The sequence below is a fragment of the Pinus tabuliformis genome, chromosome 4_2, assembly GCF_031772625.1.
Source record: "Pinus tabuliformis cultivar Carrire ecotype Pingquan chromosome 4_2, CPIR1, whole genome shotgun sequence".
NCBI lineage: Eukaryota > Viridiplantae > Streptophyta > Pinopsida > Pinales > Pinaceae > Pinus > Pinus tabuliformis.
The window spans coordinates 1,033,237,134-1,033,309,222 of record NC_142304.1 but is presented as its reverse complement, the minus strand read 5'-3'; the positions used below and the strand labels follow the sequence as shown (position 1 = coordinate 1,033,309,222).

General features: G+C 36.1%; 1 protein-coding gene across 1 annotated transcript; it reads left to right on the top strand.

Moving 5' to 3' along the window:
* The first annotated feature begins 14,404 nt into the window (after positions 1-14,404).
* Positions 14,405-48,547, top strand: LOC149173143 (1,4-dihydroxy-2-naphthoyl-CoA thioesterase 1-like). The gene is made up of 3 exons (XM_089424510.1): positions 14,405-14,903; positions 19,565-19,756; positions 48,210-48,547. Exons 1-3 carry the CDS (start codon positions 14,742-14,744, stop codon positions 48,384-48,386), a joined length of 531 nt encoding a protein of 176 aa, XP_089280636.1. The 5' UTR covers positions 14,405-14,741; the 3' UTR covers positions 48,387-48,547.
* Positions 48,548-72,089: the final 23,542 nt, after the last annotated feature.

Sequence of the window (72,089 nt, the reverse complement as noted above, 5' to 3'; positions counted from 1 at the left end):
AGCTGCATCAACTCCAGTGGAGAAAACCACACCTGCGTCTGGATCAAGTGTGTTGGAGACCCCATCATTGTTCCTGGAAAAATAATCATGTTTCTATGTATAATTTTGTTATATTTTGTCGATAGGCTAGGTAGGCCGAAGCAAAGTAATAAGATAATAGGCAAGTCTGTAGGTCTAGATCAAAAAGTTAGATATTCACTCACACCTCCAACAAGTTGTAAATGGTTAAGTAGCAGTAGAAAAGTTAATTTTGTTGATATCCCTAGGAAATACTATAGACATAAAAACCTTTTGGCAAATTTGGTTAAGTTCTGGAACACAACTATATTTTACTGTAGCTGGTCTAGTTTCCATTTTGACAGACCAGCAAATTATGATGTAATTTTTTGTGCTATCATAATATAAGGTTTGTATTCCGACTTACAAAAAAAAACACACACACACACACACATATATATGTGTGTGTGAGAGAAAAATTATGAATAAATTTTCAGATTGTTTGTATTTTCTGCTACATAGTTTTAATGTATAATTAATTGGCTTACTCATATATTCACAAATATTAAAAAAAAATAATAATTAATCTTTTAAAATAATGATATTAATTTTTTAAAATTTTAGAAAATACATTATTGTTTTAGTATTTTTTTACTAAATTTAATACAAATTAACTAATTTAAAAATTAAATAAAATATTCTAAATACAATTTCATATAAAAATTGAAATATCCATTTTTATGGTATTAATGATATTTTTGTATATAAATTATTAAAGTTTGTATTTAAAAATTAATAGAATTTTTTTTTCTCGAACACCTTACTCCTCGAAAAAATTCTTAGTATTACAAATAAATTTCGGAGTAACTTAACCTTATAAAATATTAAAAATATCTCCAAAAATTATACGTTTAAGTTTATATTTATAAGATATTAAACTCTTTTTGGATCGTTTTTTACTCTGAATTCTTTAACCTTAAATAATTGAAACCTTTTTCATGACAACGAATGAATCATTAAAGCCCCAAGGGTTAGCTCAGTTGGTCAAAATCAGTGCCTCGCTATCGGGAGGTCACAGGGCTATCGGGAGGTCACAGGGTCCATTCTCCCTCAAGCCCTTGGGGTTAGGCCTTTCTAGTGGGCCGCGGGGCTAGATTCCCTTCGGGGTCGATCAGCCCAGATTTTTCCGTGGACGTAGTGCCACCCATTGACCAAGGTGTCCGTGAACCACAGCATAAAAAAAATAATAATAATAAATTAATTAAATTAAATTAAATTAAAAATTAAAAAAATAAATAAATAAAATGAATGAATCATTGTAAGAGTATTCCTAAATGGGAGAGGATGGAACTACTCGTGCAATTCTTTTCCCCAACATATTGTTTTCATTTTTCAATATGGAAATCTCCACTCCATATGATAATAAAGTGTTGAGAATGAAACTTATTTCTTGGTCGTGAGTTTGACTATGATTGATTTGGAGATTGATTGGCCATGTGTTTTTTAGCTTTGAGGTGAGAAATGCTCACACAATTTTTAGAATTGAAAAAGAGAGGAGTTTGATGCCACATTGTGGATGTTCAAGAGTCGAAAAAATTGGATAACAACACAGTGAGAAGGAGTCTAAATTGTTCTCCACTCAATCATAGAGAATTATGAAAAGCAAAGAACCTTAAATTACAAAACAAAGTGAAACAATGTAATTGAGATATAAGAAACTAAATTTTTCTAAGGGGGATAAGTGAAACCCTACAAAAGGGATTCAGGGGCCATTGAGGCAGAAAATGAAATGGAGAACTGGGGCCAATCAAACCATTTTGATGCCATAAGTAAGATGCATGGCATCAACTAAAGGACTCTAATGAAATCATGGTAAAATCGAGGAGGATAGACATACAAATAAACCAATAATTCTTGTTCATCGCATGAGCTAAAGAGATTATCCCAACATTAATAATCATATCGTAGCGGGGGGGGGGGGGAATGAGAGAGAATGGTCCACCTAAGTTAAAGTATCATTTTCCTTAAGACGCAAAGGATGTTCAAGAGGTGATCCAACATATGTGATGCTTGTGGAGACAAGGCTTAATAATTCATATGAGTGGTTGATAATTAGGATGAAAACCCACTTTTTATAGATTAAATGCATAGAGACTAGGGAATATAGAAATCACAGTTAGCCAAAGAGGTAAGAGGGCTCCTCGTTGAAGGGAGGTTGCCTATTTTCCCAAAGTATTGACACATTCATTATGCTTTATGAGAATATGGAAAAATTTACCTCTTGAAATTTTCATGTTTTTAATTAGATTTTGACAAAATTTTGGTCCATGGATGAGAAAACATTTATTTTTGGCATTTATAAATATCTCTAAATCTCCTACAACCACTAATTCGGTAATTTACCATGAAGAAGCCAAATGGAACCCAATGAAAAGAGTATAAAATTCAGTTTGATTATTGGTTGCATGTCTTAATCCCCATGAATAATCCAAATTCTTTATTCCATCTAGATATAGAATAACCCATCCCCATCTTGCCTTCCTCAACATTAATTATACCTTCACCAATATATTGTAAATAATTATTTCATTATTTAAATTACAAACTTCAAAATATTCCACAAAACTTAGTCACAAACTTAAATGTTCTACAAAACTTTTTATAAATACATATATAATCATAGTAATAATAATCCATTTTAAATTGACAACTTTCCTTCAATGATTTGACTACTGAAGATTACCTATTTGTACATACTCTATCTCACTTTGGATTTGACTTTGTGATCTTTTAAGAGAAAACACATGCTTTTGATCATTATACCAACTCAAAGAGACATTTTGAACAATCAAAATATACATGAATGTGTAGGAATCTTTTCAAATAATTTATAATAATTTCACTACAATACAGTATACAAATATTAAAATTATTAACAAAACATATATATTTATTTAATAACTAATTAATAATTTTGTTTATAAAAAAACTATCATTATCTTTATAATTTTTTATAGTCATCATTAAAAATGCAATCAACATAACAATGTACATCAATTATATATCCATATCTATCCCACCATTAAAAAAATATGAGTTTTCTAAAAAAAAATCAACATCAATATGAGTTTTCAAACAAAACAAAAAAACATAACAATGTACAATAGTTAACATATCCATATCCATCCAACGTATAAGTTTTCCCAAAAAAAAAAAATATACAATGTACATTTAAAAAATAAGAGTTTTTTTGCATATCCATCTAACCATTAAAATATGAATTCTCAAAAAAAAATCACATATCCATATCCATCTAACTATTAAAAAAATATGAGTTTTAAAAAAGTAACATGACAATATACATCAATTACATATCTATATTCATCCAACTATTAAATCAACATAACAATATACATTAGTTAGATATCCATATCCATTCAACTATTAAATCAACATAACACTAGCACAACCACATTAATAAATGTGGTTGATAAAAACTGGTTAGTCAATATCAACCACATTTATTATTATTTATTTGTGAATATTAACATTAATAATTTTATTATTATTATTATTTATCACTATTAATTAACCAATTAATAAATAATATTAATATTAATATTAATAATTAATAATTAAAATAAAATTTAATAATTATAAATTATTACTAATTAATAAACACTGATATTATTAACCAAAGGGATTATTAATACTATAAACTTTAGGAAATTATATTAAACACAAAAGATTAATAATATAAACTCAAGGGATTATTATTATAAGTCAAAGGATTTAATATTGTAAACCCTTAGATTAATATTATAAATGTAAGTGATTATTAATATTACAAACCTAAGGGATTAATAAACCAAAGGAATTTATATTATAAACCCAATGGATTAGAAACCCAAGGGATTTATATTAAACTGTAGGATTAATATTATAAACCCTATCAATAATATTATACCCTAGTAATATGAACCTTTAAATTAATAAACTCGTGGCATTGATATTATAAACCCAATGCACTAATATACCTAAGGGATTAATATTAAAAACCCAAGGGGATAATATTAAACCCAAGGGATTAAAAATGTCAACCCAAAGTATATAAACCGTAAGAAAAATATTATAAACCCTGAAACAAACATGGTTGATTTTCATATTGAGACAATATTTGTCACAATGTAATGTTGGACCATGGTTGACCATGATTGATTTTAATATTAAGAGAATCTTTGTCACAATGCGATGTTGGAGCATGGTTGACCATGGTTGTCACAATGTGACGTTGGACCATGAGACAAATATTTGTCTCAATCTTGGTCACAATGTGACCGTGGTTGATTTTTATATTGATACAATCTTTTTCACGACGCTACGTTTGACCATGGTTGATTTTTATATTGATACAATCTTTGTCACGACGCTACGTTTGACCATGGTTGATTTTCATATTGAGACAATGTTTGTCACAATATTATGTTGGACCATGGTTAACCATAATTAGTTTTCATATTGAGAAAATCCTATGATAAACCCTAAGATAAATATTATAAACCAAGGTATAAAACACTTTGATAAATATTATAAATGGTAAAATAAACATGGTTCAACACGCTTGACCATGGCTGACTTTTTTAATGATACAATCTTTGTCACGATGGGATGTTGGACCATGGCTAACCATGGTTGACCATGATTGATTTTCATATTGAGACAATCTTTGTCACAATATGACGTTGGACCATGGTTGACCATCGTTGACCATCGTTGATTCTCATATTGAGACATTATTTATCACAATGTGTCATTGAACCATGATTGACCATGGTTGACGATGGTTGACAATAGTTAACCATGGTTGATTTCCATATCGAGACAATCTTTGTCACAATGGGACGTTTGACCATGGTTTCCCATGATGATAAACCTAAGGGATTTATATAAAACCCTAGGATTAATATATTATAAACCATATGAATAATATTATACCCTAGGAATATGAACACTTAGATTAATAAATCCTTCGGATTGATATTATAAACCCAAGGCAATAATAAGGCTAAGAGATTAACACTAAAAACCCAAGGGATTATAAACTCAAGGCATTAATATTATAAACCCTAAGATAAATATTATAAACCCTAACATAAACATGGTTGATCATGGTTGATTTTCATATTGAGACAATCTTTGTCACAATGTGACGTTGGACCATGGTTGGCCATGACTGATTTTCATATGGAGACAATATTTGTAACAATGTGACGTTGAACCATGATTGGCCATGGTTAATTTTCATATTGAGACAATCTTTGTCACAATGTGACGTTGGACCATGGTTTACCATGCTTCATTGTCATATTGATTCAATCAATTTATCACAATGAAACGTTGGACCATGGTTGTGACAATGTGACATAGAACCATGAGACAATATTTGTCACAATGTGACCATGGTTATTGATCATAGTTGACCATGAATGATTTTCATATTAAGACAATCTTTGTCACAATGTGGCTTTGGATCATGGTTGACATGGTTAATTTCCATATTGAGACAATCTTTGTCAGAATGTGGTGGTCGACCAAGGATAACCATAATTTACCATGGTCGAACATCTTTGACCAATGTTGACTATGATTTTCCATGGTTGACCAAGAATGATTTTCATATTGAGAAAAGATTTGTCATAATACCAAGGGATTAATATAAACACTAAGATAAATATTATAAAACCTAAAGTATGTAGGTTTTAACCCTGTACAAAAATTACCTGCATACGAATTCTAAAACACGAAAATAAACAATGCGAGAGCATAACGCATAAAACACATATACACAGATATTTTCCCATGGATCCCAAAACCAGAACTACCAGATTGATTTTTCATTATATTCCTTTCAATGTTACAATACATATTTATACATGTCGAAGCATCCAATACCATGGACCGAAAACCATTGCATCCAAAACCCTAGACCAAAAACCATTGCGTCCAAAACCATGTGCGAAAACCATGCACAAAACCATAGGTAGGTCCGCCCAACCTAATATAGGGTCCAAAAAAAAAAATTCCCTGTGGCGCTGCCCTGGACCCCGTAGAGGGGGGCTAACCACCCCCCTCAAATCCCTTGTGACCCCCCCCCCCCCCGCCCCGTAAACTACGTGGGCTAGTCGTGGAAAGAATATAACACAACCCAACAAAGTAAACATTAAACCCTAACATTAATATTATAAACCTCAGGATCAATATTAAAAACCCAAGGGATTATAAGCCCATGGTTGGTTTAATATTAAACCCAAGGGATTATAAGCCCATGGTTGGTTTAATATTAAACCCAAGGGATTAATATTATAAACCCAAGGTATATAAACCCTAAGATAAATATTATAACACTAAAAAAAATATGGTTTCCCATGGTTAATTAATGTGGTCAACCATGGTCCAATGACGCATTGTGACAAATATTGTCTCAATGTGAAAATCAATCTTGGTCAACCATGGCCCAACCTAAGGGATAAACCGTAGGAATATTATACCCTACGAATATGAACCCTTATATTAATAAACCCAAGGGATCAATATTATAAACCTAATGGAATAATAAACCCAATTAGGGATTAATACTAAAACCCCAAGGGATAATAATCCCAAGTGGATGATATTAGACCCAAGGGATTAATATTATAAATCCAAGGTATATAAACCCTAAAAATAAACATGGATGGCCATGGTTGATTTTCGTATTTAGACAATCTTTGTCACAATGCGACATTGGACCATGGTTGACCATGCTTAATTTTCATATCGAGACAATCTTTATCACGATGCAATGTTGGACCATGGTTGACCATAGCTGACCATGATTGGTTTTCAAATTGAAACAATCTTTGTCACAATGTGACATTGGACCATGGTTGACCATGATTGATTTCATATCAACAAAATTCTATGGTAAACCCTAAGGTAAATATTATAAACCAAGGTTGTAAACCATATGATAAATATTATAAACACTAAAATAAAGATGGTTGATCATGCTTGATTTACATAGTCAGACAATTTTTTTCACAATACAATGTTGGACCATGGTTCACCATGGTTCGTCGTGATTTATTTTCATATTGAAACAATATTTGTCACAATGTGATATTGGACCATGGTTGACCATGGTTGACTATGATTGACCATTATTAACCATGGTTGATTTTCATATTGAGATAATATTTTTCACGATATGATGTTGGACCATGGTTGACCAAAATTGATTTTTATATTCAGAAAACTTTGTCATAATGTATCTTTGGATCATGGTTGACCATGATTATAAACCCAAGGGATTTATATTAAACCCATGGATTAATATTATAAACTTTATGCCTAATATTATACCCTAGGAATATGAACCCTTATATTAATAAAACCAAGGGATTGATATTATAAACCCAAGAGATTTATACTAAAAACCAAAGGGATTAATATTATAAAACTGAGGTATATAAACCCTGAGATAAATATTATCAACCCTAAAATAAACATGGTTGACCATGGTTTACCATGGTTGATTTTCATTTTGAGACAATGTTTGTGACAATGGAATGTTGGACCATTGTTGGCCTTGGTTGTCACAATGTGACGTTGGACCATGAGATAATGATTATAAACCCAAGGGATTTATATTAAACCCATGGATTAATATTATAAACCTTGTCAATAATATTATACCTTATAAATATGAACCCTTAGATTAATGAACCCAAGGATTGATATTATAAACCCAAGGGATTAATATTATAAACCCAAGGTATATAAACCCTAAAATAACATGGTTGACCATGGTTGATTTTCATATTGAGACAATCTTTGTCACAATGTGATGTTGGACCATGGTTGACCATGACTAATTTTCATTTGGAGACAATCTTTGTCACAATGTGACATTGGACCATGGTTGACCATGGTTGATTTTCATAATGGGACAACCTTTGTCATAATGCAACATTGGACCATGATTAACCTTGATTGACCATGGTTTACCATGGTTGATTTTCATATTGATTCAATCTTTGTCACAATGCGACGTTGGATCGTTGTTGACCATGGTTGTCAAAATTTGACGTTGGACCATGAGACAATCTTTGTTGCAATATGACCATGGTTGACCATGATTGATTTTCATATTGAGGCAATCTTTGTCACAATTCGACATTGGATCATGGTTGAGCATGGTTGATTTCCATATTGAGACAGTATTTGTCACAATGTGGTGTTCGATAATGGTTGACCATAATTGACCATGGTTGACCATGTTTGACCAATGTTGACCATGATTTACCATGGTTGACCAAGATTGATTTCATATTGAGAAAATTTTTGCCACAATCCCAACGGATTAATATTATAAAGCCAAGGAATATAAACTTTAAGATAAATATTATAAACACTAAAATAAACATTAAACCCTAGCATTAATATTATAAACCTCAAGATTAATATTATAAACCAAGGGATTATAAACCCATGGTTGGTTTAATATTAAATCCAATGGATTAATATTATAAACCCAAGGTATATAAACTCTAAGGTAAATATTATAAACCCTTAAATAAACATGGTTTACCATGGTTGATTAATGTGGTCCACCATGGTCCAACGTCGCATTGTGACAAAGATTGTCTTAATGTGATAACTAATCATGGTCAACAATGGTCAACCATGGTCAAGTATGGTCAACATTGGTCAAACATGGTCGACTATGGTCAATTATAGTCAATCATGGTTAACCATGGTCAACAATGGTCCAAAGTCAAATTGTGACAAAGATTGCCTCAATATGAAAATCATTCATGGTCAACCATGGTCCAACGTCGCACTGTGACAAAGATTCTCTCAATATTAAAATCAATTATGGTCAACCATGATGAACCATGGTCCAACGTCGCATTGTCACAAAGGTTGTCTCAATATGAAAATCAACCATGGTCAATCATGCTTGTTTTATGGTTTATAATATTTATCTTACAATTTATATGCATTGGGTTGACAATATTAATCCCTTGGGTTTATTAGTGCCTTAGGTTTACAATATCAATGCCTTGAGTTTATTAATATAAGGGTTCATATTCCTAGAGTATAATATTATTGATAGGGTTTATAATATTAATCCTAGGGTTTAATATAAATCCTTTGGGTTTATAATATAAATCCCTTGGGTTTATTAATCTTTTGGGTTTTTAATATTAATCTTTTCCCTTGGGTTTATACTATTAATTCTTTGTGTTTAATATTATTTCCTAGGGTTTATAATGCCATGGGTTTATATTATTATCCAATTTTAAGGTCACGACTAAGCCAGACACCACACTGGTGTATGAGACCCCTTATTTGTGGGACAAAGAACCCACCTCCATAAAGTGATTTGATTGTTAAGTCTATGAAGGCATACATACTCTACCTCCGTTTGGTTTTGAACGTGTGACCTCTTAGGAGGAAAGACATGATCTTAACCATTATGACCACTCAAGTTGTATCATATTAATACTCCCTTTAGTTAATGATATCAATATTTATTATATTATTGATAATATTAATAATATTATCATATTATAATAATATAATAATAATTGTTATAGATTGTAGTTATAATTGTTATAATTATTATCGTATTTATATTATTATTTTATTATTATTATAATTATGTATTTATTAATATCAATATTAATATTAATATTAAATCCATATCAATTGGCTCTTGTCGGCGTAGAGCAACCATATTTAATAATATGGGTGTATTTGTGATTAATATGTGTCTATTGACGTATATCAAGCACATTAATTAATGTGGTTGTGCTACTATAATAGTTAATCACAATTAATGTTATAATATAAATTAAATGTGATTTGACATTTAAACCCTTGTTTTTTCATATTCCACTAAATTAATTAAATTTTAATTTATTTTATGTATAATCATTTTTATATATGGAAAAATATAAATTTTTAATTTTAATTAATTTGATATACGTCAAGAAGAATAATATTACAATTGATTATGAAGTAATTTATCATATTTTAAAAATATAGTAACAATTACAAAATACATTGTGAATGCACAACTTTATTAGTATTGTATGTAAACTTTGAACATATAAATAAATAATATGTTATTAGAATTTATATTTATGTATAAGAGGTTTTTAGTTGGATGCAACTTAGTATATTAAATGATTTGTTTAATTTTTTAAGGATTTTGAAACTTTAGAAAATGATAAGTTCGACATAAAATATAAAAGCACATTGAATTTAACAACATATAATGTTTTTAGTGTCAAAAAGGGTATAATCTTGATAGTGGACTTGTTGCTCAATTAATTTTAGGTATGTCAAAAAGGATTAATCCCAATCACCAATGACATAATCGATACCTCATTGTTGATGTAAAAGAAAAATAACAGGTGTTTAATTCGACTCTTAATAAGTGTTTTTAAATGGTGAGAACTTTGTCCATTAAATTAAAAGACTAATTACTTGGGTATGTTATCAAATAACCTAGTGTAGTGTTTCAGTGAAATCTCCATATTTGCAAGTAAAGTGTCTTAGGTTCTATCCCTAAATGGTCTTGGGAAATTAAATCAAAATTTGTAGCGACATGTGCTATCAGTGCAAAATTGAACTCTTATGTCATTGCAACCCTTGTTCTAATGTAAGAACTAGTTCATACTTTTCAAAATTCAATAATTAAACAAAGTGGCAAGGAGCGTCAGCTATGCAGCGTTGTTACTAATTATTATAAACCGCTATTTGTTAGAGTGCACAACTACATTGTGGTTGTGCACTCTATTAAAAATTATTTTTGAAATAACTATTATAAAGTATTTGTTACTTCTCTCCCTTTTTTTTAAGAATTATTTTTCATGTTTTTTTTCATGATATTTTTATAAATTAAGTATAACTAGGGAAGTTAGTAAAAATTAATTATTACTCTATTTATTTATTTTTCATTTAAGAAAGGTACTTTTTATTATTTTATTATGTTATTATTATAATTTAATTATCTAATTAAATTAGTGAAAATAAAAATATTTATTATTTTATAATCTTCTATTTAGTTGGTATTAATTCTATTGTTTAATTTAAAATTAAAATTAAAATTATTGTCATTATTATTATATTTTCTATTAATAAAAGAATTTCACAAAAAGAGAAAAAATATGCTAATCTATTATTAAACACAAAATATATATATATATATATATATATATATATATATTTATAAATTCCAAAACGTATTTTCATCAATTTAACAACTCAATTTTCTTACATTATACTAATTAATTAAATAATACTAGATATAATTAAAAATAGTATTAATTAATAAACATAAAAAAAAATTACAAATCCTAAAAGATGTTGTCATATCAGAAGAAAATAAAATAAAAAAATCTGGTTGAATTCATAATAAGATTTAAGTCAGACTCGTAAGTTTTTAAGAATACATCTCTTTATTTTCAATTCAAATCTCTATTGAAAATTTTATTTAAATTTAAAACAAATATTTTTTTTTAAATATCAAAACATAGAGGAATTCAATTTTTATAAAAAAATCAATATAATAATGGAGGTTGGAATTCAATGATTTAAAATATAAATCAAATTGTATTAATTTAAGTCATATTTAGCTTTCAATTAAGTTTTTAACAATACATCTCTTTATTTTCAATTCAAATCTCTATTGAAATTTTTATTTAAATTTAAAATAAAAAACAAATTTAAAAATATCACAACATAGATGAATCCAATCTTTATAAAAGACCAATAAAATGGATATTGGAATTTAATGATTTAAAGTACGAATCAAATTGTATTAATTTAAGTCATATTTATCTTTTACTTAATATTTTAAAAAATAAAATAAATATTTTTCATATTTGTTTTCTACGGATGTACATCATTGATGAAAATGATAAAATATTGATTCAAAAAATATGGAAATACAATGAGTAAAATATTTATATCTCGTTTTTTTAATTAAAATTATTTGATAATTATATAATTTTTTAAATACATAAAAATATTTAAAAATAAATATAAAAAATATGCATTTAATGAGAAGTAATGAAACAACCAATTACTATTGTCTATATATCGATGATTATTATAATGGTGTGAATGGAAGCATATTAGCTATTGCATGGACATTTCCATTTAATTTCATATACAATGCATGGCCGCAAAATATTTTGTGGGTGTTATCTGAACCAATGTAATTCTTTATTGCGTTGTAAGATTACAATGTAATATATAAAATATGCATTCTCTCTAGTTGGCCTTTGAATAATAATAGATGACTAATTCTCCTTTATGTTGTGCCACCAACAACATCTTCCTATCAAGTGGTAAAAGGATGGGAGTGGTGAATAGAACTCCACTTCTTTTCTCCTATAACCTCTTGTCAACCTCTGGACATGCTCTCGAATATCGAGAACTCAACAAAAATACTATTTCTGGAAAAGAAGCTTTCACAACATTAGAGATTTATTGTCAACCGCATATTAAGAGGAACAAAAGCCAATAATTTGATTATGAGAGATGGATAAATATTTTCAATGTTACTGCCCGGGCGAATAATATATTCCAACACTCAACACGTTCTTCCAAACTTGGTGTATAAGCCAGAAACAACTTGCTTTCATGGCAATCTTGAGCACAATGGCCACCATTGTCACCACATATTTTGAGATGTTAAATGCATATTATCGAATGGAAAGGTAAGTAAATATACTTACAATCAGATAATTTAGAGATGATTTCCCAGACCATTGAGAAAATCATCAGACAAAATGTTGTACATTACCAGCTTTCAGAATATAACGCACTTCATATGATTTCTAAGCGCAAGTTTATTCAAGACACCATTCATTCTTATCCTAAAACCTCACATAGTGTCATATGAGTCATTTTGATTGTTGTGGGCGATTCACTTCACAATAAAGCAATTGACATCGTTGTTGAGGATACTCAAGAAATACGAGATTAATATCCTCTACCCCTTTTGAACATGAAGAGATCACAGTGAATAACAGTGCATGTCCTATGAATCTTTTGATGTCTGGATTCCCTCGGAACCCTGGAGATGGTGATTATTATTAGATTCTCTCGACTACAGGTAGTATGAATCTGTTGATAGTGTGGACCCTTTTATAAGCCGAGAGATAGTGCAGATGTGAGAGAGAGTTATCCACATTACCCTCGTGATCTCCAAAAGCTCAAATATATCGTAGATAATGGCATCGAGACTGTGGTTAATTGTTTCAACCTCTTCACGTATGGCCGTCATTTAGAATCCCTGAAGAGGGGGTCCTTCGACAATGGAGTCCTACAAATACTCTCCGCAAAACACTTCGCTTGCATTAACCCCTCCCGTGTTGTATAAATTCGAGTCGTGGATAATGCTTCAAACAAAGCATATTCCCAGCGCATTAAATCTTCACCCTTTGTTCAAAAGTCCACGAACCTTCATCTACCTAAAGTTCACAGATATACACTTATCGACGAAATATACATCAGTTACATATCCATATATCAATCATCAATGACATATCCATATCCATCCAATCATTAAATCAACAAAACAATCAATTACATATCTATATCCATTCAACCATTAAATCAACATATCTATATCCATTCAACCATTAAATCAATCAATTACATATCTATATCCATTCAACCATTAAATCAACATATCTATATCCATTCAACCATTAAATCAACATAACAATATGTATCATAACAATCAACCATTAAATCATTAATCATTAAATCAAAATAACGTGTGTCTTTACAATCAATTACATATCCATAACGTGTGTCTTTACAATCAATTACATATCCATATGGATCCAACCATTAAAAAATAAGTTTTCAAAAGAAAATAACAATTAAACGACAAATGAGTTTTCAAAAAACATTAAAAAATATTTGTACTCATTATAAATAATAATAACCAAAAAAAATCAACCTCATACAGCACACACAACCCTACAAACAACATACAAAACCCTAAAAGTCAATCTAATACAACATACACAACCCTACCGCGAGAGATAAATAAATTAAAATAAATTCGCAACAACAACTTCACTTCCCGACACATAGAAAACAAGTATAAATACGAAACAAACTCTAACCAAAAGACTTACTCATCACATGTGGGATAAACTCACAAACACACCCAAACAAGGAAATCATCACATGTGGGATAAACTCATAAACACAAGCAAACAAGGAAAATATGAATACGCAACGCAAACCCACATGATCTGTGGGAAAGACAACAACAACAACACGTCGCAGCCCTACTCGAAAGCAAAGGCTTGAAGCTATGAACCAGTACCTACCCAACAGCGAAAGCTTAAAACAAATGAACCACAGCATATCATATATTCGAGCACATTATATCCAAGAAATTTCATTAAAAACCGTTTCATAATTTGAGGAATTTGCATACATCTATTATTCTATATTGAGAATTTCATTTCAATTTTGGCGTCGGCGGCTGCGGCTGCTCCCCATTGACTCGCAGACTTCACATCCAATTATCTCTCTCACCGCTTCTAGTGTTTGCTCCCATAAATTGCTTCAATGCCCAAATGCCCCACATTGAACAATGCCCATATAGAGCACACAGCTCAAAAGCCAGTAATAGAACAGATCCTGCCATTTAGTGAGAATCGATGGCAGTCAGTAACAGCAGTTTGGAGTGGAAGAAAGGAGACAGTATATATCCTTTTGGCCAGAGCTTGTCTCCTGTATTGGATTTCATTGGTTTTGAGCTGGTAAGAGCGTCAGCCACATTAATTGAAGGCCGATTTGTGGTCTCTGAAAGGTCTGCTCAGGTTAGAATTTATATCCAACGCATTTTAATTTGCTTGGGCTTTGGATTGCCCTTCTCTGATATGCACTGCAAGCTTGGACATCATCAGATTCATAGCTTTTATATCTATTTCTAGTATGGTTCAAGATTTGCACCCAGCTGATGCATATTTGATGTTGTATTGTGTAATGGCATTCTTGTTTAAATGGAGTGTTATTTTTGAATCAACAGACATTAACTTTGGATCTATTCAATTTTTAAATTATCAAATTATATATATATATATATAATTTTAATACTATTTTTATTTTATTTTTATTTTTTTAAACTATTTTTATTATAACATAAATAAATAAGATATTTTTATTATTATTTATATATGATTAATTTATAATATTATTATTTTTGTAGTATAGGCGGTGTACGCAGTGCATTATATTAGATATCATTTTTGGGATTCAATTACTTTAAGTAAGTCATTCAGGGATCACCATTTTCATGAGAGGTAGTTGTAAGTGACTAATTTTTCATGATTTAATTCTCATGAATTCAAATCATGAGAAATTAGTCACTTGCGACTACCTCTCATGGAAATGGTCATACCATTTTCATGAGAGGTAGTTGTAAGTGACTAATTTTTCATGATTTAATTCTCATGAATTCAAATCATGAGAAATTAGTCACTTGCGACTACCTCTCATGGAAATGGTCATAAGTGAATGACTTACTTAAGGCAGTTGAATCCCAAAAATGATATCTAATATTATTATTATTGTTTATTATGAATCCCAAAAATGATATCTAATATTATTATTATTGTTTATTATAAGTATTATATTTTGTATAACAGATTTACAATGAATCAGTTTGAAAGATGCCCTAAAATTGTTTTTGTTTGGCTAAGATCTAGTCTTTTCTAGAAACTTTTGGGAAACAAGGAAACAGGTTAACTGTGCAAGACCCAAAGGCATCTAAAAATGTTTTTGCTTGACTAAGAGCTTGTCTTCCTTGGACTTAAGGAAAGAGGTTAACAACCCAAGACCCAGAGGCATCTGCAGGAGTGAAATTATGCCCCTTTATGCACCAGCGGATTATTCCAAGTGACCTGGTTTTACTTGAATAACCATGAAACAATGATGAGTCAGCCTACATTCTAAGTTAGCATCCAGAGATAATTATCCTCAGTGCTAATTTGACAACTAAATTATAATAAATTTTTCCACTTGTTGAAAAAAAACAAGTGTTATTTATATACTTACTAACATCTATTTTACAGTGTGCAAGAGACCTGGTTTCTTTAGATGTAATAATTGCATTGCAATATAAACAAATAAATATTCATCTACCAAATAATTGTGATGGTCTCTAGTAACTAGGAGAAGCTAGGTACTCAACAGCCCCATTGGGATGGGAAATCCATCAATATAGTGATTGTTTTCATTATACATCATAATTTATTGCCCTTGGAGAAGCTAGGTGCCCTACAGCACCATTGGGGAATGGTGCGAAACCCATCAATACTTCTGGTCGGAGTAAGGGAAGAATAACGAGAAAAGCTATTAGTTATGTACGTACTGATGCAATGCAATATGGATGGTAACACAGATTCATTGGTATTTTGTGTTTGTTTATGTAATGGTTTACTGAATCTAAACAATGCACTGGCTGCCTTAAATATGGACAGTAGCCCATATCCATCTAAATCTATCAATAGTGTTTACGTATTAGTTCATTGAAACTGGACAATGATTGAGTCAATTGAGTATGGCCACATAACTATCTTAATCTTAATTTGGATTTAATCCATTTGGACATGACTGAGGTTGAAAATGCATATTTTAAGTTTACATAAATTGTTGTTGATTATTATATATCGAAATATAAAATATGTATTCTTTATTTTAATATTAAAATATATTTTTTTGGACTTAATTTTCTTGCGCTTAATTTTTTTTATTATAAATTTTGTTCAATTTTTTACCACTTAAATTAACATGTTTCTAAAAATGAAACCTAAATAGGAAAAAAAAATTTAAACCCACTATCTATCACTAAAACACACTTAAACTAAATATATCTATATTAATAGAAATTCTAATTCGATTCTCTTGCATAAATGTAAGTCTAAACATTACATTTTTGCAAAAAATTAAACCCACCATCTATCACTAAAACACACTTAAACTAAATATATCTATATTAATAAAATTTCTAATTCGATTCTCTTGCATACATGTAAGTCTAAAAATTACATTTTTGCAAAAAATTAAACCCATTATCTATCACTGAAACACACTTGAACTAAATATATCTATATTAATACAATTTCTAATACAATTCTCTTCCATAAATGTGGGTCTAAACATTACATTTATGTTGCAAAATTCAATGTTATTAACCAGGACTTTATGCAATTTCATGTATCCATGTATAACCTACATTAAAAACCATGTGATCCTTCTTCCATTTATATTAAAATGGCCCTGCCTAATTCGATTCTCTTGCATAAAGGTGGGTCTAAACATTATATTTATGTTGCAAAATTCAATGTTATTAACCAGGACAAGTTGCAACAGGTCCTGACCAATTTTTAAGCGCCTGTGTTTGTAGGCTTGATTGTAATACAATCTTCCTTCTTGTGGGTTTGCCCTGTGGTTATGGAAAGCATGATCCACGTGGACCTTGATGACTAAGGGTCATTCCATAGGTGCCCGCAATGCATTGAGTAGCTACAACTTCAAGACTTAACCAGAGTGAACAAACAACCTTGAACAGATAATGACTGGAGATTTAAAATATTATAGTGTGTATGTGATGTTGTTAAATTATTTACAGTTATTTTATTTTTATTTTTTAATTAAATTGTGTTTATATTAAGGTTAGTTTTAATGTTGGATAAAAGAATGGTGTGTTTATATTTGGGATATTATTATTAGGATCGTAAAGTTTGTAAAATTAAGACATTAAGACAGTTTTATCTCTTATAAGTGATTCTTATTTTCAATTCATAAAATTTAAACGAGTGACATAATGAAGATTAAGCTCCACAAACCAATTAATATACATTTTATAAATATTTAATACAATACTTTATATACATAATATGTGTTTATATTTGGGATATTATTATTAGAAGTGTGAAGTTTGTAAAATTAAGACAGTTTTATCTCTTACAAGTGATTCTTATTTTCAATTCATAAAATTTAAACTAAACTAAACTCCACAAACCAATTAATATACATTTTATAAATATTTAATACAATACTTTATATATGTCAATATGATTAATTGATTGTTTCCCTTGATAAGCTGACTGTTTAATTGTGTATATCATTAAGCTGAGCTTTGGGCCTGGCTAGTTTTTACAGTGCGAAGTCTTCAGCTCTGGTGGGTTTAGAAAAGTCATTTTGTGCGGGCGCATGGCACTTGTATTATTTGGGTTTACCGTTGTTATGAGAACAGTTGGAACTAGGTTTTAAGAGTTAATCTGATCGGTTAAACCGTGTGGGTTTAAATCCAATCAAGCTCCTTAGTTTATCAGTAGCAGGGAAATCTTGTGAATATTTTTATTTTTATTTTGAAAAATGACATAATTTACCTATTTTTCAATTTTTCAATTAAGCTTTAGATAAGAACCATCCCTTCTTGGGATGAATTCCTTTCTCAAGAGTAAAGTTGACTTTTAATAACCAAACCAAAACAATCCTTGTAGAGTCACAAGTTGGAATCATGCATGTGTACGAGAATCAAGATATTCCTGGTTGATTCGGTTTTTAACTTGGTTGATTCTTTAACTGGGTATAGCTTGGCCTAACCAGTTATATTTTCCTCTAACTTCAAGGATGGATTACTAACTATTACTTCCAGGTTAAGCTTTTGCATTGTTTCACACATACCACATACAGCTTGTGGCATCTACAAGTAACATAAATATGTATATTTTCATAATTAATTTAACATTTTTTTTTAATATAAATACAATAGGATACGCTGCTGGAATGCTCCACTCCCAAAATTCTTTAGAAAATTACATTCTCGAGACTCCTGCTCCCAAAAACACTCCCACTCCACTGCGCTTTAGCAACCTAGATCTGACATATGGGCCTGAAGCGAATTAGACAGTAACATGAACTGAATGCAATTCCAAATAATCTAATGTTACATTTTGCTAGACTATTCCAAATAATCTAATGTTACATTTTGCTAGACTATAGTTACATTTTGATCCATACCCATAATGAATTTTCTAATCTAATTTGTCATCACTAATCTAAACCACAGATAAGTATATTGATTGCATCCGAATGCATTGATTTTTGTGCCAACATTGTTTGTTGAGCTGTATCAAAACACAAATATGTTGCCCTCTCGGAACTCCTCTATGAAAGAAGCTAAGTCACTCATTTTCTTGGCACCCACTGGCATGAGGAAGTCTCTGTTTTTTCATAGATGCCATTATCATACCTTCTCTGCTTCTCTTTCCGTGTACCTGTGATGTTCAGAATATTGCGACTTCCATCCAATATATGTTTTATTTATTGTAATTCTAAGAGAGATTCCATATTTTTTCCAGCAATTATATCTATACTGCATATGCCTTACTTTTGGTTTTTAGACTTTAATGATTATGGGACACTGGTAAATTATAATGCGTTTTAACTTCCTCTGTTGTGTTTGTCACAGTTATATGGAGTGCTCCATGGAGGTATATCAGCCTTTATTGCTGAGAGTGTTGGAAGTCTTGGTGCTATAATAGCATCAGGGTTTCAGCAAGTTGCAGGAGTGGAAGTAAGCACCAGTCATCTTCAGCCCGCACCTGTTGGTATGGAAATTGAAGTAAAAGCGACTCCCATTCACATTGGACGCAAGTTACAAGTGCGTATCAAATTAGATCCTTACTTGGTTCCCTTCTCACCAATGCACATCAACATGCTCCACGAAAACAAAAGCCAAATCTGTATACCACGCAATTTATGGGAACCATTTTTTGCATTACTCTTATTTCGGAGTTTACCTAGCCCTTCCAGTTTTGCTTTGTTTCATGTTTTTTTTTCTTTTCTTGCTTTCAAAATTTGATACTGAACTTGTGCTTGTACACAAATGCATACCTTCACCCCGCTGAAAGGTGAATGTATGCACAATTACACACCTTCACTCAGGGGCACAGGTTACTGGTGGGTATCAAATTAGATCCTTATGGATTCCCCTCTCACTAGTACACATCAACATACTCTATAAAAACAAAAGCCAAATCTGTATTCCATGCACTTTATGAGAAACATTATTTCTGAGCATTCCATTTTTGTTCTTTATTTTTGTGTTTTCTTCTCGCTTCCAATACTTAATACTCAACTTATGCTATTACACAAATGCACGAATCCTGGAGAGTAAGTATACACAAATGCAACCTTCAAATCCCCAGGGTGGGCGTACACAATAAAGCACACCTTCACCCCATGGAATGGTGTACATTTGTGCATTTATTCTTATGCGTTTACACATGCACGAATCCTGGAGACTAAGCATACACAAGTGCAACCTTCAAATCTCCAGGGTGTGCGTACACACAAAGGCACACCTTCACCCCATGGAATGGTGTATATTTGTGCATTTGTTTCCAGCATTTCCTTTTTAATCTAGAATTATAAGGTGATACACACAAATGCACACCTTCACTCCCTAGGAGGATGGGTAAAGATGTGTATTTCTATATTTATCTCTTACTGTTTCTTTTTTAATTTTAAATTGAGACTCACTTCACATTCATACACAAGAAAAGAAAAATCTATATATATAAAATATGAAAAATATAAATTACAGAAATAAAATGTAGACAAAAAGATGTAGATGTTTTGAATATTTTGAATGCTTCAATCAAATAAAAATACACCATAGATTGTCAAATCCCACTAGTGCAATTAGATTTTGAGAGTTTCGTTCAGTTAGGTAGCAAAGGTTCAAAATTCGTGGTCGCTGGGAGGTGACATCAAACATCCATGTTAAGAATTGGTGTGTGCCAGGCCAGGTGACATCCCAAGTGATTTTGATGGCTCAGATGCCCTAGGGTCGCAATTTCTTAGATCATAGGTTAGTCCCACAAGTCATGGACATGCTAGCAAACAAACAAACAAAAAGGAATACACCATTTATTTACATATCGAACCATGAATTGTAGTTTTCTCATTCAATTTCACCAGAACACATCACATAGATAGGATGATAATAGTGTTTTAAAACTCAACCGACTTGGACTCAATTGAATTGATCAAATTGACCATCAAGGGGTATGACTTAGCCTACGAATTGGGTTGGGGAGCGGTATGGTACCAAACCAGCTGGTTCATTGTACGAACCATTGACTTGATACCAAACTAGTCGAACTTGGCTCACTGGATACTAGCTTGGTGCCCTATAGGTTGTAGCATATAATTCGAGGAATTTTTATCTTTTTAAATTTATACATAATACCTAGATTCTATCACCCTAAACCCTAAAGCCACGTTATATAGAGACCCCCAACCTCTTTATTTGCCTTACACTTCTCTCATTGAGCATTTGTGTGCATTTGGAGTTTTTGGAGCAATATTGAAAAATCCCCAAGGAGTCCAACGGGTCTAAAAACTCCAAGCCAAAGGATAGTTCTACAACTCGTAATTTTAAAACTCTGACTTGGACTTTGACCGGGCCACCTATCAACTCGGGTTTCGACTTGGACTCAATGACTCAGTTTCAAAAAAATACACAAAATAATTAAATTTTAAAATATTTTTAAGATTCCAAACCATTAGAGACAAAATATGCAAAGTTTGCTCATCTATATACCATGTAAGGGTGAAATATCAAAGTGGCACCAAGTGCAATACATATCAACAACAAAATACATAATCAATGAGGCTCTAAATGGCCTCTAGAGTCCAAAAACCATTTACATGCTATTTTCCTACTACAAATCACCGATCAACATGATCACTCATCAAACTCCTCACCATGACTAGAATGGGATCATCACCAAGAGCTACAAAAACATCATTTGGCTCAGAGTCTTTAGACTCGTCAGGGACCTTTGCAACTTCAGTAGTAGTAGCAAAAACATGAGTTAATCGAGTTGCACTATTAATGCTTGCATGTGCCATGCTTGATGCTTTCCCTTACTTCAACTTCTAGTCCGAATATTGGATCTACATTGGATCACCCCATCACCATGCCCTCCCTCCCCTCGTAACTCAATGGCATCAATATCAAAATCAACATCAAACTCTTTTGGGTGAGACTCCTCTACCCATTCTGAAGTTGGATCAATATCATCCACCACAATGGGATCTATATCAGGTTTTTTGTCATGCAAATGGTGTCGTCTTAGTTGGAGGTTGTACAACATGAAGATGAGATCATTTAATTGCTTTTGTTACAAACGGTTGCCCTTCTTCATGTGACGTTGCTCAAAAAGAAAATAATTGCACTCGCACCCAAGAGCACTACAATGTTGGCTTAGGACTCTAACTACAAACATTGGCAATTGAGGATATTCGCTGACACATGATTCCACCAATGTGCTGCAAAGAAAAAGTTCGACAAATTACATTGTGAGTTTGGCTAAAAAAATCAAGTATCTACAGTTTGAGTTTTAAACAAATGAACTTTAAAAAAACTTTGGAATTGCCTACTTGGTTGGTCCACATCCCTTGCAATCTTTGCTAGTTTTTTGCCTGAGGTACATGTGACCCTAGTGAAAGCATTGATTTGTTGATGTATTTCCCACTACCCTCGTACCATGCTTCTTTGACCTTCATGGTCTGAACCACCACTAAATTTCAAGGATTTCTATTGTGCTTGGTGAGAGAGGGAAACCCATAAAAATGTGAAGTAAACAATGCATTTTCAAGGGGTTACAACTAGCTTCATATGCAAATTACACTCCCTTGTCAAGTGCAAGAAAACTCCAAAATGTCTATTAAATCTATACTTGCAAGGTGAATCAAAGGACTAGTTATTCATGATGGGATGGATCAAAAAATTTACATCACTACCACATAATACAAAATGTCTTTAATCCAAATACATTATAAAACACTTGAGAATGTTCATTTAACTAATTCTCAACAGCTGCTACAAATAAAGGATGAGCCCAAAATGCCAAAGAGAGCATATATGTAATCTAGTAGTTATGAATATTGAACTTTTTCTTCCTACCCTACTTTACAATAGGATGATGCAAATGCTAAGTGAAATAAAAAAATCCATTGAAACAACTATATCATCTCAACAACAACATGAAATCTACCCTTGTGTTTGGTAACAAACAAAAGCAAGCCTACATCAAACATCCTACAAAAATAGGCTTACATCCCTATCACTGTATGGTTGAAAATTGAAGTGAGTTCTTTTAAATGGAAGAAAATACCAAGATCACACCAAAATGTCTGCAAACTCCCTTCTCTACTAATACTTACCTTTTATGTTGTACCAAGTGTGATGTCTCGAGTGGTCATCATGTTACCATTGTTAGGCCAACAACGAAAATCCTCTCCATGTTTTTTTGTGACATAGTCTTCAAGTTTACATCACTCATACTTGTTCTATTATGTAAATTACTTGTCTCGAAATACTCTTCATTTTTCCTTCATCCCTTCTTGCACAAGTCTCATATCAACTATCAACATAAATTTCATGGGATTAATAAAAGCCTATGCATGTATGTGAATAGAGGTGATGTTTTCCATGGGAATGTTTTTGTTAAATCCTTGTATAACCCACTTCTTGTTATTATAGTTGTCAATCCAACTTTCAGAATGTGCTTTGGATTCCTAAAGAATGGAATTTGTGGTTATTCATACAAAGTTTCTTACAGTACTTTCCTAAAGAGATGTGATTTATCAGATGCAGTGCATGCCATCCCTCCATCACTTGATATTTAACAATTCCTTATCTTTCCTTTTATCCATTATATTTGTAACTCTGGAGGTTGAGTTACAGGTCCAATATTCACCATCATATTATGTGATTGCATATAATCTAACAATTACTCTGCAGTATCCTTTCCAAGGAACAAATGCTTTGTGTGCATTGCATGAACAACCTTACAATTAAATGCGAAAATAGATGGCGCTAACAGGACATTTGCAGAATTTGTGCTACAAATATGCTTTTCAAGCATGTGACTTGGTTTTCCTATCACCATTTGTCTGATGTCCTGACAAAAAGGTTCAACCACATTTATTGTTGCCTTCTCACGTGTCTATGTCACACACTTTCTTACTATATTCTCTTTGCAAGGAAATTCTAAGCCCATTGCAGAAGGATGGGTGCAACTCTCAAATGGCCCTTCTAGTTTCTCTTCTTTGTTGATGTTTGTAGCTCGGGCAAATACTTCTGCACAGGCCTAATGTCTAGGAGTGCAAAAGTCACCAAAGTCTCCTTAGACGCTTGCTCTAGTGTGAGCAAGTTGCATTTGTAAATTAGCTTAAGTTAGACTTAGGAAAAGCACATTTTTATTATGTTGGCTTATTGAGGTAAATGAAACTTAGAAAAAGTAAATTAATTACTTTAGTGATGATGTTTTCATCTCAGCCCTTGATCTCAAGTGAGGCAAGATCTAATCTCAGCTGTCATTCACTTTGGAGATTAGGGTTAAAGATTTAGCACAGTGTAAAGTTATAAAAGCAAGGCTAAGGAGAAGGAGAAGGCACACCATACAACAACACAAGATTGAGAGAAGCATCTCAATGAGGAGTGTGACACTCTAAGTGTGTTGGGTTCGAGGAAGGGAGCAACAAGGAGATCCAAATCAGCCAAGGAGCACTTGATCAGCTAGACCAGATCTAATTGTTGTACATGTATTTCCTCAGTTGGGCCATTATCCTAAGACGAAAAGCCCAAGTAAGTTTTGAATCAATTAAATGAACTAAATTTATTGAGTAGAATCTATTGCGTCATTGTGATTGAGATTGGTATATTTTGCTTCCGCTAATTTATTGTGTTAATGAACCTAGCTATGCAATTCATCAATAGATCTATAATCTATTAGGAAATAAATGCAGGGTGCTAGGTTTGCAAGAAAATCTAGCATGGTATCAAAGCATAAACTCTAAAAAAAACCGATCTCAAAACCACAGCTGCCAAGTTCGTACAGAATTGCCAAGGCCAGGTTTGGTCGTGATCATACGAGGCTAAATTTTCTGTAAAGAGGTCTAAGGAAATCAACTATACGACTACATTATTAGAAGAATAGCCTCTCCTCCATATTTTTTCTTTGACATAATCTTCAAGTTTGCAGTACTCATGCCTATTCTATTATGTAAATCACTTGTGTCAACATACTAATATTTTTTCTTTTCTTCTTTTCTTACACATGTCTCATGTCAACAACTAACATATATTTCACAGTATTCATGTAAACTTGTGAATGTGTGCAACTAAATGTGATGTTTTCCACGGGAACATATTTGTTAAATCCTATATAACCCCTTTCTTGTTATTATATACCAATCCAACTTTGGGAATGTGATTTGGATTCCTTAGGAATGGAGTTTGTAGTTATCCGTACAAAGTTCCTTATAGTACTTTCCTAAGAGATAGGTAGTTTGTCACTTGTAGTGCATGTTATCCTTCCACCGCTTAAGATATCACAACTTATTATTGTTGTCTTCCCTTTTGTCCATTGCATTTCTAACTCTAATGGTTGCATTAGAAGCCCAATATTCACCATCTTACTACTTGATTGCATATCATTTGACAATCTCTCTACAATAACCTTCATGGAGAAAAAATGCATTGTGTGCATTGCATTAGCAGCCTTACCATAACTACAAAAGATGGTTTGAAAATGACATTTGTAGAAGTGCTAGAAATATGTTTTTCAGGTACGTGACTTGGCTTTCCTATCACCATTGCGCAATGTCTTGATAAAAAGGTTCAACCACATTTATTGTTGCCATGTCACTTGATAGGGTCGCACACTTTTTTGCTACATTTTCTTTGCCATGACAATATAAGCCCATTGCAAAATGATGGGCACAACTCTCAAATGTCTCATCTATAACTACTCTTCTTCTCTTGTAGCCTCAACACATACATTTCTCTAGTGTTTTTTTTGCATATTTTGTTAATTTTAGGTATGTTCTATGCTTAGAGCAATCTATTTCAATTTTCACAGTTAGCTCAATATCTTTTCCAGATTAGCAATCACATCAGCATTAAAGTAAATTGCAGATAGAACATAAACATAAATCGCAGAAGACAAGCCAAGACAAGAGGACACAAGATGTGGCGCTAGCCAGGGACAAACCCCAATGTGGGGAAACCCTTGATCAATTCTTCTTATATGTTCTTCAATAGTTCAGCACAGAGAGAGAGAGATAGTACGTTTACAACAAAAGTCAGCACTTTGGCTTATCTAGATAAGAGCATAGATCATCTCTAATAAGATGATACATGAGATCAGTTGAAGACATGCTGCTTCAACGGATTCTCCAAGGTGACTCCTTCACCTATCGTTGTGCTGCATTTCGTCATCATGCTTCACCTCACCGTGTTGCACCATGTTGCACCCATCATCACTATGTTGCATCTCATCATGCTTCATTAATCATGACTGTACCCATCACTGTACTGCATTATGTGCCATTGTTGCACCATGTTGCCATACTGACCTATGTGCTGGCTGCATCTTGCTTGCTTGTTGTCCCTAGCTTGCTTGTTATCCCTAGTATGCTTGTTGTCCTTTGCATGCTTGTTGTTGCATGCTCGTTGTCCCTTGCATGCTAGTTGTAACATTGCATGCTTGGTGTATTTGCTGCTAAGTACCATACAATTGTCCCAATGTTAGTTAGTTGTCCCTTGCATGCTGCTCTCCTTCGGAGACAGATGCTCTGGCTGTTCCGATAGTTCCGGCAGTTGCGACAATTCGGCTATTCCCGGTAGTTCCGGCAATTCAGGCTATTCCCGGCAGTTCCGGCTTTTCCCAGTAGTTCCGACAATTCCGGCAATTCTGGCAATTCCGACAATTCCAGGCAGTTTCAACAGTTCCGGCTATTCCCGACAGTTCCAGCAGTGCTGGCTTTTCCCGACAGTTCCGGCAATTCCGGTTGTTCCAGGCAGTTCCGGCTTCTGCCCTCTGCGTCAACTTTCCCAGCAATTTCGGCTTCTGCCCTCTGCGTCAACTTTCCCGGTTGTTCCGGCTTCTGCCCTCTGCGTCAGCTTTCCCGACTATTCCGGCAGTTCCAACTCCTGCCCTCTGTGTCAGCTTTCCCAGCTGTTCCAGCTATTCCTGGCAGTTCCGGCTTTTGCCCTCTGCATCAGCTTTCCCGGCAGTTCCGACGATTCCCGACAATTCCGGCTTCTGCCCTCTGGATTAGGGCAGCGTTATCCCTTAAGATCTCTCCTCCTACTAAAACCTAAAGACATGTAGAGAGGAAGAGATTCCAAGTGTGTTGAAATGACTTGAAGGCCACCTCTATTTATACTAAAACGTTGAGCACAAGTGGGGTTTATTTGTTTGTTGCCTGATCTTGACGAATTGTCCCATAACACAAATAAATTCATATCTCCATGAATACTTATCGGAATCAGATGATCTTTAGATCAATCCTACACCTCTCGATGAGAGGGATCCAAAAAAAATATCAGTCTCCATTAATAAGATGACCATATGGAGTTTGGCCCTAGTTTCCAATTTTAACACTCCCTCTCAACTAGGGAGAACTCCATCCGCTGATCCATATGTCCGACTGTACTATCTCTACCATCAGTGCCTTGCACTGCTCTGCTTTGCTCTGCTCTACTCTATTGAACCATGGAGAAGAAGAATTGATCGAGAATGTCTCATACCATTCTCTGCTGACCCGAAGTCAGTTTCATCTGAAGAGAGTGTGTCACATCACTCTTACAGGCCCGAAGTCAGTGTTATTGATCCTAGATCAATATCACAAGAGAGTGTCTCAAACCACTCATACTGATCCCAGATCAATGGAGGTCATCCTAGCATAGGCAGTAAGGTAGATACATCGATGCCTCCATCGATAGTACTACTATGGTTCCTAACCCCATTTCCCTGCTCATTGATCAGATGAGAGGTACTTCCCATGAGTCCCAAACTGCATGGGTAGGATGCCTTGACAGGAGAACTAATCATCCTGTCCACAAGAGAACGAATCATCCTGCCCCACAGTCACCACGGGAGAACTAATCATCCCAGCCCACAGGAGAACTAATCATCCTGTTTCACAGTTGCCATGGGAGAACTAATCATCCCGACCCACAGGAGAACTAATCATCCTGTTCCACAGTTGCCACGGGAGAACTAATCATCCTGTTCCACAATTGCCACGGGAGAACTAATCATCCCGGCCCACAGGAGAACTAATCATCCTGTTCCACAGTTGCCACGGGAGAACTAATCATCCCAACCCACAGGAGAACTAATCATCTTGTTCCACAGTTGCCACGGGAGAACTAATCATCCTGGCCCACAAGAGAACTAATCATCCTGTTCCACAGTTGCCACGGGAGAACTAATCATCCCGGCCCACAAGAGAACTAATCATCCTGTTCCACAGTTGCCACGAGAGAACTAATCATCCCGGCCCACAGGAGAACTAATCATCCTGTTCCATAGTTGCCACAGGAGAACTAATCATCCCGGCCCACAGGAGAACTAATCATCTTGTTCCACAGTCGCCACGGGGTATCACAGGGGAAGGTTGAACCTGTCATCTTGTACATAGCGCACCACCAGGGGAGGGTGAGTCGCCCTGTGGTCGTATGTTGCTCCAGTAAGTACCCCAAGCCCCCCAGAGCTCCCAGAGCTCAATGCATGCAACATGCAGGACCCTTATAAGAAGGTCTCTCAACGACTCCAAGTCGTTCGGGAAAGTCACAGATTTGACCTTTCCTCGGGGCTTTGACAAAATGTCTGCGACCTGTACATCAGTCTCAATGCGATGGAGCCTCCTCGCTCATCGACTTACCATATCCCAGATAAGGCAATATCTGATGTCTATCTGCCAATGTTTTAAAACTCCGACTCCGACTCCGACTCCGACTCGGTATCGACTCGGTCGGCTCGATTTCAATGACTCGGTCGTTGTAAAAAATACATTAAATATTTATTTTTTATAAAAACACATAATTTTAAAGATTTTCATTCATGTTTCCAAACACACAACATTAGAATATATATAGAAGACAACATATGATCAAAGTAGGCTCATGAATATATCCATTATATCAAAATGGCATCCAGTGCATTGTCCAATACATACACGATGATGATATAGAGATCAAAACAAAAACACATAACCAAGGAGGCTATAAATGGCCTCTACAACAAAAGTTTGTGACCAGTACTACTGGCTACTGCTAGAGTTGCCAACATCATCTGGTTCAGTGTTACTTGGGAGCAAGAGCGAAAGTGGGGAGCGAGCGAACGGGAACGGGAGCGGGAGCAACATTTTCAGAAGCTCCTGGTTTGGGAGCGAATCCCAGAGGAGTTCGACAACCAATGTCACTAACATCAAGGTACATAGAGGGATTGGTGATTTTGATTAAATACGAGTTCCATACCTCAATACATGACAAAATTCAATGGAAACAATGCAATCCTCCAATCCTGAAATCCTGAAAAACTGATAAGTTTGCTGGATTTTGAATGAAATCTAAAATTCTACTTTCTCCATATGAAATCCAATGAGGCCGAAACCACTCTCAAACATCCTGAGTCATTTCATGGTAATGTTAAAAATTTAAGTAAAAGGATGAAAATGAAGATTAAGGAGAATGTCACTTTTACTTTAAGAATTTAACATTACCATGAAATTTGAATAGCATATCAATAGTAGAGAGCATTTGAGTGTGTTAAATAGGGTTTGGGAGGGGGAAATGGACCCCAAATAACATTTAACTAATTCATAAAACACATTGGAGTCCAAACCAATCAACAAACACTTCAAAATTTCATTAAGAAAATGTCAAATCGCTGTTTTGATGGGGTTACGGGCCGCTGGTTATGACTCGACCGAGTCAATACGGAAACGGCCGAGTTGGCCGAGTCAGCCATGACTCGGCCGAGTCAATGAATGACTCGGCCGAGTCATGGCTGACTCGGCCTACTGAACCGTTTCCTCCACCGAGTCACATTTCTGGGCAATGAAACGGATCAACTCGGCCGTTTTCGTTTTGAATCGGCCGAATTTTAAAACTATGCTATCTGCTGAAGCAATCATTGAATACAGGGTTCCTCAATAATTGAATCCCCCCTCTGGTTGTCACAGAGAATCACAGTGGTATTCATCATGTGTACAAACAACTCACTTAAGAGCTTCTGCAACCATGCAGCTTCACACAAGATCATACTCGTAGCTATGTATTCGGTCTCGGCGGTGCTTATAGCAACCGACTTCTGCTTCCTGCTCATCCATGATATCGAAGCAAAATCCAAAGAGAACCAGCACTGAGAAGTGCTCTAGTGATCCTCCACACTGCCTGCCTAGTCAGCATTCGAATAATCATGCAGTTTCATATTTCCGGCAGTGTATCTCAATCCATGAGAGATTGTGCCCCGAAGATATCTCAGAAGATTCTTGGCACCAATCCAGTGAGGCTCAACCAAATATGAGCTCACCATGCTAACTGCAAAACATATGTCCGAACGAAAGTTCACCAAGAACATCAATGCGAATGAGTTTATGAAACTCAGAGGCATTTCCCAAATCTGGTCCGACATCATCACCATATAACTTTTGAAAGTTAAGATCCTCGAGGTAGTCACGAGCTTGTAGTTTACCATTCCATATCTGGAATCCAACTCCCTCTTACTTCTGCAAGTGAGAGGGTCTGTACCTGTCATAAATAGGTCGTCCTCAGAAGGTGCCGGTATGAGAGGTCTATCATCCACAACCTTTGAGCAATGGTTTGGATTGGTTTCACTCCTAGTGAATCTCAGCTTCATCAGACAGTTATCAATCCTCTCATACTATGCCTGGGGTGTTATACTTCAAGCCATAGAGGGCTTTCTTCCACTTGTATACATGAGATTCCTGATCATGAATCTCAAACTCCTCAGGTTGTTCCAAACCTGTGGACCTGCTACATGAGGGGAATGGTCCCCTTGTAAGATTTTCCTTTGGTACATCTCAGACATGTACCTTCATGCTCTTCTTGAATTCAGGCATCCCTATCACCATCTGACTCACATCGGGTAGAGCCCCATAGGTAGACCTCCGGTGTTATAGATGCGATATGTCAAATGACATGATCCCCAATGGACCATCCTGCAACTTGATACAAATTGCCAACCTTGAACCCATGAGAAAAAACATCTTTGAAAATTCTATTTTTTAACATGTACCTTTCCATCGATGAATGCCACCTGAAACCTTCGACTTCCATTTCCGAGATGGACACCAGGTTCTTCTTGCGATTAGGTACATAAAAGAGATTCTTGTAAATGAATAGAGTTATGCTCATTCAATCGATGGGTAACATTCCCTACACCCTTTCCGAGATAGGTGGCATCGACTCCAAGTATTATCCCACGGTTGTTTCCGTCTCTACCAAATTCGAGAGAGCACCCTTCTATTCGATGAGGTGCCTTGAAGCACTACAATCAATAAGCCAGATTCCCAAAGAATCTGAAGGAGAGGGCCAATACAAGATAACGCTTCTTTATCTTATCAAAAACAACATTTGATTCTTCATACCTGGGGTTCCTTGCTTTCTCTGAAGAGTCGGTCGTTTCCTTGATGACCTGCATTACCTATCATTCCTCTGATCATTGAAGATGTCCCTGGAATGATTGTTATCATCATCAAGTGATGTGTCCCTACCTCAGACACTCCTTCGCATAATGGCCAAACTTATTACAACCAAGGCATCTGCCTTTCCTTCCACCCTTAGATCCAAACTTCCCATTGAAGTGATCTTTAGGTAGGCCATCAGAAACTTCTGCTGTGCCATTCTAATAATATTCTCTGCTTCGACTTCATCCTTGGTGAATATGAAGAGGGATGAGGAATCCATTGATCCTTTTTTCCTTTCCCAACTGTTTTCGGCGATTGCTCTTTCACTCTTGCTTGGGCATTGCCTTCACCTTAGCTCCGATACCACGTTAATTTTAGGTATGTTCTATGCTTAGAGCAATTTATTTCAATTTTCACAGTTAGCTCGATATCTTTTCCAGATTAGCAATCACATCAGCATTAAAGTAAATTGCAGATAGAACATAAACATAAATCGCAGAAGACAAGCCAAGACAAAAGGACACAAGATGTGGCGCTAGTCAGGGACAAACCCCAATATGGGGAAACCCTTGATCAATTCTTCTTATATGTTCTTCAATAGTTCAGCAGAGAGAGAGAGTACGTTTACAACAAAAGTCGGCACTTTGACTTATCTAGATAAGAGCATAGATCATCTCTAAGAAGATGATCCATGAGATCAGTTGAAGACAAGCTACTTCAACTGATTCTCCAAGGTGACTCCTTCACCTATCGTTGTGCTGCATTTCATCTTCATGCTTCACCTCACCGTGCTGCACCATATTGCATCCATCATCATTATGCTGCATCTCATCATGCTTCATTAATCATGAATGTATCCATCACTGCACTGCATTATGTGCCATTGCTACACCATGTTGCCATACTGACCTATGTGTTGGCTGCATCTTGCTTGCTTGTTGTCCTTTGCATGCTTGTTGTTGCATGCTAGCTGTCCCTTGCATGCTAGCTGTAACATTGCATGCTTGGTGTATTTGCTACTAAGTACCATACAACTGTCCCAATGTTAGTTGTCCCTTGCATGTTGCTCTCCTTCGGAGACAGATGCTCTGGCTGTTCAGGCAGTTTTGGCAATTTCGGTTGTTCCTGGCAGTTCCAGCAGTTCCAACAATTCAGGCTATTCCCGGCAGTTCCGGCTTTTCCCGACAGTTCCAACAATTCTGGGCAGTTCCGGCAGTTCCGGCTTTTCCCGACAGTTCCAACAATTCCGGGCAGTTCCAGCAGTTCTGGCTTTCCCTAGCTTTTCCTGGCGGTTCCGACAATTCTAGCAGTTCCAGCATTTCTGGCTTTTCTCGACAGTTCCACAGTTCTAGCAGTTCTGGCAGTTCCGGCAATTCTGGCAATTCCGGCAATTCCGGCTATTCCAGGTAGTTCCAGCTTCTACCCTCTGCGTCAGCTTTCCTGGCAGTTCCCGGCAATTCCGACTTCTACCCTCTGCGTCAACTTTCCCAACAATTCCGGCTTCTACCCTCTGCGTCAGCTTTCTCGGCTATTCCGGCTATTCCTGGCAGTTCCGGCTTCTGCCCTCTGTGTCAGCGTTCCCGGCAATTCCGGCTTCTGCCCTCTGCGTCAGCTTTCCCGACAGTTCCAACAGTGCCGACAATTCTCGACGATTCTGGCTTCTGCCCTTTGGATTAGGACAGTGTTATCCCTTAGGATCTCTCCTCCTACTAAAACCCAAAGACAAGTAGAGAGGAAGAGATCCCAAGTGTGTTGAAATGACTTGAAGGCCACCTCTATTTATACTAAAACGTTGAGTACAAGTGGGGTTTATTTGGTTGCTGGCCGACCTTGACGAATTGTCCCATAACACAAATAAATTCATATCTCCATGAATACTTATCGGAATCGGATGATCTTTAGATCAATCCTACACCTCTCGAAGAGAGGGATCCAAGAAAAATATCAGCTTCCATTAATAAAATGACCCACATGGAGTTTGCCCTAGTTGCCAATTTTAACATATTTCCTATCGAAATATAAAGATTGTCACTCTTAACTAGGAATCTATTTACTTTTGTAGATTTTCTTTGTCTGGGAGAAAAGCATCTCGAAGTGCAAGTTTTCCAAAAGAATTTATTGGACTTTAAGGAAAGCATGCTTTTATCAACATGACACATTTTTTATTCATTTATATGCATTACATGTATAACTCCATTCCCAACTTCAAGAGAATGGTTGAAAGCCAACTTCTTAGTGTTGTAAATATTATACTTGTCAGCTAAGTCACATGACATGATGATACGGGACACGGAGGACACAGAAATATGAGTTTCTAACACAAGACACAACAACTGCAACAACATGAAACCTTACACACACTCACACTAGCAAATTAGCAAACTACACATATGAAAATGAAACATAGACAAAGATTCAATTTTTTTTAGAATTTAGAAGCTAAAACATTTACAACTTTACATGATGACAATACAAATTTAATCATACAACTTTTGCTCTTTAGCCTGTTGTCTTGCTAAAACAATGGTTTTTTCAACATTTGAAGTTATTTTTGCAACCCCACTTCCAACAGATGGAGCACTGGTAGACCTTGAAGAAAATAGAGGAGGGGCAACACCAATGAAGACATTCCTCCCTTTCCTTTAACCTTTTCCAACTACCATGGACAATTGAGCCATGATTTTTGTGAAATGAGGAAGACAATGGACTGCTATAGGAAAAAACTTGAAGATTGGTGGACAAATCCACTTGCACAACACTTGGAATCCCTTCTAACACTACACAATAACCTTCAGTTGCACTCCAAAACGTTTGACACCTCCAACCTATCGAGTGAAATGAGGTCAAATGAAAGGGAAAACATGATTTTATGGGTAGCAAGCCTCTTTTAAAGGGGACACAGTGAGAGCATGTGTCAGACACGTGTTTGGTAGGTGTCCTATGAACAAGACATGTGCCAAACATGTGTCGAACATGTGTCCTCATGTATTGGCGTCTGACACATATAGGATATGGGATACAAGGCATGTTTGGAGGTGTCTTGTTACTTAGCTTGTCAAATGTGCACTAACAAGGCTTCTCTGTGCCTTCTTTCTTTTAGTGACTGACATCCTAGTGATCTTTTTCAACATGTTAAGACAAAAACCTTGTTCCTTTAGTTCTTTTCCCCTAGGTTGTTTTTCATGTTTGTAACAATTCATGCCTTACCTAGATGAACCATTAAGCTATCTAGAGTCTAATGTTGATTTGGGGTAGCATCGAATGTGCTCTAGCCACGAAACTTGGTGGAGAGGCTAAGGAACATGAGATCTCCAATACCCAGAAAGAGTTTGGGCAGATTCTAAACAGTTTGGGAGATATTAAAATAATTAATATTTTTAATGTAATCCTTAAGTCTAAACTTAGGGAAAATAAAATATTAATGCGAATTAATATAAAACTGTGTTAGAATGGTCCAAATGTCATGGATCAAGCCAGATCTAATCTTAGCCATTGATTTGTTAACAAGAAAGTATAAGAGGAGGCTTGAGGGTCACTTGGAGAACAAACTGAAGGAGACCAGTCAATTCAATTTCTGGAGCGGAGTTAGTTGAAAAATTGAACCAGTAGTCTGATGAACAGTCACGAGGCAGCAAGTATGAAACAAAGAGACGAGAGATTAGTGTAGAGGCAGAAAAGGCATAGCAGGGCCAGAGGGAGCCACGCAAAGGCAGCAGAGACTGCGCAGAGCCAGCAGGGCCTACGTCATCCACGCCGAGGCTGCAGGAGTGACGCAGAAGGCCAGAGAGGCTGCGCAGAGTCTCAACAGGCTGACGCAAAGGGTTTCAGGCCACACAGATGCCAACAGGGCTGACGTTGGGTTCAAAAGAAGTGCTAGAGAATTTGTCTATCTGTGGGTAAGCCAGTTTGGCACCCTATTGTACTAGAAAATTGTTGAATACTTGCTGCACTGGTTTTCCCACATTGGGTTTTTCCAGGGACATTAGTCCAAAATATCTGTGTCAATGTGTTGATTCTTGTGCATATGCTTGTTTCTATATTACGGTGTGATATCTGCAGCAGTATTTATTTTAATGTTTATTGAAGTGATTTCATAAATAACTTATGGTGGAATAAGTAGGAAAAGTAAATCAGTTACTGCAGTGATAGAATTTTCACATGGTATCAGAGCAAATAACCAGAGACAGAAAGGGAAAATCAGTTGTTAAGGGTCAAGACCGCAATGCAAAGGCATCCACCTCAGGGGACTCACGTAGATTTTCAGAAGATTGCACAAGAGAAAGAGATTTTGATTTCTCTATGTTGGCTTCCAGGCTGGAAGAAGAAGTGGCATGCATGACTAGTGCTACATCATCAGAAGTATGGTATATAGACAGTGGAGCCTCGTGGTTATTGGAATTTCTAAGTCTAACCCGTTAGAAACCCTTCATGTACTTACTGATTTATTCCTACCTACTTGTTCTATTAATTAACAAATTATTTACCATGTAAATACTGGAAATAAATAGAAGTACATGCTAAACACATTACAGATCATCAACTGAAGGAAACAAAACAAGCACACAAGTGACACCGTTGTTTTTGGACCAATGTCCCCGGAAAAACCCAATGCGAGAAAACCGATGCAATTATCTGAGGGTTTTATTATTATGCAGTTTCTGAATACAATATGGGTGCCAAAACCGGCTCACCCAACAGAGAATAATTTCGGCAGTAGTACCTCTCCTTCGGAGACGGATGCTCCGGCTGAAACCCCGAATAAACACTCCGGAAGCTCCTCAAGTCCAATCTGCCCCACGAAAAACCCCAGCGTCAACCTCTAGGGACTGCGTCAGCCTCTTCTGCCCTCTGCATCAGCTTTCCCAGCAGTTCCGGCAGTTTCGGCTCTTCCCAATAGTTTCGGATTCTGCCCTCTACGTCAGCGTTCCCAGCTGTTCCGGCAGTTCCAGCTTTTGCCCTCTGCGTCAGCTTTCCCAGCTGTTTCGGTAGTTCCCGGCAGATCCTGACAGTTCCGGCTATTCCCAGCAATTTCCGATAGTTCCGGCTATTCCCGGCAGTTCCGGCATCTACCCTCTGCGTCAGCGTTCCCGGCAGTTCCGACTTTTGCCCTCTGTGTCAATTTTTCCCAGCTATTGCATTGATCCTCCCGGCACTATCTCTACCTCTCTGCTTCTGTATTCACTGCCCCTCAACTGCAACTCCAGATCACTCTCTCAACTTTCTCAGCAAACCCAGCCCCAAAAGGTCGAAATCTTGATCTCTTGGTGTGTTCTCCAAGTGACCCTCAAGCCTCTTCTTATACTTTTCTCCTTGACAAATCAACGACCGAGATTAAGTCTCTAATCAACTGCTAAGATTAGATCTGGCTTGATCCATGACTTTTGGACCATTATAACACAGTTTTATATTAATTCACATTAATATTTTATTTTCCCTAAGTTTAGACTTAGGGACTCCATTAAAAATATTAATTATTTTAATATCTCCCAAACTGTTTAGAATCTTACCAAACCCTTTCTGGGTATTGGAGATATCATGTGCCTTAGCTTCTCCACCAAATTTCGTGGCTAGAGCACATCCGATGCTACCCCAAATGCTATCCCAAATCAACAGTGGCATATGACGGGAATCAGGGAGTGTTTCTCAAAATATCGAGAAGAGAAGATGAACTTTCAGATCACCATGGGGAACAAGGCAAAGTGTACTCCAGTAGGGAAGGGTACCATAGTTTTTCAGACAGAATCGGGAGAGCAGTTCCGTGCCACAAATGTGTTGCATGTACCAGGATTGGGGATGAACTTACTTTCCGTGTCACAACTACAAGGCAAGGGCTATGACGTCTACTTCATCAAGGAAAAGGTATACATCAAACACCCGAGCTGGAAAAAGAAAGTGCAGATCGAGATCAAAAGTAATCGGTTGTATAGATTACAACTAGAATCACCAATGGCACTAATAGGAAGTCATGGGGACAAGGACTTCAATGAACTATGGCACAGAAGGTTGGGTCACCTGCACCATGGAGCTCTGAGAATTCTCAGAAGCACTGTAACAGGAGTTCCGGATCTGAGTACGGAACGAGATGATGTATGCAGGGGATGCGCTCTAAGAAAGTATGCCAAGGCGACATTTCCTAGGAGCAAACACAGGGCCAAGAGTGTATTAGGATTGATACACTCAGATATCTACGGACCTATGTTCGTCAAAGCTCTTAGTGGTGCCGAGTATTTCCTTACCTTCATTGATGACCATTCGAGGAAAACTTGGATTTATTTTCTAAAAACCAAGGATGAGGTCTTCTGTCGATTAAAGGAGTTCAAGGCTCTGGTGGAGAACCTGACTGGGAAGAAAATAAAAGTTTTGCGCTCAGATAATGGTGGAGAGTATGTCGATAAGGACTTCACTGATTATTGCGCTAAGGAGGGCATCAAAAGAGAGTGGACAACTCCCTACAATCCGGAACAGAATGGGGTAGCAGAAAGAAAGAACAAGACTATTGTAGAAGCAACTAGGGCCATGTTGTATGATCAGGATATGCCAAAATTCTTATGGGCGGAAGCATGCAACACAGCTGTCTATGTTCAGAACAAGACTCCTCATCAGGCATTGGGCAAGATTACTCCAGAGAAAGTCTTCACTGGGAAGACGACTGAAGTTAGTGATTTCAAGATATTTGGGAGTTTAGCATATTGCCGCATACCCGAAGAAAAGGGGAAGACGCTGGATCAGACTACGAAAAAGGGATATCTGGTGGGATATAGCGAGAACGCTAAGGCATACAAAATCTATCTTCCAGGGAGCAGAAAAGTAGTAGTACGACGAGATGTAAAGTTCATGGAGGACAGAGCTTTCAGAAGATCTCACGAAATGCCTTTCGAGGAGCAGTTGAAAGAGGATCCATTGGTCATGCCTCTGCAACCAACAGAAGTGAAGAATTCTTCCTCAAGTCAGGAAGATTCTCAGGATGAGGAGGAGAAGCAAACAGAAGCACCTGCTGGCATAGGAAGAACTAGCAGGGAACTTTGTCAGATTCTGCGTGATGCAGAGAACTTCATCGGTGAGCCAAGCAACATAAGAGGGAGCGAAAGCAACCAAACAGATATCAGGCGTTAGTAGCTTAGGATGGAGAGCCTACTAGCTTCAAGGAGGCAGCTCAGCATCAAGTCTGGCTAGATGCGATGGTAGAGGAGTATAACTCCATAATGGTGAACGATGTTTGGGAGGTGGTGTCAAGACCTCAAGACAGATCTGTGGTAGGTTTGAGATGGATCTACAAGATCAAATATGCTGCAAACGACAGTATTGAGAAATACAAGGCCAGGTTTGTGGCTAAAGGGTATGCTCAAAAGGAAGGGATTGACTATGAGGAAACCTTCACCCCGGTAGGCAGGTATACAGCTATTAGGACCATGATATCTTTTGCAGCCCAGATGGGATGGGAAATCCATCAAACGGATGTCAAGACGGCATTTCTGAACAGGGTAATAGAAGAATAGGTATACATTGAACAACCAGAGGGCTTTGAAACTCATGAGAAGAAGTCTCATGTATGCAGACTGAAGAAAGCCTTGTATGCGCTGAAGCAGGCACCAAGAGCATGGTATGGTCAAAGAGATGGCTACTTGCAGAAGATGGGGTTTGTCAAGAGTGACGCGGATCTGAATCTCTACTATCTGGTTGTAGAGAACGAGCTGCTTATCTTAGTATTATATGTGGATGATCTCTTTCTGACAGGAGCATCCAGACTGATTGAGGACTGCAAGAAGAACCTAGCCACAAAGTTCGATATAAAGGATCTGTGACGAATCCACTACTTCCTAGGGTTGGAAGTTTGGCAGCAGAAAGGAGAAATCTTCCTTGGGCAAGGAGGTATGCTACAGAAATCCTGAAAAGATTCAGGATGGGAGACTGTAGACCTATGGCTACGCCAATGATCACCAATTGGAAGAAGATTGATGCATCAAAAGACAAGGATGTCGATCCCACCCTATACCGGCAGCTCATAGGGTCCCTGATGTATCTGGTCAATACCAGGCCAGATATTTGCTACGCTGTCAACACCCTCAGTCAGTTCATGGTGGAACCAAAGAGGGCACACTAGGCAGTAGCCAAACACGTTCTCAGGTATTTACAGGGAACAGTTGATTATGGGCTCTTATACACCAAGGGGAAGGATATTAGGTTGAGTGGATTTACTGATGCAGATTGGGCAAGAAGTTTAGTGGATCAGAAAAGTACCTCTGGGTACTGTTTCAACATTGGATCAGGAATGACCTCCTGGTGCAGTAGGAAACAGAAGTCCGTGGCTCTGAGCTCATCTGAGGCAGAATATATGGCAACAAGCACAGCTTCATGTGAGGCCATATGGCTTAGAAAACTATTGGTGAACCTATTCAAAAGAAATATGGAGGCGACCAGGATCATGTGCGATAATCAGAGTTGCATCAAACTCTCTGAGAATCCAGTGTTTCATGATAGGTCGAAGCATATTGATATCCAATGTCACTTTGTCAGAGACTGTGTCCAACGAGGAGCTGTACAGTTGAGCTACACTCCTACAAGTGAACAAGTGGCAGATATCCTCACCAAGGCCCTTGGAAAGTCAAAATTTGACTACTTCAGGGAAAAGATGGGGATGGTAAAGAACCCCTTTCAGAAGTAGAAATGAGTGTGTTAGCAACACGAATGAAGAGGGAGTTGCAGTGCAGATGCAGTGTTGGGAGAAAGGACCAGCAGCAGCACAGATGCAAAGGGAGTTGTCGTACAGATGCAGCAGTGGCAGTAGCAGAGCCATGGGCAGCAGTACAGGATACAGCAATGCAGAAGATGCTGGACAGGAAGGCTTAGCATCATCACAGAAACCGATGTCGGATGATCAGGGTGATGCTCAGTGAGGAGTATTGTTAGAGCACAGTCCTCGCTAAGAGGGAGTGTTGATTTGGGGTAGCATCGGATGTGCTCTAGCCACGAAACTTGGTGGAGAGGCTAAGGCACATGAGATCTCCAATACCCAGAAAGGGTTTGGGCAGATTCTAAACAATTTGGGAGATATTAAAATAATTAATATTTTTAATGTAATCCCTAAGTCTAAACTTAGGGAAAATAAAATATTAATGTGAATTAATATAAAACTATGTTAGAATGGTCCAAATGTCATGGATCAAGCCAGATCTAATCTTAGTCATTGATTAGGGACTTAATCTCGGCCGTTGATTTGTCAACAAGAAAAATATAAGAGGAGGCTTGAGGTTTACTTGGAGAACAAACTGAAGGAGACCAGTCAGTTCAATTTCTGGAGCGGGGTTAGTTGAGAAATTGAACCAGTGGTCTGGTGAGCAATCAAGAGGCAGCAAGTACGGAACAGAGAGACGGGAGATCAATGTAGAGGCAGAAAAGGCAGACGCAGGGCCAGAGGGAGCCACGCAGAGGCAATAGAGACTGTGCAGAGCCAGCAGGGCCTGCGTCATCCACGCAAAGGCTGCAAGAGTGACGCAGAAGGCCAGAGAGGCTGCGCAAAGTCTCAACAGGCTAACGCAGAGGGTTTCAGGCCACGCAAAGGTCAGCAGGGCTGATGCTGGGTTCAGAAGAAGTGCTGGAGAATTTGTCTATCTGTGGGTAAGCCAGTTTGGCACCCTGTTGTACTAGAAAATTGTTGAATAATAAAATCCTCCCTTGCTGCACCGGTTTTCCCACATTGGGTTTTTCCGAGGACATTAGTCCAAAATATTTGTGTCAATGTGTTGATTCTTGTGCATATGTTTGTTTCTATATTATGGTGTGATATCTACAGCAGTATTTATTTTAATGTTTATTGAAGTGATTTCATGAATAACTTACGGTGGAATAAGTAGGAAAAGTAAATCAGTTACTGCAGTGATAGAATTTTCACATCTAAACTTATCCTCTCATTCTCTTTGAGCATTCTCCTTAGTCTCATATTAATACATCAAATTTGCTTGTTCTAATGCCCCTTTTATTCCCATGTCTTTTGTCACTTCCTAAGTCAACTTGTTTCTTAAGGTCGATTCAAAATAGAAGGTGCAAATTCATGTCCTCATCCACTCACACCATCCATTTCATAGATGGGATCTTCGTGAACAAACCAGCAATCCACACCCTATTTACATCTTCCAATTACAAAAAGAGTTCCCACATCATCATCCTCTTAGCTACAGTGTTTTTTTATCACCTGAGCTAGTAGAAGCACTTGCAATTTCTTCAACCTTTCTACAAGATTTATACATTTCAAAACTTCAAATTTCAACATGTTTATAAATTTAAAAAGGAAATTCACCATAACTTACCAAAACTTTTCAAAACTTCAAAATTTCAACATGTTTATAAATTTAAAAAGGAAATTCACCGTAACTTACCAAAACTTTCAAAACTTCAAAATTTCAACATGTTTATAAATTTAAAAAGGAAATTCACCATAACTTACCAAAACCTTGTTGTGCTCGGAAATGACGATGGTTGTTGAAATTTATTCATGCAAATATACCTCATCATTGCAAGATGCTTCTTTCAAAACGAGATGGGATGTGCAGTCTTCGATGGAATCTCCACTATCAAGATCTTCTTCATGAGGTAGTGTGACAAAGTCCTAACAAATTCATTACACTTTTCTTCATCCAAATCTGGAATCTCCTGTGCAAAAGGCTCATGTGATAAAAGAGAGAGCTAGTCATCTAAGCTATCATTTGAAAATTTGTCTATTTGCTGCTCATTCATAGATACTCACATTTTTTTCATAGGGGATATCATGTGCTTATAGAAAGGATTTAACTACCTCAATCTCAACAATATTTTCAACCACAAAAGCACACAAGAGGTTACTTTGACAGGGAAGTTGATTCTTTGTTGGCACACCAGATAGCCCTAAAAAGGATTTATTTTATGATGTTCTATAGAATAAAAGGAATGATGGAATTTACCAAGACCAGTGCCTATCAAATTGGTGTCGTAGCTAGTTCAAAACAAATTTCAGATTATGCAAGAATAAAGTGAAATCCCTTAAACAAGATGAACCATCACAACCATGAAAGTACATTGAAGTAATAATGTGCAATGAACTAGATAGATACAACCATATATAAAACCCTAGATAAAGCAGACAATGTAGGACAACTTTCTTATGGAATGAATAATCAACAACACATCATTTTTGACAACTTTCTTATTGAATGAACAATCAACAATACATCATTTCTTCAAATTTGATTTCAAAACAAGATCAAGAGGACCAAATAGGTCACACCTAACCTTCCTCATTACCTAAGATAGTACACGAAAATGGAGTTAACAGTTTAACCAACCCTAACCAAAAAATCACAATAAAAAAATCCTTCAATAATTCAAAGCTACATCAAGGATTAGGGAAGGTTCCACAACCTCAACCCTTATCTCTTCTCTTTTGACACACCTACCCTTCTACAAAGATTATTTCAACAACAAACACATGAAAATTCTTGCAAAAACCCTAATCATCCATAAAAAGAATGAAAAGATGGTAATAGTTGCCCTTCTTCCAATCCTCCTAAAGATATTTAACTAATGGAAGTAACCCCTACCTTCCAACCATGTCTTTAGAAAATAAATCCTCTCCTCTATTTATATCTTTGAAATCAAACCCTAATTCATAAAATAATATTTTTTAGGAGGCCTTAGAATCATCCTAGAGTGGAGTGCTCACTTTTTCCTTTTGAGTGATTAAAACAAGTCCACAATGCTACCTGTCTTCTCCATAAGCAAAACGCCTTCATTTTGGGGGTTTGATCATGTCAATAAGGCCACATGGCATCCCCTCATGCAAAAAGCTTGTCTCCAAATATGTGTTTGACCGTTACCTTGTCATAAATCATGCCTTGGGCACCTCTTGAGGTATGGTGTTCATCTTTTATGGTTTGACTTGCTCACATCCTCCATCCACATAATCTTAGGCCAAATGTGTCGTGTGCCCACATGGAATCTTATGAAGAAATGTGCCTTCAAATGAATCCTCCATCAAGCAAACCATACTCCCCCTACACCCTTGTTATTCCATGGATGATGAAAAGTGCTTGGACATGATAGAACATGGTGCATAGCCACCAAATCTCTCATTGCAACCTGTAACCACCACTAGACTCCAAGAATCCCTTGCTGTGCTTGGGGAGACAACAAAGCCCATGAAAATGCAAAATAAACATGCTTTTTCAGGACATAACAAGAATATTGGCTCCTCTTCTTATCAGTTAGGCATTGAGATAGTGATCCAAGGCTTTGGTCTAGTCATAAATTTAGACCTATTAGGGTTTAAATTAGTTAGGGTTTCATGATATAGATGATTCTTGACAATGGAAGCTAGGCCCAGAAAACTATTCTAAGGTCAACTGAGGTTTTATGATATGCATTAAAAATTAAAATATACCTACAGGTGGCTTCTGATTTTGACCAGGTCTAAATTAATAGCTAAGATTCTGAAGGAGGTCATCTATTAGGATTCCAGTTTGAGAACTATTTCTAATTTCCTATTTTCTTGGATCACTGACAAGCAAAAGATATTGTACCCCTATTTGCAATGCGTGCACTACATGGAGATTAGTCAAGTAGAGAGTTGGGGCTACTAGTGAACCTTGTAAGAACCCATTAGACCGTACATATTTGGCTGAGTAATAATATTTTCAAATATTACTGTCATTTTTCACATTTTGAGTCTGTATTTTATAAACCTACTTCTCTGTTATGCAACTGAATAGTTCTCCAATTTGTGCAGCTTGCCTTGTGAGCAGGGTACACTGAGTACTTCACAGCGTTAACTCTGGCCTACGTAAAACGACCCTAGCTTAGTTTTACTTGTAGAATCTGTGGATGGGCAATTAACCGCTTCAATCTTCTTTGGAAATGTTTGACATGGGCTCCAAAACCACTGCGTTCAACTACAGGACTGTAACATATGATTTAGGGTTCCAAAGCAACAGTTTTGGAGCTTTTTATGCTCATCTATATAAGTGACTAAACTAGCATGGATCCGTCATAACCCTGGATCTATTAAAGCACTGAGAGGCTTACACCTCAGTTTCAACTACAGAATTATAAAATGTGATGAAGGTTCAGAAACAACAGTTTTGGTGTTTTCATGTTTGTCTTTATAAGTGACTAAAATAGCATAGATCCATCTCAACCCCAGATCTATTTAACACTGAGAGACATCAAAAAGAAACTGAGGCATTAGCCTCTCAGTACTTAAGACATCCACAGTTAAGATAGATCTATGATAGATTTCTCTCTCTCTCTCTCTCTCTCTCTCTCTCTATATATATATATATATATATATATCAATTATGTTTAGCTTAGGTGATTGGGAGAAAATGTTGTTATCCTCCCCACCCGAGTTCAATTCAACATGTGACATGTTGAGCTCATACTGAGTATTTCTTGTAATGGCTCCGAGTCTTGTTGTCTGAATAGTATCTTGAGGACCGAAACATGTATATTCCTCATATGAAATATAAAGATATTTATCATGGAAAAAAATACATACATACATATATAACAGTATGGATTCGGGGTTGGATTATTCTTACACTATGGACCTCAACTTTTCTTCATTTTGGCTTATAAATGTTACACATTCATGCTGGGATGTCGAATACACCTTGTTTTCCTTGATGCAAAATCTTGCCCAGCTTCGCTGTCATAAAATTTGCATGTGATGCAATAGCTATCGATCTAGGCATGAAATGCAATTACTTTGTTAGCTCCATTGCTACCAGATAAATTGAAATTTCACTTTTCTTGTCTCCAACACCCCTTATTAAATTATGGGAGTAAAAGACCAACAATGGCTCATAAGGCCTTGGATTACTAACCTTTTCAATCAAACATGCTTCTTCATCCATTCCTGTACACCTGTTCCCTGAGGATACCAATCTGATCGTTGATCTGTTTAGTTTATACTTTCTTTTATATACTTTATCACTGCAATCCCTCGTAGAATACAATTTGGAACTTTAGTTACATGCCAGATTTATTTGAAATTTCAAACAGTAAATAATATTTCCCATTAGGGACATGAAGCACTTTCTGAGTTTCAACTTTCAATTAGCGTTTTTAGAGCAAAATCTCCTATCCTGGGTGGGTTGTACATTTTTTGAATCTAATCTCACGAGGAGTGATTCTTATGAGCAGAGTTAAATCCTCCTTTTCATCTCGGTTGTCAGTAGTTATTTATAGTTTAAGTCAGCTGAACTACTAAGTCTTCAGGATAATTTTGTTATGAGATCTGTCTGTTTTAAGTGATTACTCACACAGGAGGGGGGTGATACTCAGGAATTCAGTTGTTACTAGCCATACTAGTTCCGGCCGTCCAATTATTGATTTTACTGTAAATTTCAGAATTCCACTTTCTTCCTGCTAGTATAAATCTGCAGATAGATATGGGAGCAACTTAAATTTAACTAACACGCCCATCACCTTCCTGAATTTTATCTCAATATTTTTTGTCTATAAACTAGTTTTATCTGAGTAAGCATTATATCCACAGCATCTGCTTGTTCTTCACTTAATGTGGCAAGTCGTTGGGACTAAAATGGAATATCTAAATAGTGCATTGGCTGCCTGCCAGCCAATTCTCCTTACTTTTGACAGTATGTGAGACATAAGACATCTCCTGCTTGCCCAGAATACTACCGATGTTTCTATTTGAAGTTGTTTTTCTCGTATGCCACAACATCATCTACCATATGACACTATCACTATCCAAAATACACTTGCTACCTCTATAGGTGCCCTTTAACTGCAGAGAATGCTAATAATGCCATTAGTGACTGAATCTAATGTCATGACTTATAATCCATTTCTCAAAACTGTGACACCTAAAATAGTGAAATCAAAATGGAGTTTGGTTCTGAAACTACTTGCTATTGGAATTGGAAGAAGAGCTACATTCAAAATGTCAGAAAATGGTAAAATGGCATATATATTCTAATACTAAATCCCTCAACGTACCTTTGACAGCCTTACCACCGAACTCTCATGTGTCAGTATCTCATCGGAGATAACCAAACCTAGTTGTCACCTTATCATCTAGGCCAGCTTTAAAAGCTGGTATTTTCCCTTGATAAGCTAGGTAGACTCCGCACTAGCGGTAGCTCTATAACTCATTTTCCATAATAAAGGAAGATCTATGAGTCATCTAGTATTCCACTTTTCTCTACTGTGCTACATCATTATCCAATTGTTTCGAAGAATGGCACCTCTCCACATTAATAGACCCACAAAAAGAAATGAGAATTCTGCTGTATTCCAATAATAGAAACCCAAGGCCATTGTACAATTCAAAAAGTATGTTTCATTGTCTCCCCCTTTGTGGCAAATCACACATATGGGACAAGAGAAATATTGCACTATGAGAAGCTAAGTGCACCCTACAGCCCACTATGCATGAGATGTGTCACATCCTTGTAGAACTTATAAACCAAAATGAAAAAACTGTGATTAATGATGTGAAAAATAAAATAAAAAATAAGCCAGCCAACCCTTAATTCCAAAAATGTAAAAATATACAAGGCAGCTAAACACTGCACGCATTTGACCTTTTCCCATTTGCCATCACCAGAATCCTACCAGACAACCATTGCTGAAATTGCAATTTAGGATTGATGAAAATGTAGTTTTTTAATGCAGAAATGGGTCCAGCACCTTGGAATACCTCTACTACGCCAGAATTGTCCAAGTTAACACCTGATATTTGCATTCCCATCCATCCAAAATGATTACTGCTGGATTTCAGGCCAAAAATGCTGATTTTCCCTCCTGTTAATCTGAACAACAAAAAAGAGTCATTTCATAGTGCGTTAAGACCGCAAGAATATATACAAAATGATAAAATAAACTAGGCCTGAATCTTTCAATAACTGAGAGGTTTGAGCCTTAGTTCCTTGTTGATCCCTCTCTGTGCTTGATAGATCCAGGGATGGATTTACAATTGGACTTACTCTGTAGAAGGGATTGACCAGATAAATTGGGAATTGTATGCATAAGTAGTGATACAGAGAAAACATGAATTGCACTTTTCTCGGGGCTTCTAAAAGTTTCGGCCTTATGTTCGTTTTGCATATATAATGGCCAAATGCGAAACTGTTGGTAAGAACTGTCACATCCTAAATATATCTAATGCAGCAACTTCCTCAAAGAAAGCTGGTATTCTCGACATATTTAATCCACAGCTACTACAAAAGTGCTCCCTTACAGAGGAGAGCCTTTCCCGAACTTTCTATATGCTGCATAATGGAAATGTAAAAACATGAAAAGCTTACACACATCGACATATAACTTCAGCTTTGAAATTCTCAGATATGACCACGACTGCTGCTTTCCCAAAAGTACTTTTGCCAAACTAGTGACCACCATATGAAGCAAAATGTTGGGGCTAAGGAGCTCTTGCTGTCTGGTCCTGCACCTCACAGCTTATCCTCAAGAAATAATTGAGTGATTGAATTATTCTGTTCTTTATTTGGATATTATATTGGTGGCGTTGTTTGACAGCAACTTTATCTTAGCAATAGCACTTAAAAACTAGTCTGGATTTAATGCAACTGATTGTTGTGAAACAGGTCTGGGAGGTGAAGCTTATATCGGCAAAGAGTTCACACAATAATCTACCAAAGCAAGGGTCTTCCAAAACATCAGAGCCAGGATTAATCGCTGTATCAAAGTTAACAGCTTCTGTGTTGTCCTCTAATCCTGCTGCGAAGTCTCAGGGTGCCAAAAAGATTCCCTCTAAACTTTAGATGCATCCTATACAAATTTTGACAGTGCTTCATAAGTATGGTTGTATGAAACAAATTTTAATGGTCATGGCATTCTGTTAAGTCTTACAGAGTATGCTTCCGTGTCTTTATTTGCCCTGAATCTTGTTCAAACTCCATTCATTAACTGCATTTGTTATATACTTGAGTGGGTTTAGTGGTTAAGAGCATGTGTTTGTTCCTAAGAAGTCACAGCTTCAAAACAAGAGGGTAGAGTATGTCCCTTGTCCCACAAAGAAAGGGTCTAATACACCAATTCGGTATGTGGCTTGGCTATGACCTCAAAATTGGATTATATATATATATATATATATATATATTAAATGCTTGTGGGGATGATCTTTTCATATATAAACTAGTATTTGCACATGACAGTGCAAACGAACACCCAGTGCGATCGAGTGCAATCTAGTCATTGATCAATTGAAGAGACCCTCTGATGTATGGTTGTCTGGGACCATCTGTAATATATAAATTTTTATATAACCCTTGTTGATCTGTTTTTAATCATTATTGAGTTTATTTCTAATTTGTGTATCTATGGATTCAACTTGTATGGTTTAATATGACTATCATTGTAATTATAAATATATTAAACTATAACATAATTTTGAGGCACACTATATGCTGTAAAGAAGTTATGAATTCTCTATATCCCCATCTGAAAGCATTCAAAAAGCAAAAATCTTAACAAACAAAAAATGTGGAAAATGGATAAATCACCGTGAATAATAATTATAACATAATTGGACTTATTGCATGCTCTTTTAATACTCGTATGAGCAAACACTTAGGTTTTAAGGTTTTTACCTCTCTTAACCGTCATGAGCAAGTTATTAATAGCAAAGATTATGAGTAATCGGAAGTAAGTAACGACACAACCTTAAGTACCTTGGAAATACGCCATCAAATCTCTTGAGTAAAAGCTGATGAATCTCTGCAGTAGCAGCTCATAGAACCTCACAGTAAAACGTCTTTGGCGTAAATGATGTATTTAATTAAAAGGTTATGGGGATGATCTCTTGTGTAATAGTGCATTTAATATAGACGTTGCATTGATAGACGAACCCGGCTGCTGCTTGCTGGTCGAATCAACTCCTGGCTGGTCCAAGAAAGAATCGGCGGGCTGGTTAGCTGGTTAGCTTGCTGGATGGCTGGATGGGGGGCTTTAGGAGCTGGCCGTGGAGAAGGAAGGGGAACACTAATACGTTTACCTTAGAAGAAAGAATTCTATGCTCATTTTAGCACGCTGAAAACACTCTTTTGACCTTATATGATATTGTAGTTCACAGGCCCACTGGGTGTAAATTTTAATAAGTGTTATGATCATAATTTACCTATTATTGATATAGTTATATAAATTAAATGGTTAATAAATGTCAATAGCCATTAAGAAGTGGAGGTAAGGTAATCCTTAGAATTTGTAATGTCAGTGGAGGTTAGACACTGAAAAACAGTTTGAAAATCTTTAATCTCAGCGTATAAATTGTGTATCTAACAAAGAATATTCTCACATTATTAAATCTACACCATACATATTCTCACATTAATCTTAAAATTAGCCTCAAAAATCATTATAGATCACAAATCAATTTTTTTTTCCAAAAAATAAAAAATTTGGAAAGTCTATTCCTATCAACATAATTAGATGTACTAAGTTTATTTTGATTATGATGCTTGGGATTCTGCAATTGCTTTCCATGGTGCAAAGGAATGCACTTCTTAAAATATATCAACATTCTATAAATTTGAATATATAGTTGGTGTGTGAAGTAATTATTTTACTTTAATAATAAAATCATGGTTTTTTTATAATCTAGGTTATATGACACGATATAAGGAGAAGAATTGAATATAAACAAGCAATGTGTAATAGTTTGATGCTTAAATTAGATATAGGGAATATATATTTTATATTTATATATAGTAAATTATTAATCCATTTTATTAGATATGTTTTATATTTATATATAATAAATTATTAATCAACTTTATTTCTCATAGTTGGAAGTAATGATTGTTATTCTCTATATTCAAATTTATTTTTTGCTTGACATGTTCAACTCATATTAAATATATTATATATGTGTTGAAATGTTCGGCGCATATTAAATATATTATATATATGTGTTGAAATGGCTTCAAGTAAAACAATTTTCAATCATAAAAGAATACCTTAGACTGTTTATAAAATGAAAATTGAAATGTTTAATTACATGAAAATATATAATAAAAAAATACACATAATGTTGCACGAGGACCCATCCCCGCCATAATTCATGATGTTTCTTTCGTTCCGGTGATCTAGGTACTTTGCAACTCATCTCAAACGTTCCAAATTTGCTAGAGACGCCATCGGGGACTTAGGGACTTCATGGTCGCCCCCAAGCCATCCCTCAAAAAATCGAGGACTTTAGGGGACATCCAAAATGTCCCTCGATAAATCGGGGACGTTTGGACCTCCCCCAATATAATTCAATTTATAAACTTTAGAATTATTAAAATTATCACCATATGCTATAAACATTAAACATGAAATTGTTAATAAAGAAAAGTAAACTTAACCTACTAAGTAAAACCCTAGCACACACCTAACTTCATCACATAGTAACAAAACATTTGACTTACCTATCGAAATTGCAAGGTCGTCGCGAGCAGGTTACAACGATCCCTTAAGAGAGTTGGGTTACCAACTGGACGCATGCTTCACACGCAGACATCGACCAACTGGATGCAGGCTTCATGCCCAACAGCGAGCAACGAGAAAGTAAATGCCGGCTTCACGCCCAACAAGCAGCGAGCAAGTAAATGCAAGCTTCACGCCCAGTAGAAAACAATGAGCAACTAAACGCAATTATAGGTTACAATCCGGAATGCCCAGCAACGAGTAACGCAAGCCAAAAGTCAAAGGTCGAGTCGATTAGAACGCTGCAAAAATTTTAAACTTTATTTTATCTGGATTCTATCATCACTAGAACGCATAAATGATATTTTTTATTTTATTTTTTGAGTTTTTATTTTTTAATCAGAGTTTTCAGTTTCTTTCTTGGAGTTATCAATAAACTTGGAGCAACAATGCATGAAACTTGGAGCAACAATGTGTTTTTGGTTGTCAATCTTAATTTTTTAACCAATGGTATCGTCTAAGATTTTTAATTTTATTTTTTTCATAAAATTTTAAAACAAATTTATTGCATTTTTAAATTTCAGACCTCTTCTCTAAAAACAAATCAAATGGACAACAATACTTCAGTAATTGCTCAAGCTGAGGGTGACACACTAGCAGGGGCAACAGAAAATTTTGTTTTAATCAACACAAATAAACCCTTGCTTTAGATTGTCAAAAAAATCACCAAGAATAAGAAGAAAAATAGTGGTGGTTAAGAGGAGTGGGTATGCAACCTTTGTGGTCATAATTTCAAGGGAAACTACACTAGGGTTTACCATCATCTTTTGGCTATTCCTAGAGATGGAGTAAAGGCATGGGCTTGTCCATTGGAAAAGAGAATTAAACTTACTAAACTTCACGTGGCTACCACAGGTGGCATTGTAGAGATGGAGGAGGACAACTCTATTGTCTTCAAAAAACCAAAAAAATTAAGCACAGAAGAAGAGTACTCTCAAAGAGAAATCAATGAAAAAGATTCAACTGATTTATTTGGGGGTTTAGGTTCCAGTAAATCTAGTTCAGGTAAAAAGGCAAAGTTGTTGTGGCAGAGTGGTTCAATGTGCAATGCAAGAATGAGGCAGAGGATGCAGTGGTTGAATTCTTCTTTGTCAATGGAATATCATTTAATGCCACCCATTCCCCTTAGTACAAAGAGGTGATAAAGAAAGTCATTGTTGTTTATCCATCATTTCAGCCCCCTAGTTACAATAAATTGAGGACAATATTGTTAGATAGAGGGGTCACAAAGATGCAGGGGGTGACGGAAGGCCTTAAAAAATCATGGGTTGAGTATGGGTGTTCAATCGTCATGGATGGTTGTGTTAGTTTTTGTAGCATCGAATATGTTCTAGCCATGAAATTTTGTGGAAAGGCTAGAATACATGATATCTCTAAAACCCATAAATCATTTCTGGAAATTCTACATCTAGAGGCAAGATTGATTTGCTGAGAGTGAGAGACGTTTTCAGTTCCAGAGGTTGGGAAGGAGTCATAGAGTGCCGAAGAAGCATCTTTCTAGTCAGAAGAAGGTAGAACGACTTCATAAGAGACCAGTCTGAGGCTAGATGTCTATCAGGTTGCGCAAAGCAGTGTAGAGGCTGACGTAGAGGATCAAAGGGTCGAAATTCTAAAGACAAGCTGTGCCATGAGATTGCCTGTAGGGTGAGGAAAATTCCTCATTAGGTTTTTGCCAATATTTTTCTCTATATGATTGCCAGATTTCAGCATCCTGTTGTACCCATAATTTCTCACTGTTGCTTAACAATAAAACCCTTAGCTACTGCATCAATCTTCCTAAGTTGGGTTTTTCCAGGGACTTTTGTCCAAAAATAATTGTCTCATATTTTGTGTGTGTGCTATCATTTCTCAGTTTCCAACGCATTATTCCTCTGCAGTTTTATTTGTGTAGATTGCATTGTAATTTATTCAGTATTTTCCGTAAGAAACAACAAATAAATTGTTAAATAAATTTAATAATTATGAGAATAATTTCCATTTGTTGCAATAGGATCCTGGTATTGGAATTTTCACATGGTATCAAAGCGTAATTGATCAGCCGGAGAGCTCGGAGGAGAACGGAGAAGGAATTTCGTTGCTCATTGTGGGCAGCAGGTCGAACTTCCCAAGGGCAGTGCGGTCATTCTACCAGGAGGTCGAGTTACTTGTGGAGTTTTTGTTTTTCTGAGTAAGGGACAAAAAAAATTGATCCTACTAGATCTAGTGATTCCAAAGGCAGAGGGAGAAACTCATATTTTTTCGTTGGGCAGATCTCTAGCTGGACGCAGTGGTTTTTGAAGCAGTTCGCTAGAGCAGAGCCATCGTAGGGGTGGAAGAGACAGAAGCACACACAGTTGAGGGAAAATTTTCCTTGGGGAACTTCTAGTCTCAGAAGTTCGATTTTCCTTGAAAATTCTCATCTGGATGCAGAAAGGGGAAGGCATAAACCCCTTCCTCAGTAGGATTCAACAAGTCCGAAAACAATTGTCAGTTGTTGGGGCAACACCTCAACCTACAGAGCTAGCGAGATTGGCACTCAATAGTGTCTTTGAGGATTGGCAGGTCTTTGTGCAAAGCATATTGGGTAGAGACAAGTTACCAGATTGGGACAAGATGTGGGTTGACTTGCAGTAGGAGGAATTGAGGCGAGTTCTTCTAGAGAGATCCATCAGTTGCAGCAACAACAGACAGAAGCACATGAAGGAGGAGAAGAGTGTGGCCCTCGCATCTAAGGGTCCCACTCAACGATAGGGGGAGCATAGGAAGAAGAAGAAGGACTTGTCAAAGGTCAAATGCTTCAGATGTGGTGAGCTCGGTCACTATAGTACCTAGTGTCCTCTTAGGAAGAAGGATAAGGAGGAGAAGTAGGACCAATAGACAGCTTCAACAAAGATTGATAGGTTGTCCTCCAGGCTAGAGGAAGACTTCGCAATGTTTGTCGATATACCTCTACGAGTGAGGTGGGCTGACTTGGTCTTGTAGCCCCAAAGCACTACAAATGGTGAGGGTCCTTGAGGAGTCCACCTCTTGGATTAGTACCATGTTATAGGTCCCACAATATTTAATAGCAGTATGGATCAGTGAAATTTGATGCAGTCAGATGCCAGAGTGACAGTTGTAAAGACTAGTAGCAGTCAGATGTTGGGGACCACAGTGTAGAGTTGGCAGCAGTGCAGTTGGCACAGTCCAGAGTTAGCAGCAACGTAGAGTGTTTAGTGGACATTGTAGAGGCTAGTAGCAGTGAGAGACTCAAGTGACAGATGCATTATACTGATCATATTTGATTCAATATTTTGAATGATTCTCAGTTGCAGATGTTGCAGTTGCAACAACAACAAATGAGAGGGAGTTGCAGTTGCAGTAGCAACAGACGAGAGGGAGTTGCAGTTTAGATGCAGTGTTGGCAACAGTACAACAGGGTCAGCAACAGTACAGATGCAGCATATATCAGAGTTGCGCAATGGTTGGTGGGAATTATGGCCAGACATCAGCAGTGTGACAGGAGATGATGCATAGACAAGGTGCTGCTACAAGGTATGTAGTAGAATTAGAACACATTCCTCTCTAAGAGGGTGTATTGGTTTTTGTAGCATCAGATGTGTTATACCCATGAAATTTTTTGGAGAGGCTAGAATACATGAGATCTCAAAAACCCAGAAACGTTTCTAAAAATTCCACCTAGAAATGACTTAATTAGATTATTAACCAGTTTTAAATATTTCCTAAATCCAAACTTAGGGAATATGGTTAATTAATCAATATTAATTAATTCAAGGCGAGAATCGTGTAGAAACTCACATAGATCGATCTAGAGATGATCCTAGGCATCGATTATGTTTTAATATTGGTTGTTGGTGCTCCAATAGAGAATTATAAGAGGAGATCGATGTGGTGATGGAGAAGACACTTCGACAGTTCGATTTCTGAGTAGATTGATTTCTAGAGTAGCAACAGTCAGTTTCCACAGAGAGAGCCTGAGATCGAAGAAGTGACTGAGGGGCAGAGATTGTGAGGTTGGAGGAGGAATTCCAGATCAAACGAGTGCATTTGTAGAGAGGCAGAAGAGCCACAGAGAAGCTGACGTTGGGGCGGCGCAGTAGCCTCTAGTGGTAAGATCGATTTGTTGAGAGGGAGAGATGTTTTTAGTTCCAGAGGCCAGGAAGGAGCCCTAGAGTGTCAGAGAAGCATATTTCCAATCAGCAAAAAGCAGAATGACTTCATCAAAGACCAGTATGAGGCTAGATGTCCAGCATGTTGCGCAGAGGCGGACACAGAGGATTAGAGGGCCAAATTTCTAAAGGCAAGTCATGTCAGGAGATTTCCTATGGGGTGAGGAAAATTCCTCACTATATTTTTGCAAGTATTTTTCTCTGTAGGATTGCCAGATTTCAACATCCAGTTGTACTCGAAATTTCTCACTGCTGCATAATAATAAAACCCTCAATTGCTACACTGGTTTTCCCAAGTTGGGTTTTTCCGAGGACTTTTGTCTAAAAATAATTGTCTCATATTTTGTGTGTGTGCTAGCATTTCTCAACTTCCCACGCGTTATTCTTCTACAGTTTTATTTGTGCATATTACAGTGTGATTTATTCAGTATTTTCCATAGGAAAAAACAAATAAATTGTTAAATAAAATTAAGGATTAGGAGAATAATTTCCAGTTGTTGCAATAGGATTCCAATATTGGATTTTTCACATGGTATCAGAGTGCAGTTAATCAACCAGAGAGCTCAAAGGCGAAAAGAGAAGGAATTATGTTGCTCATTGTGGGCAGTAGACCAAAATTCCCAAGGGAAGCATAGTCAGTTTACTAGGAGGTCGAGATACTTGCGGAGGTTCGATTTTTCTGAGTGAGGGGCAAAAAAATTCGATCCTACCAAATCGAGTGATTACAAGGGCAGAGGGAGCAGCTTAGATTTTTTAGTTGGGCAGATCTTTAGCTGGACGTAATGGTTTTTGCAGCAGTTCGCTAGAGCAGAGCTAGCGTTAGGGTGGAAGAGAGAGAAGCACACATAGTTGAGGGAAAATTTTCTAGAGGGAACTTCTAGTCTCATAAATTTGATTTTCCTTGCAGATTGGTGGTAGTTGTGATCGAATCTTCTCACTCCATAAGGGAGTGTGAGTAGCTGAGTAGCGACCAAGCAGAAGCAAAGAGGAATTTTTTTACAGTTCGTTGAGATGGCCATTGTTGGGCTTCGTGATCAGGACAGGTTGGATGGAGCTTCCAACTATGTCATCTGGAAGGCAAGGATATTCTTCCTTCTAGATGAATATGGCCTAAAAGCCTATATTGATGTAGTAGTGGCGTTTATCAAGACGCAGATCAACAAAAAGAGTACAAGAAGGAGATGGCGTGGGTGAAATGGTTGATCCTAGATGGAGTTTGGGATCATGTTGTTTCACATATAACTGGCAAATATAATGCCAAACATATGTGCGATGTTCTCTCCACGTTGTACCAGGGTACTTCCAAGCAACAAAGGATGTACCTCGAGGAGAAGTTGAGGCTCATCCAGATGCAGAAAGGGGAAGGCTTAGACCCCTTCCTCGGTATGATTCAAAAGGTCTGGGACCAATTTTCAATTGTTGGGGCAACGCCTCATCCTATACAGCCAGTGAGATTGGCACTCAACAGTGTCTCCGAGGATTGATAGGTCTTTGTCCAAAGCATATTGGGAAAAGATAGGTTACCAGAGGGGGACAAGATGTGGGTTGACTTGCAGCAAGAGGAGTTGAGGCGAGCTCTTCTAAAGAGCTCCATCAGTGGCAACAACAGTGGACAAAAGCAAGTGAAGGAGGAGGAGAAAGTGGCCCATTGTATCTAAGGTTCCCAGTCATGGACAGGGGGAGCAGAGGAAGAAGAAGAAGGACTTGTCAAAGGTCAAATGCTTCAAATGTGGTGAGCTTAGTCACTGTTGTGACCAGTGTCCTATGAGGAAGAAGGACAAGGATGAGAAGCGTGACCAATAGGCAGCTCCAGCAAAGGTCAATAGGCTATCCTCCAGGCTGGAGGAAGATTTCTCCATGTTTGTCGATATACCTCTAGGAGTGAGGTGGGGTGACTTGGTGTTGTATTCTCAGAGCGCTACAGATGGGCAGGGTCCTTGAGGAGTCCAACTCTTGGATTAATACCATGCTACAGGGACACACAATATTTAGTAGCATGATGGATCAGTGAATTTGATGCAGTCAGATGCTAGAGTGGCAGTTGCAGAGACTAGTAGCATTCAGATGCTGGGGACTATAGTGCAAAGTTGGCAACAATTTTGTTGGCACAGTGCAGAGTTAGCAGCAGCACAGAGTCTCCAATGGATAGTGCGGAGGCTAGTAGCAGTCACAGACTCGGGTGACAGATACATTATACTGATCACAGTTGATTCAGTGTTTTAGATGATTCTCAGTTGTAGATATTGCAATTGTAGCAACAACAAATGAAAGGGAGTTTCAATGCAGATGCAGTGTTGGCAGCAATACCACAGGGTCAGCAACAACACAAATGCAGCATATATTAGAGTTGCGCAGTGGTTGGTGGGCAGTATGGCCATACATTAGCACCATGACAAGGGATGATGCAGAGGTAGGGTGTTGCTACAGGTTGTGCAGTAGCACTAGAACACATTCCTCGCTAAGAGGGAGTGTTAGTTTTTGTAGCATCGGATATGTTATAGCCACAAAATTTTATGGAGAGACTATAATACATGAGATCTCCAAAAGCCAGAAAGTGTTTCTGGAAAATGGGCCTAGAAATGACTTAATTAGATTATTAACTAGATTTTAAATGTTTTCTAAGTATAAACTTAGGGAGTATGGTTAATTAATTAGTATTAATTAATTCAAGGTGAGAATCATCTAGAAACTCACTCGGATCGATCCAGAGATGATCCTAGTCATCGATTTTGTTTTAATATTGCCCATTGATGCTCCAACAGGGGATTATAAGAGGAGGTAGATGTGGTGATGGAGAAGACACTTCAGTAGTTCAATTTCTGAGGAGATCGATTTCCAGAGTAGCAACAGTCAGTTGCCGAAGAGAGATCCAGAGATTAAAGTAGTGAGAGAGGGGCAGAGACAGTGAGACCAGAGGAGGATTTCCAGATCCGTCAAGTGCATTTGTAGAGAGGCAGAAGAGGTTGACATTAGGGCAACGCAACAACCTCTAGAGGCAAGATTGATTTGCTAAGAGGGAGAGATGTTCTTAGTTCCAAAGGCCGGGAAAGAGTCCCAGAGTGCCATGTTAGCACTCTAAAATTTTCCTAGGGTTGTCATGTTGTTTTTAAAGAAATGATAGAGGTAACCACAAACCTATTTTTGAGATCAGGATCTAGCCTTCCTAATGATCAGAGAGGGCTCTCTCTTAATGATTTAACTTTGTTGAGTTAATTGATTTTAGGCTAGTTATTTAAGCTTGATTGGGTCTTGATTTGATTTGGTGGCGAAATCACTAATTCAGATGGATAGATAAGTGTGTTTTTACCATTGGGCCATGGAGTCCAAATGTCAAGAAAACAAGACTGAATCAAGTTCTAAAGATAGTGTTCACAGGGAAAGGTAGCTAAGTAAATTCAGATCTTTTAGGCTGGATGGTGAAGTGGTTTTTCAATCGGGGTCAAGGAGCAGTTAAGGATTCCTCAAACCGGATAATGAGGGAAATGAAAGAGGTCAATCGAAACTAGGGAGCAATGAAGAATTCCCTACTCTGGATATCAAAAGAAAACATCAAAATGAATAATTGTTCAAGGCAGAGTGTACTTAAACAAATTCTGTAGTAATATTCCACTTATTTCATTCAAATTGGAAAACATGTAAGCATGTGAAATACTTGAAAATAACAATTTAACAAATGAAAGATACTTCACTGAAGTGGCCCAACACATGAATGCCTTTATTACTCAATCCAGTCTACTGACTTGAAAATGTTACAATAAACCCTCAGGTTTTAGATCAATATAACTATAGAAATGTTCAACAATCCACACTCAATACTTTGAGTTGTGAAGTATTTATACAAAAAACTTATTACAAAATATCCTAAATTGTTTTAGGAATTATTCAAGGAAAAAGAAATATCTTCATGCAAGAAGATAGAGACAGATATGTAACGGATGCAAGTTGTCCCTCTTTTATTGTTTGTTGTTTTGATCTTTTGCTGCTTTCTCTCTTTGGTTGTTGCTCTACGTTGGCTATCCCTTTACTCTGCCTTTGACTTTTAAACTATGTCTTTTACCTGATACTCTTTGACTTAGCTGATCTGTTAGTCTCTGTTGTTTTATTTTGGTTGCCCTTGACTGCTCTGTTTTACCTTTCATCTTCATAGTAAATCATTCAACTTTTCCCAAGACTCTGCATCTGGTAATTTAATATTTACCATTCCTCTATGGATTTCATCAATTTCTGTATACTTTTCAAAAGTAGGCTTGTTTATAAAGAGACGTTTTACCTCATGTTGGAGGTAAAAGAGGTTCTCAAACGTCTGATAGAGCACTTTTCCTGTAGGAATCCCTTTCATGGAGGATTTGTTGGCTTGTTCCTTTGCCACTTCTATAATTTTCTTATCATAGTCTTCATGTGGCATCAACTTGTCATTTATCACCAATGGATTAGGCAAACCTTTTGCCTCAAAGCATCAAATTTCACCATAAACCTAGCTATTGCTAGCTCCATTGTCTGGCATTTCTCCTCAAGCTGTATCATCAAGTTCCTCTTGGTGATTACCTTCTTTACCCCTAGTATGGTCTTAGTTCTATCAACTATTCCAAGCTCCTGCAATCCATACTTGTTCTTTGAGTTAAGGAAATGGATTATTCTTGAGGCTTCTTCTGGCTTATTCCCAAGTTCGGCTCTAACCCTTTGAATTGCCTCTCCAGCCTCTTTGACCAAATCATTATGCTTAAATATCACCTGTATAGATGGCGAAATATCATTGACTGAGTCAATGATATTGGCCCATAAAAGTTGTTTTGCTTGGGCTAGCGACTCTTTCAATGTCAATTCTTTCTCTAATTTTTGTATCCTTTCATTCAACCTGTTTGATTTATGTGTTTCATTTTTATGCATGATTTGAACCAGTTTCTTTTCATCCTCTAGACTTTTTATTTGTTCTTTAAGTCTATTTATTTCATTTGTTTGGATGGACATATCTTCCATGGCTTTGATCAGTTTACTTGCTTCATCACTGAGATGAGTTGTTGTTGTTGTTGAACCTGTTGCTGATGTAGTGGGAAGTGTTGTAGCTACTAGAGTTGTTGTGGCCAGTGAGTCTGCCAAAGTAGAAGGAACTACTGTAGTAACTGTAGGAATAACATTGGCAGTAGCTGCTTCAACATTGGCCTGTTTCTCCTGTACTAACTTATCCATCTCATTCTCCATTTCTTTTAACTGAGCATTTAACTGAAGAATGAGGTCCATCATCTCATATTTCTGGCTTTGATTCTCTAGAACTTCCTTGGTCTGTGGATGTTCAAAAGGAGTTAATTTTAGTTGCTTCTTCAATGCAGCAATGTCTTTATTTTTCTTTTTTTATGAGCTTTTTGCTACCTTGATGTCATTTGGATTATATCCAATCTCAATAACCAATTCTTCTAGTGATTTAATTCTATTATCCTTTGCTTGTGAGGATGCCTTCTCTAGTTTAAACTATGTTGTGATATTCTCTAGAGAATTTTGAAGTTTTTGTACACTCATAGCTTTGTTGGTCATTGTTGAGTATATCATTTCTCCTGCTTGCTTATGAAATTCAATCTGATCTATAGGATGAACATTCTTGGCCAAAACTTCAAATTTTGTCTTGTTGTAATCTGCTGATGACTTAGGTTGTTGTATTGTAGGCTGCAAAAAGGTCATTTGCATTTTACTTGTTTTAATGTCAAAAGCTGAAAGTAACCTATTCTGATTACTAGGAGTCTGTTTGAAATACTGGGCATAGGTTTTAGCTTTCAATGCCTCATTTCTCAACTTGATTTCTTTATACTTCTCCTTTATATATTTTTCTTTATCCACTAGTTTATTGGATGAAGAAACTTCAATACTAAGTTGCTTTTGAATAATCTGAGTATTAGAGGTTGAAGGCTGATGAGTTTCCTTTGAAACTGTTGGAGTTGTACTTTCTCTGACCACTGTATTTGTATCAATGATTTGAACTGTCTCAACTGTCTCTTCTTGCTCATTTACAGGATTTAGCTTGGGCTTCTTCCTGTACATGATTTCAAATCTGTCATCTGTTGTATCCTTGTTTGAGCAAGAACCTTCTTCCCTAGTCCTTTTTGCACTTCTATCCTGTAGGGCTGGAGTATGCAAAATGGAACTAGTATCCATCTATTTCTCCATATCTATCAAGGTGTTTTCCAACCACTCTGACTGGTTGGCATATTTTTCAATCTCTAGCCTGGACTCATGCATAAAAGGGCTCAATTTAAATTTGAGTCTTAGTTTGTTTATGACACCTAAAGGGTCATACTACCATTTGAAACTGTTACTGAACTTCATTTCCTGTAAACATTTTTCTGCTTCTTCTCTAGCCTCCCTATTATTGCAGATAAAAGGACCAAGTTGGTTTTTGATTTTAAACTGTGTTTTCTTCCTGGCTGATAGAAAATTCACATCATCTGAATTTAAATATGCTTGATATACTCTAATGCAAATATCCTCATGGGGAGATATTTGGGCAGCTTATAGGGAGTGAGCTGGCATCCATACACCCTTATTTTAGTGTGGTTCTGGTATAAATACCAGTCTCCTATTCTACTGTGTTTGGACAACTGTAAAACTTTCTTTATCTCATCATTGATCCTGGGTTGATTGCTACTGCTTAGCATGTTAACAACTGGGTGAACAAATGAATCAATGAACTCCTTGTAGCTGAAAACAATGGAATATTTTTGGATTAAGGGTGTCCAAAAGATAATAGATCTAGGATTGCCCTTAGTGTCCAGCTTTTGGATGTTAACTGGAAACCTGTTTGATTGGAAATATAGGAACATATGGAACAATACTGAAGAGTATTTGAATACTCTTTCATCTGGCAATCTGATCAATTGATCATGGATTCTGTCTGCTAAGAACTGGGAAAAATTGAAAACTGCAGCTGGAGGCTTGCTTGGGCAAAAAATAGAAAGGAAAGCAAGTATAGGCTCATCTACATGTTCATCAATGGTATATCCTAGAATACAAGACAACATGGTTACAATTTTTCTGGCCCTCTCAGAGAAAATGGTGGCAGAGTATGGAGGACTGTCTGTAGGAATATGAGCCTCTTCTAGGATGAAAGTCTGAAAATTTTGAGATCTCTTGGGAAGGTCCAACTTTAGGTAGAGTTCAAGTAGGTTTTCAATAGAAAATGGGGTTTCATTTGGCTTTGGCTGGATTTGCAACATCTCATTTATTGACTCTGTAGTGATTGTGAACAAAACCTGCTGGTTAGGAGAGACTATGGCTCTTTGCCTTGGAATATAACAGAGTTGGCATAGATGGATGATTTCAGGGAACTGCTATACCTGTGGGAACAAGTATTTGGGTAAATTAGACTCCCATAACTAAATATCATTACTGTGGTTGAGGAATTTGTCTTTACTCCAGTAGTGGAGTTTCAATAAATGGCTAGGGGAGGTTATGTCTTTGATCTGGAAATCTATGTTGGTCAATGGGAGGTGGTCAATATCCAGGCGAGGAGTTTGCAGGGGTTTTGCATTCAAAATGCTTTGGGAAGCCATAGTTTTGTTTATTTTATTGAATTAATCACTATCTATCTTAAGGAGTAGGGTTAGGACCTCTGGAATAGTGTGAAAGGTGAATACAGTCTGCAACAAAGGGTTTTTGGATGCACAATGTCTTTCTTTAGTTTGGCAAGGCTTTTAATTAGTTCAATTGATTAACCTTTTATCAATATTGTGCAAAGCTTTAAGTACAGGGCCTTTCTAGTACTTTCAGAATACCTGGAAAATGAAGATTTGGTATGCATACAGGTTCTCTGGGGGCAACGGAGGCTTTCTGAGGCTTCAATAGTCTTTATGCTGCTTCAAATTAGAGTCTGCAACGTCTTCTGGTCGTAAATGGGTTAAAACAGTTGAGCAGAGTTTATGGGGTTTAAAATTGGTGGGCAGAGGTTCTTGGCAACCGAATAACAGTGAAAAGAATGAAAAGGGCGACTTTTTGGTTTTTAACCAACAGTGGTTAACCTTTGGGCACGGGATTAATGTTTGAACAGTTGGTAGTTTCATCTTACGCGGGGAGGCGGTATTATGGCTCATCGCACCGCTTTTGAGTGTAGGGTGGTATTTTTTCAGAGGACGCGATATAACGTGGGGTTGCCACATTGTAAAAAGGCGATCGGGAAAACTGCGAATCTCCCGTGCTTTTGAGATATTAAGTGAGTATGTTACTGACCAACCCTTCATTCACATGCATATCTAGTTGGGATAGCCTAAAAGGAGGCAGTCGGATGATCGGAGCGCGCAATATGGGCATGGATCGTTGGATCTGTAGGTAGGTGATTGGAGGGCTATCGCGTGGCGGAGTTGCGAGGGATGAGTCGAGGTGTGGGGTCGGGTTTAATTTAAATGTATGGGGAAATAATATATGTGGTGGGTATTAAAAAGTGGGGACCATGGGTTATACGGCGGAGGGTTATAACCCATATGCAAAGGTTTTTTGGGATTGGGGATATAATATAGTGGGAGGGTGAAATATACAAAGCGGGAATAAATGTATAGAAACTATAGGTTAAAAGAATATAAAGGGTTTGGGGAATACGGGAGTGGGTGTTAGAAAAACATTTAGGATGAGTTAAAAGGGTATCGGGGAGGGTTTTTCAATGGGGCCCAATACATTATTTAAACTTAGGATAAGGGGGTTTTAGTGGGTTTAAATGGAAAAGGAAATTGATAAGGGGAGAATGATTTTTGAAGGAAAATGTCTAGGGAAAGGTGTGAAATAAAGGGAAAAAGGGTTAAAATGAAGGGAAAGGGTTTTTACAAGGGGAAATGAAGAGGGAAGGGTCCTTTGGAATCAAGAAGGGGAAAAGTATTAGGGAATAAAAAAAATAAAATGAAGGGGTAATGAAGGGAAATTAATAATTTAGACATGTAAGGGGTTTAGTGAAATGAGAGGAAATTAGTGAATGAGCCTTAGTATTCAGGCCTAAAATTATATAGAACTTTTAGGGTAAATACCCAAAGTAGTATACAACTTTTTGTGAATGTCCTCTTTCTTTGATAATTCTTCCTGCACATGAAACATAGGATTAAGCATGATGAAGGTGCATTTGAGCTAGCAACCTTATGCATTCCAAAACCTCTTTTACCTACCCTTTATTTACCCTAGCATTTTCTCTTCATTAATTGGGTGCATTTGAGCTTGCTGACCCTTTATTTCTTTTTCTTTGATAAGCAAACTATCTAATTCTAATCTTATAACTTCCAATGGATCAGATTAAACTGTTGAGCTCATTATTATTCTCTACCTAACTACTGATCTGCCAAGATTAAACAGTTTGGCTAGATCTTTATTTCTCTATCTATCAGCATGAAATTTAAAGCATGGATGAATCAAGATTAAACTATTTGACCATCATGGATTTTGTCATTTTTGACAAGCTGATTATTTTGCAAGGTAAGGTAAAAAGTAGTGGCATTTGAATTTGCATCACTTTCAGAATCTATTTTTTATCTATTTTTTGTGGGGTTCATATTTTATTTTCTTTTTTGATCATTTTCTTTTAGTCCTTTGATTTTTCTTTTAGGACTTACCCTCTTTACATTTTTTATTTTTAATATGGGAAAACATTTTGCAAAAAGCAAAAGTATGTACAATATTACAAGACTAATCATAGCCAATTCAAAATTATGAATCCTATTATTATAGGACCCTAACATGCCAAAGAAGCATCTTTCCATTCAACAGAAGGCATAACAACTTCCTCATAGACCAGTATGAGGCTAGACATCTAGCAGATTGTGCAGTGCAGTGCAGAGGCTAACATAGAGGGTCAAAGGGCCAAATTTCTGAAGGCAAGTTGTGCTAAGAGATTGCCAATGGGGTGAGGAATTTTCCTCACTAGATTTTTGCTAGTATTTTTCTCTGCAGGATTCCCAGATTTTGGCATCCAGTCATACTCAATACTTCTCACTGTTGTATAATAATAAAACCCTCAGTTGTTGCATCGATTTTCCTAAGTTGGGTTTTTCCGGGGACTTTTGTCCAAAAATAATTGTCTCTTATTTTATGTGTGTGCTAGCATTTCTTAGTTCACAATACATTATTCTTCCGCAATTTTATTTGTATAGATTGCAGTGTGATTTATTTAGTCTTTGTCGTAGGAAACAAAAAATAAATTATTAAATAAAATTAACAATTAGGAGAAAAGTTTCCAGTTGTTGCAATAGGATTATGGTATTGGATAAATATTCAACAAAGGCCTCTATTGAACATCATTATCACCTCTCCAATTGGACCATATTTCATAAGGGAAATTGATTGCACTGGAAAGATGAAGGATGCAGCCTTTCCATATGAGGTATTAAAGGATGCAATTGAGGATATTGGTCCTACAAACATAGTTCAAGTTATCACATATGTTGCACCAGTTTATAGGCCTACAGAGTTGATGATTCAAAGCAGGTACAAGCATCTAGTATTTTGGACTCCTTGTTGTGTGCATGCTTTAAAAACTGCACTCAAAGACATAGGTAAAATTTCTTGGATCATCTACATTATTTTGGATGCAAGAGAGGTACAAATGTTCATTTGCAACCACCATGCCTTTCTAGTTATTTATAGAATTAATGCAAAAAAGGAGTTCTTGAAACTAGCGGATACAAGGTATGCCACCTACTATATCATTCTTGACCATATGCTAGGGGTGTAACATGCCCTAAAGGCCATTGTTATATGTTCTAAGAGGTTTGAATGGGGGAATCTAAAACAGATCAAGGAAAGAAAGTAAGCCAATTAGTGTTGAATGATGATTAATGATTTGATGTGAAATACTTTGTCTCCTGCATTGCTCCAATAGTGGAGCTAATCAGGGATGCAGATTCAGATTCCCCTTGCCTTGGGGAAATATATGAGTCAATTGATAGGATGATTGGAAATATCAAGTTCATCATTCGTTAAAGGGAGCCCTCTTTGGGGTTATTTAATGAACTCCAAAGGTTGATTGAAAAGAGATGGAATAGGCTAAACACACCTCTTCATATGACAGCTTATGCACTTAATCCAAAGTGGTATGTGGAGAGGGAAGGCAGAGTTTCACCAATAGATGACCTTGAAGTGAAAAAATGATTTAATGATGCCATAGAAAAAATGTATACACCAGAGCAAGCAACCATATTTTGAGAGCAATTTCTTGTTTTTTCTTTGCTCAGTAGCCCCACTTTCTCTAAAGCCACAAAAAAATATTTGTAGGTATGGCACAAAGACGTCCTAGTGGATGGTGTAGGGTGTATTAGAACAATGCACCATAAATACACACTCCTGCTATGCGTTTACTATCTTAGGTTGTTAGTTCTTTAGCTGCAGAAATGAATTGGTCTACATTTCATTTTATCCACTCAATTAAGATGAATAGGCTTACCTTTAAAAGAGCGGAGAAACTAGTTTATGTGCACAACAGTCTTCATCTTCTTACAAGGAAGACACCAGGGTATTTACAAGGACCTACAACACAGTGGGATATAGATCCTGAGGATGTTTCACAGGGTGATGATGATGATGATAGGCCATTTATCCATGCATGATTGGTTAATATACCATTAAATGACATTGAGTTGCAATTGCAAAGCATTAATGATGATGGGAGAGAAGATAGTGAGGCTCAAGCATTTTCAGATAGACTTGATGTAGAATATATGAATCTCTAAGTAGCTTCAACCTTCATGCTATTATGGATATTGACTCATACTTCATTTTTTGTTGTCTTGAGACATTTTGATTTTTCCATTTGGCACCGACACTAGTGACTATTATTTTTCCATTTTGGTTCTTGGACTATAGTCTATAATTTATAAATATATAATCCATGTTTTTCTAGACTCTTAATTTGGGATTTAAATTTAAATTTTAATGACTTGTTCATGTTTACAGTTTTATTAAATTTTAGTATTTACTTTTACGCTTTAGTTGCTATTTAAATTTTGAAATGATTCATCATGCTTCATAGAACGAATCACTCCAATAAATTTTCAATTCAACGTCATTATATATATACAATGATCTTAAGCTTGCATTGTTTTCCATTTGTTTTACAATGATTATTAAACTAGTGTAATATCTCTTATGAAAAAGGTATTAATATCTAAATTAAAGTAAAAACAATAATAACTAAAATTGCATATAGACAACGTTTTCAACAATGAAAAATATAAATATTAAAAATGGAGTTGTTTTATTTACATAGTTATTTGTTGTTTGAAGTGATAACCATTTTATTATTATTATTATTTTACTAATTTCTTATTGATATTAAGTAAAATTATATAATTAAGTCTTCGCATATACATTTTTACTCCTAGTTAATAAAGTGTTGAAGAAAAAATAAATAATAGTGGACAGTGACAATTCCTAGTAAATGGATTTATTTAAATTTCATGTTATTTGTATATGAATGTGATTGATATATTGGTTAAATTTATTTTTATTTTTACAAATTTATTGTAAAAAAATATTTACTATATTCATTATATATTATTGGATGTATATATAAAAACAATATATTTTAATTATTGTGGATGCGTTTATTTTTATGAAGTATATTTTGAAAGTAAATTGATATCAAATTATTGTTTTTATATAGTTGATGAACTTTATATAATTTGTGGTTGTAAAATTTATTTTTAAATTTAAAAAAAAAAAAGAAAAAAAGTAAAGGACGAAATGTAATGACACAAAATACTCAAATAAACTTTAATAACCTTTACAGAGCATAATGTCATGTGGATAGTTTCTATCTATATGGCATTTTGTTGTGCAAAGACTACAATAACAATCATTATTATGACACTTGGTGAATTTAATTTTTTTTTTTAATATAATTTTTATTTCATATATTTCAATTTAAAACCACATAAAAATAGTCATCAACCAATTAGAAAAAACCAATTTACATTTTTTCTTTTTTCTTTTTTTTTGTGACCCAAAGGAACCTAGCAACCTACCTGCCACGTAACTACTAGTAAACCTCTAGGGTCAACGGCTTGTCCTCCTCTCTTTAAACCGGGTCACAAACAGGGGATTTGAAGTTCTCGAGTTTCAACGATTTCACATATCTTAGATTACCAATTCAGTTGCCCCTAGGACAATTGTTTTTCAATTTTCAAATTATTCAGTTTAATATTTATTTTTTTCAAAACTTTAATAAACTTCGTTTAAAAATTTCAAAACTAATTAAAACCCAATTTTTCCTACCTTAGCCAATATAAAAATGGTCAGAGCAATTCTATTTTAACTAAAAATAACTAAATCTTAAACATATTTAATTTTCTCTTTATGAGCAGTGGTGTCTAACATGTTTATACACTGGCGTTTGACATGTGTGATGTTTTTTAAAGATATATTTTAAGGTTGACACGTGCGGTATGGACATGTAAGCCCCAGGCGTGAACTACTTTCAAGTTGTTTATAATGGTAAAGCACACACTTATATACTCCAATAGAAGATGACACTCTGAGGACCAATTCACTTGTTAGAAAGCTTTTTTTCAATCATGTGGTGTAATAATAATTATTAAATAAAGTTAATCTTAAACACAATATTTTAAAACCTCTTTCAAATATTTTGGATTATAAATGGAATTGTGTATTTGCATATAAGTTAATATTTTGTTTAATTATGATTTTAAAATCAAATTATTATTATTTATTTAACAACAATTTTTAAATTATTATTATTTATTTAATAATAATAACAATTTACACTGAAATTAATCAACTAATCATTAATATTAAAACAAAAACAAAAAAATATTTCAAAATGTCTTTCCTACACTTGGTCATTTTAAAAATACTAACAAATTTTAAAAATATCACAATTACAAGTTAACCTAACCAAAAACCAAGCTTCCCAATATTATCACTATGACATGTTACAACTTAGCGATTAAGCATCAACACCCAAAATCATTAAAGCAAACAACTTTGATATTATAATAATGTTTGGATTTCATTACTATCACTCAGCAGTTACACTTCTTGAATGGGTTGAGCAAGAAGATATATTGCAAGATCACTTTTTTGCTTTAACACCACCACATCAGTAATCCTCACCAAGAAAAACAACCTAAGAATTGAAAGTTGACATCCTGGCTGAGTCCGAAAGTTGTGTATTTCATCCATTTATTATAGTTTGATAAGAGATGTTAAGATATTTAAAAAATAGTGCACATTGTATAGTCCTAGTTGAATAAGATAAGCTGTGAAGATATTTCAAAAGTAGTGTAAATTGTGTGTTTCTGGTTAAATATGATAGATGATTAAAATATCATATAACTAAGCACTATAATTTTAAAATTACTTTTAAAACAAATTAAATTTTTAGTTAAAAATATTGTTTTAATTGAGAGCATTTGCACCATTGTAATTTTGTTAATTATTTCAATCTTGTACCTGCAACAACATCCATCACAGTATTGGAAAAACATCATCTATGTACTATTAATTATTAAAATAATATTGTGAAAATTAAAATTTACTTCAAATGAATATTTGGTAGTTTGAATTTGGTGGTAGTGTAGGTAATTATTTCAATTTTGTACCTGCAACAACATCCATCACAATATTGGAAAAACATCATCTATACACTATTGATTATTAAAATAATATTTTGAAAATTAAAATTTACTTCAAATAATTTTTTGGTAGTTTGAACTTGGTGGTAGTGTAGGTAAGACATGTAACTGTGTCAAGTTAGTTATACCTATGTAACTTGGGAGATAGAATATGGTTGTAACGTGTAACCTTGATTGTAATCTTTCTTGATGAATATAATATTGATACCTTGCCTTATTGATGTTTCCTTGACACACTGTCAAGGTTTTACCACATGAATATTTCTTGTCTAAGTGCTTCATTGCTATGTTTGTGTCATTATTTTTCTTGCAATTACTATTTTGTTTAGGCTCGTAATTACCAACAAGTGATATCAGATCCAAGGTGAAAGGGGCAGCGAGTTTCGTCCATCACACGCAAAAGAAGAGGGGTCGAATCTTATGTAGTTGTGGGGGTTGAGTTCTATCCATCGTGTGCAAAAGATGTGGAGTTGTGCACAAAGGAGGAGTAGCCCAACCATGGTTTTGAAACCCTAGTTGTCAAAGCAAAGAGTCCATGTGATAGTAGACACCCACTTGTCTACCTTTTAGCACAAATTTCCACACCACTTGTAAATAAGAAGATATTTAAAAATCAACAATAGAAATATATTAAACAAATAAGAAAAATCTGCCCTTAGTGTCATTAGCAAATCTCCCTCTTCATTCCAATTGGTTTATGCCAACCTCAGGGGTGTGCCCCTCGTCTTAGCGAGTGTTGATTTCACTAATAATTCTACAATATAACATGTAAAATAAAGCAAAGTATTGACTGCTTGGCCAACAAGTTAGTGGCCAAACAAACTTTAAAAAAAATAAAAATTGTGTTACCAAATTGCATAAGATACTATTGAAATATCAAACAAACCCAAAGAGATAGAGTGGATCAAAGCTGAGCTTTATTCCACAAAAACCAAGAGAATTTATGATAAGAGAGAAGAAACAAAGAATAACAAAACTAAAAAAAGTAATGTTATTGCTTGCTCAAGACAATTTGATTTGTGAGCTTAGCCTCCACCTATATTTATAAGACTCTCCCCCACATCCCGCCCTCTAATCCGCCACCACCCTATCCTCTAATTCGCATAGGCAAATTAGGAGATTGAATTCCCCAAAAAGGAGGAGATCAAATTCCCCAAAAATGGCACTTGAAAAATGCATGTAGAGTAAACTTGTCATATATTGAACTGAATTGGAGAAGAAAAACTAAGAAAAGTGGCATATGCTTTGAGTTCAACTGAAGTATCTTTGAGTTATCATGAGATAAAAATATTTTTGAGCACATTTTAGCTAAATTATTCAACTTGGATAAGAGCATCTTAGAGTATACTGAGTAAATATATTGATGATAAAACTGGCAATTGCCTCTAAAGATGCAAAGATACACTGAAGGAATTCAGCATGTCTATGATGGCACTACAAAAATGTTGCAACAAAGGAAAGATAGCAACCTAAAGGGTGGAGGATGGAGGGGAGGAAATGTGTTCAAGATTGCAATAGTCTCACACTCGTGTCGACGCCTGTCTGACAGATGTTACTTGAATCACCTGGCTAAATCATTTTTTTCCAATCATACCACTATGTCAAAATCTTATATACATGTTATATCCAAGTTATAACGTGCATGGTAGTGAGGAGAAACTTTACCATAGGTCCTCGTGGGCACTGGCACACAATAAATGTAATTGCACAGAGGAAATGACTAAATTCAGTGTTTGTTGAAAATGAGATTAAATAAAGAGCATCTTCACTGGAGTGACCTTCAGATTCCATGATATTCTGTAATCAACATAAAGAAGGGGCTTTGTTTTAGAATTTTAGTATCTCCTTTTAAAAAATTTAAATTAATTTGGAGCCATGAATTCTAAATTTAAATTTAAATTTAAATTTTGTCTAGCAAAGATTTGTTGGAATTGCAAATTTATGTTCTATAGTTAACACAATCCAAGTGTCCAAGTAAAATTTCAAGGCATTGTATCCATTTATGCATTCAAAAATACAGTTTTAAAAATGAAAATTTACACATGCTATATGCATATATAGAACCAATATAGATCCATTTTGAAGAGGATTAAATCTCTTGAGGTGCATACTTTTTTTCAAGTTTTGCACTCTAAAAGAGGTCCCATATGCTATCTTTAGCCTTGTGGACGTTAAAATTTTCTTTCTTTCTTTCTCATATTTCCAGAAGTAATTATGGTTGCCTTTGCACAACTCGTGCAGGTCC

Coding starts and splice junctions, on each gene's coding strand:
- LOC149173143 (XM_089424510.1), top strand. CDS start 14,742: ATGGCAGTCAGTAACAGCAGTTTGGAGTGGAAGAAAGGAGACAGTATA. Junction 14,904..19,564: donor TCTCTGAAAGGTCTGCTCAG/GTTAGAATTTAT, acceptor TGTTTGTCACAG/TTATATGGAGTGCTCCATGG. Junction 19,757..48,209: donor ACATTGGACGCAAGTTACAA/GTGCGTATCAAA, acceptor GTTGTGAAACAG/GTCTGGGAGGTGAAGCTTAT.